Below are 71,089 nucleotides of genomic sequence, written 5' to 3' on the forward strand. Positions count from 1 at the left end.
AAATCTGCTCGCCAGACACCCTCGCCCCGCCCGGGGGAGCGGGACGAGGGTAGTGTGGGGTTTGACCCACTAAAACCTCCACGGCGACCTGAGGACGCAGGACCGATCGCTGGCGATTCAACGGGGGAGCCACGGGAACTCTTGAAGAACACTACCGCGGCTCCCCCTCGCCTGGCCGGCCATCAGGATGGTAAGGATGGCCGGCCGCGTCCCGGGGGAGATATAATCCTCCCCCCTAAATCCATTTAAATTCGGCGGCGCGAGGGGTCGCACCCCGCACCGCCCCGACACGGCGACCGCGCGATACGTGACCAGGGCCCCCGCCCTGATCACAGCGGCCGCCGGGGGGACGACGAGTATACTGGAGGAGGATCACAGTTAAACCTCGCCTCCCTCAGGCGACTCATCATCCCCCACTCCCAACAGTGGACGTCCTCCTCTGTTGGCGGGCGGCGGGCAATGAAACCAGCATGTTCTGGTACACCCGCCGCCCGCCTACTCTCAGCTGCCCGGGGTTTCTCGGCGTGGGCGCGCACGCCGTCCCCGGGCACGTCGGGCGGGATCTGTAAGCTCCCGATCCCGCTCGGCAGCCTCCTTCCGCGACATAACCTCCTCGCAGAAAGAGATTGCTGCCGCCCACTTCCCCGGGCCCTCCAGCATGGCCCCAACTAGGCTGGAGAGTGCAAGGTCGCGACCGACTTCCCGTTTTAGGACTCGACGCAGCGCTGAAAAGGCGGGACATTCCTCCAGCGTGTGCTGCGCCGAGTCTTCCTCCGCGCCACAATGGTGGCACACCGTCGTCGCTTCCCGCCCGATGCGACACAGGTAGACACCGAAGCAGCCATGCCCGGTGAACACCTGCGTCGCTCGGTAGGAGAGCCTGCCATGCCGTCTCTCCCGCCACGAGGTGAAGTGCGGCAGGAGAGCCCCGGGAACGCGCTCGCCGGCGTGGGAGCAAAGCTCGGCACGCCATCTGGCGAGCGCTAGTCGCCGGGCCTGGAGCTCGAAGCCCTCGACCGTCTCTCGCTCCGGCGGGGCCCCTCGAGCACGGCTGGCGATGCTTGTGCGCCTATAAACATAGGCGCGCAACGCCGCCTGAAGCTCGAAGGGAAGTTCTCCCGCCAGAGCAAGCGCCGCCACGGTAGACGCGGTGCGGTAACCTCTTATGAGGCGGATGGCCATCCGCCTCTGCAGCCGGCGCAACAACAGCGTGTTGCATCGACTGGACATCACGTACGGCGCCCATATTGGGGCACCGTATAAGGCCATAGACCGCACCACGCCCAGGTATAGGCGGCGCACCAAATCTCCCGGTCCCCCGAGGTTGGGCAGCAGGCGGCCCAAAGAGGCCGCCGCCTTTTCGACTCGGGGGACGAGACGGTCGAGATGCGCATCGAAGCTCCAGCGGCTGTCGAGGATCAGTCCGAGATATTTCAACTCGGACTTCACCTCGACGCAGGCTTCTCCAACCCGGATCCACGATCTGGCCGGTGGCCGAGACCGAGGCCGTCCGTGGAACCAGACAGCCTCGGCCTTCTCCGGGGCTATTTTCAGCCCCAGACCGCGGATCCTCGCGACGACGGCTGCCACCGCAACCTCTGCTCGTCGGATGGTCCTCTCGAAGGTACTCCCGACGGCGACCACCAACGTGTCGTCCGCGTAGCAGACGAGGGTGGCACCGTCGGGCAGGGAGGCCTTTTCCAGGACCGCGTTGTAACCCAGGTCCCACAGGAGCGGTCCTAAAACGGACCCCTGCGGGACCCCGCGGTCCACTTCCCTCCGTATCATCCCGTACCGGCCCGGGTATTCGACCCACCTGTCCCGCAGGTAGGCCCCGATCACCCGCCTCAGATAGGGAGGCACCTGGTGATCGACGAGGGCCTCCCTGATGGCGGTCCAGGGCAGGGTGTTGAACGCATTGACGATGTCAATGGACACCGCCAAGCACACCCCGCCCCTTGCCACGGCATTGTCCGAGAGGGACTTGAGACGGTCGATTGCGTCGACCGTCGATCGCCCCTCCCGGAAGCCAAACTGGCAGTCCGCCAGATCGGGGCCGTCGCGGGACAGGTGTCTGGAGAGGCGGGCAACAATGATCTTCTCGAAGATCTTGCCCGCCTCATCCAGGAGACAAATGGGCCGGTACGCGGAGGGAGAATCCCCCGGCCTCCCATCCTTCCTCAAGAGGACCATCCGACTTTCTCTCCATAGGTCGGGGAACGTCCCCGACCTCAGGAGCCCAGAGTAGAGGCTCCTCAGCCTCTCCCCCAGGACGCTCGCGGCGAGTAACCAGACCCGGCCGGGGATACCGTCCGGCCCCGGGGCGGTATTCTTGCCCCGGAGCCATTTGACGACCGCGGCCATCTCCTCCGGCGCGACCTCAAGATCCGGGGACCACTCATGTTCCTCTGGCTCAGGGACGGGCCGGGACGCCTCCCCGCTAACGGGGAATAAAGCGTCAACGACCCGCCCGAGCAGCCCCGGATCCAGGCTCTCCGTCACGGGGGGCGCCCAGGGACGCAATCGTCCCAAAGCCATCTTGTATGGGCGCCCCCACGGATCTCGGTTCAGAGAGCCGAGGAGATCGCGCCAGGCCTGGTCCCTCGCTCGCCTGATGGCCAGCTGCAGGGCGACCACCTTCTCCCGATATCGCCCGTACAGCTGGGCAGCCAGCACGTCGTCCGTACGTCGTCGTCGACGGGCGCGAGCGTACTGGCGTCGCGCGCGGACGCACTCGGTGCGTAATTCCGCTATCGCGCGCGACCACCAGTACACCGCCTTCCTCGGGAAGACCCTGGCCCGGGGCATGGCTACGTCGCAAATGGACGTCATTGCGCCACGGAACCAATGGGCCTCCCCATTCCCGTCGACTGGCCCGGCCGGTGTTGCTGGCCAGGCCATGACGTGGGCCGCCGCCATCAGAGCGTCCTGGTCGAGGCGCTTCAGCGCCCACCGCGGTCGAGGCGAAACTTCATCGGCGGGGCGACGACGGAGTGTCGATGGTGGGGCGGCGGAGAGGTCGAGAACTATGTATCTGTGGTCAGACAACGTCTCGACCCCTTCCGCCACCCTCCACCCCGTAATACGTCGCGCGGCCTGGGGCGTTGCCCACGAAAGGTCAACGATGGACCCCCCGTTATGCCGCACGCACGTATGGACCGAGCCCGTGTTCAGGAGACGGAGCTCCAGTCCCGCCGCCCAATCCAGCACCTCCCGGCCCCTCGAGTCAGTCCCGGGGGAACCCCAAGCCGTGGCCTTGGCATTGAAGTCCCCCAGGACCAGCACAGGACGGGGATGGCAGCGGGAGACGCATCTCCCTACCCCGTCCAGATACTGCTCAAACTCTTCGAGGGACCACCTTGGAGGTGCGTATATCGCCACAACCGCGGTGCCGCCCCAATCAACGGCCACGTATCCCAGGCCGCGCTCGATAAGCGAGCACGACGGGGACCCCGGCCTCCCAGCCCAAATAATCGCGGCGGAGCCAATCGTGTCCCCCATCCAGTGTGGATGTTTGGGGACCCTGTGCGGCTCCGCCACGACTGCCAACCCGGCACCCCGCTCGGCCATGCATTGAAACAGGAGATCCTGCGCTCTGGCCGAGCAGTTGAGGTTAACTTGTATTATCGGGCCCGGGGGCCCCATTACACAGCCGTGTCCATCGCCGTCACGGCCGCGGATGCGGTGGCGTCTGGGACTTTAATGGCCCCATCCGCCCCAGCGGGCGCGGCGGTAGCATCAGGCGATGCTGCCTTTCCGTTGCTGGCCACGGTGGTCGCTGCCTTGGCCATCGTGGTTTCCCTCCTTTTTTTATTCAATCTGGCAGACGGCCTTTGGCCGCCTCCCTTGCCTCGCCCCGCACTGGCAGGACATGCCCGGCTGCCGAGGCGGTGACCAGACGGCTTGCCCGCTCCCGCACAAAGCGGACAATTGGGCGTGCCCGTACAGGCTGCCACCTTATGGTCCCGACTGCCGCATCTATAGCAGCAGTCGGACCTATCCTCGGCAGAAGTGCACCGCTGACTGGTGTGGCCAACACCAAGGCAACGGTAACACTGCAGAGGCCGGGCACTCAGGGCCTCCACGGCTGCCTGGGTCCAGCCGACAGTTATCCGGCCCGCGACAGCAACCTTGCGGGCGGCCGCGGCAGGACATCGGACCCAGAGGGTGCCCAATCCCGAGGGGGAAGACCGGATTTCGCCGGTATTGATGTCCCCCTCGCTACACCCTCCCACGCGGGCAACAGCCGCAGCGACCTCCGCCGGCGTAGTCGAATCGACCAGGCCGCGCACCCTAAGGTCAGCTTTTTTGACCGGACGCGCGACCTTTACGCCGGTGCCTGCCAGCGCTTCCGCCACTTTTGTGGCGAGGACGGTGGCCTTGGAGGCACCGTCGGTGCCAGGGACCTCCAAAATTAACCCCCCAGTCACCGCCCTTCGCGGCCTCAGCGAGGCGATGCCAATTTCTGCCAGGTCCACCTTGGACCTGGCAGTGGCCATCGCCTGCGCGTAAGTAATGTCCACGCCAGACGGAACCGTTATGGTAACCGCTGCTGTGCGTGGCGGTCGAGGAGGCAGGGGTGTCTTCCTGGGGGCCGCCGGGACCACCCGTCCTTTTTTATTATTCGACGCCGCAGTGGCCTTGGCAGCCGCCTTTTTAGCCTTCCGGCCAACCACCTGGGACCACGCCTCCTGGGGCGGAGGCGCGGCAGAGGGTAGCGCCGATTCTGCTCGCGGTCGAGCGGGCTCCGTCTGGGCCGCTATAGCCGCCCCAGCTTTCCCACCCTTCTTCTTCTTCTTCGTCTTCCGCCGCACCCTGTCCGAAGACTGTGAGGGGACGGACGGCCCAGGGGCCACCGATCGCAGGGCCGAGTCCGTTCGCGGCGCGAGCTCCCTCCTGAATGACGCCAATTTGGCGTCTATCAGGGCGCCTATTTGCGCCAGAAAATCTGCAGGCGCTGCCGCAGGTGGTGGCGAGGACTTTTCTTGCCCGGAGCGATGGCAATCCCGGGCGCCGACGATCGGCGGCGATACTGATCCCTCTCCCGGGCGCGGCGGCGGTGGCATTGCGGCAGCAGCCGTCCTCGCCTCCACCACCTGCCGGAGCCGGGCCACCTCCGCCCGCAGCTCCGTCATTTGCCCCCTGAGGACGGCATTCTCGGCCTCCAGGGCACGCGTGGCGTCGGTAGCTGACCTAACCGCAAGCTCGGACACCCCTACCCTGCCGTTTAAAGCGGCCACCCTCAGGGCGCGGGCCAAGTTGCCCTTCAGCCCCTTCGAAACGCCGGAGATCCTGGCCACCTCATCCAGGCTCTCCAATATAGCGGCCGCGACATCCCGCGTCGGACGGTTGCGGAAATTTTCCGCGATATCCGTCTCGTCCGGGAGCGGGACGCTCGACCGCGATGGTCTCGGCACGGGGGCACCCGGGTCGAATATCGCCGCCACCTCCCTTGCCTCGGCCTCCAGCTGCGAAGCCTCGGCCAGCCTAAGTTTGGCCTCTGCGAGGCCAACATATTCGCCGGTCGTCGGCGGCCGTCCTCTTTTCCTCGCTGACGACGAGCCCGGGACACTCTGCGATGAGTGGTTTGAGGAGACAGAGAAATCTGACTCCTCCCCCTCATCGCACTCACCAAGGCCCGCTGCGGTTCTCTTTTTGCCGCGTGTCGCCGAATGCCTCCGCGACACCGGCTCTGTGCATCTTTTGAGGCGCACGATAGGCCCGCGCACCTCACCCTCACGCTCGTTTCCCCCCACCCCGGTTATTTGTATAGAAGAATCCATAATTGGTCCCACGAGTGTGGTCGGAAAGAAGGTCACCCCGGGCAGAGCCGCCATACCCGGGGAAGGCTAATACACCCGGGGGTCGCCAGGTACCCCGGGGTTGTCCGCTAAAGATTGGTGCACCCACCAACCATAGCTGGCGCTTACTCCAGCTACGCCCTCTTCACCGCGCAACACTGCTTGGGGCTAGGGATTTTTTAGAGAGGTTGTCATCCTCGCGGCCCGGCCGGTTAAGGCAAGACCCCCGTTCCTGTAAAACATGACCACAGGTTTACGGTATGTGTCCGACTTTAGTTGGCCCCTCACCTCAAGCCACTCCGGCATGGTAGAACCTGCCAGGGAATAAATTCCCCGCCGGCACAGCCTTGAGGATCATTAGGGCACGAAGCCCCCCCACCACGACAAGGTAGCGGACATGGGGGGGAACCTTGACATAACCTTGACATAACCTTGACATAACCTTGACATAACCTTGACATAACCTTGACATTTTTTTTTTTTTTTTTTTTTTTTTTTTTTTTTTTTTTTTTTTTTTCCAGTGGAGGGGGAAATGCATTACGCACACCATAACCATGGTAGTGTGGGACTGGCCGAGGGTGGTGCAATCGGCTTACCCACTAAAACCTAACCTCCCTTCAGCCAAGTTGTAGGAGCCCCCCTCAATGGAATCCGCCTTTCAGCATTGCTTCGTGAGGGGGGCGGCTGGAATTACGGTTTTTTAGACCGACCTACTTGTCTTTGCCTTGCGGCTTGGCCTTCTTCCTCCTTTGGACATTGTTGACGGCAGCTTCCCTCTTCTTGAGACAGTCCTCGACGTATCCCTTAAACAGTATCCTGTCCTCGTCAGCCTTCAAAATCCTCTGTATCTGGTCTATCGAGAAGGCCCCGATCTCTCCGACCAGGGCGGAGCGCTCACTATCGTGAGCCGGACACGCCATCAGGGCATGTTCTACAGTGTCCTCAGCTCCCCGGCACAGCAGGCACGTTGGATCTTCCAACTTCCCGATGCGCGCGAGGAAGCTCGAGAAGCATCCGTGCCCGGACAGCACCTGTGTCATGCGGAAGTCCAGCAGCGCAGGGCCCCACTCTATCCAATCCGAGATCTTTGGAATGATCCCGTGCGTCCAGCGTCCACCGGTGGCTGCGTCCCATCTCCTCTGCCACTCGGTCAGCGTCCTGCCTCGCTCCTCTCTCTTGACCCGCAGAGTCAGTTGTCCATACTCCGGCGAGTCCCTTACCAGACCCGCCAATCTCGTGTGGACGCGCCTCCTCTCCGCCGCCACCAGCTCGAAGGGGGGGAACCCCGACAGGACGCACAGAGCGTCCAGAGCGGTGGTGCGATACGCCCTGATAACTCGCGTAAGTATCGCCCTTTGTGCGGTGTTGAGTAGCCTCCTGTTATTTCCCATGCGGACGGCCGGGGCCCAGATCGGGGCTGCATACATGACCACCGACTCCACCACGCGGTAGTACAATGTTCGGGCCCCGTAGCCTCCCCCGTCCAGGTTGGGCATGATCCTTCCCAGCATGCCGGCATACCTCGCGGCCTTCTCGCAGGCGCTGCGAATGTGGGCCCGGTAACACTGGTTGCCTTCAACCACAACCCCAAGGTAACGCGTTGCCGCGCATGCCCTGAGGGGGGCGTCACCAATCCTCACCGAGATTTGCTGTCTGGCTTTCCTGCTCGTGAGGTGGAGGACCTCGCACTTGTTCTCCGCAAGCTCCAGGTGGTTGCGGTCGAACCAGGTCCTGATATCTTTCAGGGCCGTGGTGGCCTTGTTCTTAGCCGCCTCCATGTCCCCGGCCGTCACGATCAGGGCGGCGTCATCGGCGTAGCCCAGGAGACAGCAGTCCCGCGGCAGTTCCATGTCCAGCAGTTCGTCATACTGGACGTTCCAAAGTAGAGGGCCCAGAACCGATCCCTGGGGCACCCCCGCATAGACGGGTATCCGCTCCGCAACCCCGCCCGTCCATGTCAGAATGCAGCGCCTGCGGAGGTAGCTGCTCATCAGGTCAAGGAGGCGGGGGGTGATGTTCCTCCCTCGGAGGGCCTCCAGGATGTTTTCCCATCTTGCCGCGTTGAACGCGTTCTTGACGTCCAATGTTATCAGGAAACAGTGCCTCTTCCTTTTCTTCGCCGTGTCCCAGAGTTCAACCACGCGGCTAACTGCATCCACTGTACTTCTCCCCCTCGTGAACCCGTATTGGTTGTTGGAGAAGGAGATAGTGGATGCGATCCTCTGCTTTATGCAATACTCAAAAGCCTTTGCAAGGTTAGAGAGTATGCAAAGCGGTCGCCAGGCAGGCCGGCCGTCCGGGCCCGCCTTTGGTATCAGAACAAGCCTGCCTACCTTCCAATCACGGGGGAAGTATCCGATCGCCAAGCACCTCGTAAATAGGTGCGCGATATGTCCCGCCGCATATCCCGCCAGCGACCGTACAACCGGCAGAGGCATTCCATCAGGCCCCAAGGCCCGCTTCCTGAGTCTTCTCAGTGCCGCGCGGACATCGTCCTCCGTGAACGGGGGATCATTCCTCTCCTCAGTGAGCCCTCCCCGAGCGGTCAGTCGGGGCGCAGCATCGGCGACGTCCCGGTCGAGTGGCGGAGGGGCGACGGTGAACAGCCTCTCCACTAACGCCCGCTGTTCCCCGCGGCCCAGTGCGGCCGGGGGAGGCCTCCCCTTTATATTTCTCACCACCCATTTGTAGGGTTTCCCCCAGGCGTCCGTGTCTATTCCCCGGATGAACCTCCTCCAACATGCATTCTTGGAGTCTTGAATAGTCCATTTCAGTTCTTTCTTGTGTGCCAAGTAGATGGCCCCTGCAAGCTCAATCCGGGATGCGGTGCCCTTTTTTCTTGCTCTCTGGAGCCTTCTCCTGCTTTTGACCACCGCTATCCTAGCCGCCTCGACCTCAGGTGACCACCACCATCTGGGTTTTCTGTGTTCAGAACGCAGCTGGGGGCGGGACGCCTCCCTCACGAGTACTGTCATCAGCTGTATGTAGCCATCTATGTCCGCCGCCGTCTCGATAAGGAACGGCGAGGCCAGCCTCGCAGCCGCTTTGTAGAGGGCAAGGAACTTGTCCACGTTGACCGCTACCGGCCTGGGCGCCCCTCCGTATCGAGCGGCGTCCTCGGCGAACTCATGCCTTATATATCGGTGGTCCGAGGCACTTTCTGTGTCAATGATGTTGCTACATATATGCTTCCGGAGCACCGCCTTTCCACAGAACATGGCGTCAATCACCGAGTGCCGTCCGTTCCTCTCAAACGTGCTCCCCCCCTTGCTGATGACCGGGCTGATTCGAGCCCGATTGGCCATCTCGAGGGTGGACACGCCTCGCGTGTCCGTCTCCGCCGACCCCCATGCCGGCGACTTCGCATTGAAGTCACCCGCTACGATAACCCGGTTGTGGTCCAAGGTACCCAGCAAGCCCTCCAGATGCTGCAGGCGAGCCTCGAACTCGGCCAGTCGCACGTTTGGCGAGTAATAGCAGCTCACTACTGTGATGTCACCAAGCTGAACCGCCACGCATCCATCCGTTCCGGCTAGTTTCTGGATCGGGGCCGTCCTCCTGGTAGCCCTTTCCGTGACCCATATGGCCGCCCTGTCGTCGCTTGCCCCGAACCAATCACTCAGAACCTTCCAGGGCTCGGATATGATTACCACATCCACGCCCCAGTCGACGGCATTTTGCTGTAGCAGGTCATGAGCCAGCCTGCAGTGATTTAAATTTATCTGCAGGATACTTAGATGGTCATCCTTTCCCTTCTTCCTGCCTTTTGGGTTTGTACGGGGATGTGTTTGTGTGTGTGTGTTTGTCATTGATTGTGCTAGTTATTGTTGTTGTTATTGTAGTGTTGTTGTTGCGTGGTGGTGTCCTGAGGCGCTTGCAGGGAGGCTCTACTCCCTGTCGTCGTTGTTGTCCTGGTTTCTCTTGGCTCTGTGGTCAGATCTTCCCCTCCAGAGGTTGTTCGTGTCCCGGGAGAACCTCCCTCATACATTTCTGCGACGCTTTTGGCGATCAGCGTTACCCTTCCCCCAGCTTTCCTGTTTATCCCATGGTCCGGATTAGCTGCAGTCGGCACGGGGTCCTGGTCTATTTCCATGCGGGTTGTCGGCGGATCGCTCTCGTTAGCTCTTGTTGCATCCGAGTCTCGTCCGCCGCCATTCTTTCCTCCGCTCCTCGGGTCCACTGTTTTATTCCCACTATTCGCCTTTGCCGCCTTTGGTTTCCTGGTGTTCTTCCTGGCACCGTCAGTAGGCGGTTGCTCCTTGGTTCCTTTGGCCTTTTTGTGTTTCTCCCGTGCCTCCGCTAGTGCCCTGCTGTATGCTGGGCAGTTTCGCCCCCCTGCTGTATGACCTAGCGTGCCGCAGATCACGCATTTCTCCTCCTTGGTGCAGCCTTTTCTCTCATGGCCACGTTCTCCGCATCTGTGACAGCACTTCGATCGGTCCTCGTTGCTGCACGTCGTGCTGCGGTGTCCGAATTCACGGCACCTGAAACATTGGGTTACCTCAACGCGTTCCACCACACGGCAGTGACCCCACCCTACCCTGAAGCGCTTTACTTCCAGTAGCCTTTTGGCGATCTCGGCTGTGGTTATTATTGTGGCGTTCTGGCTCCCTGCATGCCCCGGCCTTAGGGCCTTCACTTGCAGTTCCTGCGCGTCCATTTTGGTCCCTATTACTTTAGCGAGTGTCCCTAGGATATCTTCACGGGTGGCATCCCCATCCAGTCCCTTGAGGTGTAGTGCCTTGGTGTTCCGGGTCGACACCTTCGCCCTGACATCTGGAATCTTCTGGTTCACTAGTGCAGTGAAGCCAGTTGCTTTGCCTCTGTTACCCCTGACCGATATCACGAGGTCTCCTTTTTTATTTGCTCTGACGGCAGCTATGCTTATATCCTCTCGGCCCACGTCCACGTTCTTCTTGACTGCGCGTAGTATATCCGCGTATGTCTGACCATTGCCGGATATGGTCACCGTCTCTTTTGCCGGTTTATGGCCGCCGTCAGAACCTCTTGCCCTCTTCTCCGCCGATCCTCCCTTGTTAGGATAAAGGCAGAACGTCGTCTTGCTCAGAGGGGCTGCCAGCTCTACTATCTTCCTGACGTTGTCCATGCTAGTCCCACTGGGGCAGACCAGCGCAATGTCCCCCGTCATCGAGGAGTTCGCGGTTAGCTGCGCCAGGCTTCTGACGCACTGATAGACGGTGTGCTCATTCACCTCGCCCTTAGCGTCGTCCTTGTGTATTAGGAAGTAAAGGGTCTTCTTCCTGGTCTTTGGAGTGGTGTTGCCTCCTCTCCTGTCCGGAATCGTGGTGGTGGTTTGCAGGTAAGCCACCTCTCCCCTGCGGGTCTCCTGCACCAGAATGTCTTCCAGGCACGTCACTCTGTTCAGGATTTCGCGTGCCCCCCCATCGGCGGGTTGTAGGTCCGCCGGGGCGAAGCACGCCACACCACTGGCGTCCCTCGGTGGGGTGTCGGCTTCAGCGGTCCTGGTGATAGTGTAGGCGTCGGCGGCCCAACTACGACTCGTGACCTCTCGGAGCTCTTCCGAGCTTAATTCCCTCTGCGCATATCTTGTGACCTCCCCAGGGTCCACTGCCTCCGGGTCCGCGGTTTGCGTCCCCATTGTTCTGAGCGTTTTATGCGTTTTACGCGTCAGATATTCGGTGGTTTGGAGGACATCGATTGTGCTATCGTTCCCTTTACGATGTTTGTGAGTCCCTCCGGTGATGGCCTCCTTCGTGGTCCTTTTCAGCGAGTTGGTTTCGCTCACCAGCGAGGCAACCAGCTGCGATAAACTCGGGTCAATACCAGGTTGTGATCTGCAGTACGCCTGTACTGCTCTGGTGCAGGATATCAGTTTCCTGAGTTGGTCTGTAATGCCCCGCATCAGGTCGTTCGGTGCACAGGCTGTGTCAGAGTTTTCTTCTTCACTGTGGTCCGACAAGTTAACCAGCCTTTTCCTCTTTTGTACCCGTGTCGGCTCGTGTTCAGTGCACCGAGGGGTCCCATCCTCTTCGTACTTCCCCGTCGTCCGCGCAATATCCGTCAGCGACAACGAGCGCTGTCGCGTGTCGGACGGCGAAGTCCTTGGAATTCTCTTGGTGGGAGGGTAGGGGGGTTTGAATTCCGCCTTCTCCCCTTCTCCGTGGCTCACCTTCTTCCCAGCGGTGCGCCGTGCTTCTCCGACGCCGTCGGGTTTGTTTGCAGGAAGGACGGTGGCCACTCCGGAATCCCCACATCCTGGTCTCCCTGGTGGCTTGTGTCCCTCGTTGCTTCTCACCGAAGCGATGGTCTCCAAGTCAATCCTGGTAAGATTCACTCGGGCGTCTCTGCTGACTGTCTGTTCCTTGGGGCAGGCACTCTTTGTGTCCATCCCATGTTTCTTCCCTGTAGTTGTTTCAATCGGGAGAGCCAGGGGTTCCACCCTACCCGATGAGCAGTCGTCGGATGACCGTTGCGCGGGGCCTGCTCGCCCACACCCGTCCACAACGGGCTCTGGGGGTTCCGAAGCCCCCTGAGCAGTAAATGAATAAGTCGTTTTAGACATCTCCATGTTAGTTTATGTGTGTTGGCCGCGCTTAGTTTTCACCGCTCCGACTGGACCTTACCGGCAAGGGAGGCCCTGCCAGGAACCGAAGTTCCCGCCGGCATCGCTCCAGTCTTCATCACAGTTACTTAAGCCCCTATACCACGACAAGGTGGCGACCACATAGGGGGACATAACCTTGACATAACCTTGACATAACCTTGACATAACCTTGACATAACCTTGACATAACCTTGACATAACCTTGACATTTTTTTTTTTTTTTTTTTTTTTTTCAGGAGGAGGGGAATGCTTTGCGCACGCCGCCCCTGGATGTTGGTGGGCGGGAGTGTGGGACTCCCTGGCGAAAAAGGTGCAATGCCTGGTATACCCACTAAACCCCTCCTCAGGCTTCAGCCTTTGCGCAGAACACCCACCGCGGCGTCCCCTCTCGGGATTCCTGCACGGTGGGTGTCTGGATCGTCTGTCATGACCGTTTGACAAAGGCCACGGTAAGCCTATGCTAAAAATCCTAGAGACAAGAAAAAAAAATAGACATGGAGCACCTAGACAAACCTAGGGGAACCGAAGTCTAGGACAAACATCTATAAATATAAGGGACATAAAATAGAAAATAAATAAGTACATAAATAGAAAGTGAAAAAAAAAAAAAAAAAAAAAAAAAAAAAAAAAAAAAAGTATAAAGAATAAATAATTAAATAAATAATTAAATAAATAAATAGTGAACGTCTAGACTATTGACACAACCAGTTCAGCTGGAGGTGCCTCGCATCCTGCGGTGCCGTCGCTTTTCTATCCGGTCAAGCTCTTCTCGTTGCTTGGCAACACCGGTGATGTAGCGAACGAGAATTGTCCTGGTGGTGTCGTTTTTTAGAAGCGCCATAAAATTGTCGAGGCCGATAGCTGTTCCCATCGAACCCTCGGCGGCGCCCCTCTCGGCAGCAAAACGCCCGCACTCCAAGAACGCATGAACGGGGCCATCAGGCCCACGCCCACATGCCAGGCAGAGATCACTCGACAAAAAGCCCATCCTCGACTGATACTCAGAGAAGCATCCGTGCCCGGTGATAAACTGGGTCAGGTGAAAACTGAGAATTTTAGGGCCCCACTGGACCCACTCGCTGATAACGGGAATCAAGCGGTGGGTCCAGCGTCCATGCTTTGCAGCATCCCATCTGTCTTGCCAACGCTGTAACGTGACAAGCCTTTCCTCAGCCTTAACCCGCCCAGCCTCCGACTCGAAGCCCTCCGAGCCCCGGTCGAGGGTGGACAGCCTGCGAAAAATGCGAAGCCTTTCCTCCGCCACCAACACCAGGGGCGGCACGCCCGCCAGAACACAAACGGCGTCGAGGGACACGGTCCTGTACGACCTGGCCACTCGGGCCAGGATCGAACGCTGGACCGCGTTAATGGCCTTATCGTTGCCGCACCTCGACGCCACGTGCGCCCAGGCAGGGGCCGCGTAGAGGACCACCGACTCGACCACCCTATAATAGAGCAGCCGAGCCCAGTAGCCCCCGCCCCGGATATTGGGAAGGATTCGGGCTAGCAGGCCCGCGTACTTGGCTGCCTTCTCGCAGCTTCGCCTGACATGTGCACGAAAACACTGATTTCCCTCGATCAGCAGTCCAAGGTAGCGCACGCATCCGCCGCCTCGAAGGGACGCCGAACCGAGGGCCAGCTGGAGGGGCCCCGGAGCCTTCCTGCTGGTCAGGTGCAGGACCTCGGTCTTCTCCTCCGCCAGCTCTAGATGGTTGTCCCCGAACCACGCGCGGATGCGGGCGAGCGTTTGCTCGGCCAACGCAACCACGCGATCGGCACTGCGCGCGCCGACGAGCAGGGCGACGTCGTCCGCAAATCCTATTAGACTACAGTGCCTGGGAAGAGGCATCTCGAGGAGGCCATCGTATTGGGCGTTCCAGAACCAGGGGCCGAGAACGGAGCCCTGAGGCACCCCGGCATGAACTGGAAAACGCTCAGGTCCGGACGGGGTCGTCGCCTCCACCACGCGCCCACTGAGATAGCTACTCAGCACGCGCAACAGCGGAGCCGAGACCCCTTTCCCCGCCAAGGCGCCCAAAATACCGTCCCACCTTACGGTGTTAAAGGCATTCCTGACGTCCAAGGCAACCATTACGCAATGCAATCCTGTACGCTTGGCAGCATCCCATGTGTCGATGAGGCGACACATGGCATCGACCGTGCTTTTGCGCTTGACAAAGCCAAATTGATTGCTTGCGAAGGCCACCACGGACACCAGGCGCTCCTTGAGACAATACTCAAACGCCTTGGAGAAGTTCGAGAGAAGGCAAAGCGGGCGCCACGACACCACGCCCCCGGGTCCAGGCTTCTTAGGGATCAACACCAGCCGGCCCACCTTCCACGCCTCCGGGAAATATCCCAATTCGAGGCATGTGTTGAAAAGGTGGGCGACGTGACTGAGTGCCTCTCTCCCAAGAGCCCAGACCACGGAGGACGCTATGCCGTCGACGCCGGCCGCCTTCCTCTTGACCTTTTTGATGGCCGCCTCGACCTCGTCCTCTGTAAAAAACTGCCTAGAAGAGGCAGAGCACTCTGATATAAACTCCTCAATTCGAGGGAAGGGAGCCCCACTAGGAGGCTCCGTTACAAAAAGCTTGCGGACGACGTCCGCAACCTCGCCGGCACTAAGGGATGCTGGCGGAGAGCGTCCCTTGACCCTGCCGCTGACCCACAGGTACGGCCGGCCCCACACATCAGCCTCCACGCTATCGGTGAACTTTTTCCACGCGGCGGACTTGGCAATCGCTATAGAGCGTGCCAGGTCCTTTTTAAGGACTTTATACGCCGAGATACGAACTTCCAGGGCCCCGGCGTCCCGACCGCGCCTGGCCCTCTGCAGGCTTCGCCTGGCCTTGCAAACCATTTTCCTGGCCGTCGCGATCTCGCTACTCCACCACCACACGGGACGCTTATCGCGCAGCCCGGGGTGGAGGGTGCGAGACGCTCGTCCGGCCAGGTCGACAATCATGTCTATGTACGCGTCCACGTCCTCAACAGTAACAATACTGAGAGGGTTAGCTTCATGCGCATACCTGCAATATAATTCCAAGAATTTCCTGGTGTCGATGCTCCGGCGCGGTGGGCCGAGATGCGGTCCCCGCCCGGCCGCGCACCCACCAAACTTGTGTAGAATGTACCGGTGGTCGGAGGCGGTCTCAATGTCGAGGATCCTGCTCTCCATCAACCTGGCATAGGCGCCGCCGCCACAGAACATAAAATCGATGAGGGAGCGCTGGCTCCCCCTCTCAAAAGTGAAAGACCCGGTACTCTTTACCGGGACGAGGCCCATCTTATTTATGAGCTCGAGGACGGCGTGCCCCCTTGCATCGGAGCAGACCGATCCCCAGGCCGGGGACTTCGCGTTGAAGTCCCCGCCCACTGCAATCTGACCCAAAGGGATATTTCCAATTAGGGCCTCAAGATCACAGAGAAGGGCACCGAATTCAGAGAGAGGAATATTCGGGGAGAAATAGCAGCCAACGAGGGTGAGGTCACCCACGCTGACCGCCACCGCCCCCCGAACGGCCCCTACAGGCCTAACCCCCGCCCCCGCAGCGCCCCTCCCCGCGACCCAGACGGCCGCCTTTCCGGTTTCATCCCTGTGCCAGTCACCTGGAACGGTCCAGGGCTCCGACACGAGGACAACGTCGACCTCGAGCTCACGCACAGCCTGCTGCAGTAAATCGTGGGCTAGCCGACACCTATGCAGGTTTATCTGGAGAACATTGAGACCCCCCAGCCGGATGCTCTGTAAACTGGCCATATTAGCCATTGCGCCGCACTAGTATAACGTCTCGTGAAATTCGAAAATTGAGAGTAAATATGGGATTTACCGTCGGCGAGACGTTTGCGCTCTGCTAAAAACGAAGCGAAGGTATTCCGATGAACCAAACAGTGGATTCCGTACAGCAATGTTAAGCTCGGCGTTGCCGTTGCACCCACACACTGCACTTCACTAATAAAATTAATTAAATCAAATTTCAAAACTTATCGGTTAACGACCGATAAGCTAACGTTATAACAAAAGAAAAGAACTGTAAGAAAAAGAAAAAGTTTAAGAAGTAGGCCGACAAGAAATGTACCTCGCACAAAAACTCTTGCACAAAAAACCGTGCGTGTCAGTCGCGTATCGAAACAGACGTTACGTGACGTCAGCCTTACTTTCTATATTTTGACGGAGAGGACCGTCCCTCTCCGCACGTCCCTGCTCCGCAGTGCTTGTTGAGCCGCTCGGCTCCTGTCGTGTAATTTCGCCCAGCTCGGCCGCGCCTGCGCCGCCGCCTGCGCGTTCCGTGCTGCGCGGACGCAAGACGACGTCATTCGGACTCGTCAGCCCGTCTCCCCCCGCGCGTCCCTGGGCCGGCGCTCTCTTCAGCCTGAGCTTCGGCTCTTTCCGGCACGGCTCGCGGCGAAGGGCCGAGTCTGCGCACTGGTCTGCGCAGACATCGCTGCGCGTTGGCGACGCGCTACTTGGCACAGGGGGTACCCCCCCGGCCGATGCACCGCGCGGTGCAGGCTGCGGACATCCACCCGCGCGCGTACCACCGCCCCCAGAACTAATGCCTGCTTCATCCCGACGAGCAGACTGCTCAGGTGTTGTATTATGATTGCGCACCGCGGACGAGCTAATCCCCTTTTCAACCGAAGGGGGAGAGGCTCGCGCTCGCGGCGTTATTCTTGGACGTCGTTCGTTAGAAGGAGGCTTCCCCCCCTTGCTCCTGGCCTCTTCAAGGGCCCTGCGGTATGCAGGACATCTGAGACCCCCGTCCCGGTGCCCGTCCTGGTCGCAGACCACGCACCTCTCGCGCCCCTTACACTCGCCCGCCCGGTGATCATCAGCGCCGCATTTGCGGCAGACCTTTGTACGGTCTGGCCCTTTACAGTCAGCGGCCCGATGTCCGTATCCCCGGCACCTGAAGCACTGGAGGATTTCCTCGCGCTCAGTTACCAGACAGCAGCTCCAGCCCACGCGTAGCGGGCTGAGGGCGAGGATACGCGCCGCCACCGACGCGGGAGCCAGAATAGATGCATTCTGCCTCCCAGCAAACGCCGGCCGGAGAGCGCGTATCTTGTAGCTGTCAGATGGAAATTCGGGCAGCCTCCCGTGAATAGCCGCCTTTATGTCGTCGACGGTCGCGTCGCCTTCGACACGGCGGAGGTGCAAGGTGCGGAGAGGACCCCTTCCCACCCCGACCGACGCCCTAAGCCCTTGTACTTTTTCGTTGACAAGGGAGCTGAGGGCCCTGGCCTTCGCCCCGTCGCCCCTCACTTGAATGAGCATATGTCCATCCCTGCTGGTCCTGACGTCGGAGACGAGAATCCCCGCGCCGTCGATGTCGACCTTATCCTTTACGGCCCGAAGCATCTGAGCGTACGTGAGGTTCTCGCCCCTCACCAGTACCGTGTCGGAGGGCTGCTCGGGGGGGCGACGCATTTGGCCGGCTGGGATCCCCCAGATCTTAATTGCAACCCCGGTTCCCGAAAAAACCGCCTCCAGCATCTTTCGGAAAGGTTCCGAAGGAATGTCGGGGTGGGAGGCAATGGCTATGCACTTGCATGCCATCTTGACTCCCAACTCCCTTAAGTGCGCGAGTGCCCTGTACGCGTTTTCCGCCGCGAAGGTGCTGGACCCGGTTACCCTGTCAGCCGCGACAAATATTCTTTTCTCGCGGATTCTGGGGGGGGCATCGCGGCGCGGAATGGATGTCCTAAGGGTGAGAAATGTGGACTCACCAACCGATGGAGGGTCCGTCCTCAGGTCAGCAACCCCCGGTATCCGGTCTAGAAGAAAGCGGGCAGGGCCCGTTCCCACCTCGAGGTCAGCTGGGGCGAAGCACGCCAGATCGTCGTCCGGACAGCCAACGAGGGGGTTACCCTCGACAATTGTCGTGTTCACGAACGACGATTCCGCCCACCTCCTGTCCACCAGTGCTCGGAGAGATGGCCAGTCCCTGGCCCCGCGCGTCCAGTCCGCTACGTCGTGGTCGTCCACCTCCTGCGGGTCGCAGGTCTGAGTGCCACAAGACCTGGTCCTCGGCGGGGCGATGCACTCGGTGTCCATCCTCTCCGTCGCAGGCTCGGTCTGCGTGCCCGTATTGACCCCGCGACCCCCAGGCTTCGCGTCCGGAGCTGGGGAGCTCCGTGTTGGAGGGCGGTGGGCTGGAGTTAAGGTTGAAGGGGCACGCTCGTTCCTCCTCATAGCCTTGACCGCATGTTGCACCTCGTTGAGACTCCTGATAATGGTGTTAAATAGCTTACGCGTGCCCTCCTCTTGCTCGGCTGAGGCGCCTAGCTTTTTGGCGAGGGCTCGCGTACCGGCAACCGCCTTCTTAACTTGAGTCTCCAAGCAAGGCAGGGGACTCACAAAACCACTGGCCGACGTCGATTCGTCCGACGTGCATTCGTATGCTTCTTCGGGCGACGAAAAAGCGGTCCTCTTCCTCTTGATCTTCCCCCTCCCCGCTGACCCCTTTCCGGAGCCAAGGGTGGGGGAAGAAGGGAAGGTAAAGAGGGAGGAAGGGGGGAGGGGGGAGAAGAAGGGAGGAGAGGAGGGGTTGGGAGCCGGAGAAGATGCCGTAACGGCCTCCGTCCGGGGACTCTCGTCTCCGGTCTCGCGAACAGGATCGCGGGATCCCGACGGCGGAGATCGTGCCAGGCTTTTCCTGGGCAGGAAAGGAGAACCCTCCTGCTCGGCGTCGCGGCGTTGGCCTCGTTGGCTTCCAGTAGCCGTCACTTCCAAGTCGGCCTGGTTGCCTACCGACTTGGAGGAGTTGCGGGTGCCGGGACACACCCTTATCTCGGCACGGCCGAGAGATGCAGGCGGCACTGTAGATACCTGCTTAGTTTTGACGTGGTTCATTTTGTGTAAAAAATAAAAACACAGAAGGGACAGTACAAAGTGTGCAAGAAAGTGTAAATGTTTAGCGTGGCCAGGAGGATCGCCGGGAGAAGGGGCACCGGCAGCCCGTCCTGGACCCCCCCGATGTCCGAGCGTCCCTACAATCCGGTGGCCTCGTCGGTTCCCCCCCCGCTCCCCGCAGCAGGGTACCCGTCCGGACGCCACTCGGCACTACTACGAGAAGCGGGATTTAGCGTAATCGCCCTACCACTGTGCAGGGCTGCCTCCCAACTGGCTGGGCTGGGTTCGGGCCCCCCTACTAATGGCGGCCCGGCAGTGCCCACCGGTGTTAACCGCTGTACCCTCCAGATAGGGGGCGCACACGGACACGAGGAAGTCCCCTCAGGACCCCCGATCATTCCCACCCCCGACGATCACTGCACCGTACTCCCAGACAGCGACCCCTCGAACTCGGAGACTCATTCATATTCCGGTGTACCTATTGACCAGGTACCCGGACCATTCATAACCCGCCAGGGCATTCCCGTTTATAGGTAGGCCCCCTTCATTCACGAGTGAACCCGTTTATAGAGTTACTCAATTCATCCACTGGCTCCCCGGAAAAAGGGGAAGGCCTCTCTTACACTCTCCCCGAGACAAAGGGTGCCCGGAAGCACGCGTAGAAACGTGTGTGTATATGAAAGTGAGTGGTTGTGCCCGTCGACAGCTACCACTGTTGCTGCGTCATTCGAGAGCCTGAACCCCTTCGGCGAGAACAGCCGGTACCACGTGAAGGTGGGGAAGACTTGGACTGCAGAGGCTATGGCCAGAAGGCCTTAGTTACGCATGACAGTCCCTTATCCGACCGACATAACCTTGACATAACCTTGACATAACCTTGACATAACCTTGACATAACCTTGACATAACCTTGACATAACCTTGACATAACCTTGACATAACCTTGACATAACCTTGACATAACCTTGACATAACCTTGACATAACCTTGACATAACCTTGACATAACCTTGACATAACCTTGACATAACCTTGACATAACCTTGACATAACCTTGACATAACCTTGACATAACCTTGACATAACCTTGACATAACCTTGACATAACCTTGACATAACCTTGACATAACCTTGACATAACCTTGACATAACCTTGACATAACCTTGACATAACCTTGACATAACCTTGACATAACCTTGACATAACCTTGACATAACCTTGACATAACCTTGACATAACCTTGACATAACCTTGACATAACCTTTTTTTTTTTTTTTTTTTTTTTTTTTTTTTTTATTTTACGTGGAGGAAATCTGCTCGCCAGACACCCCCGCCCCGCCCGGGGGTGCGGGACGAGGGTAGTGTGGGGTTTGACCCACTAAAACCTCCACGGCGACCTGAGGACGCAGGACCGATCGCTGGCGATTCAACGGGGGAGCCACGGGAACTCTTGAAGAACACTACCGCGGCTCCCCCTCGCCTGGCCGGCCATCAAGATGGTAACGATGGCCGGCCGCGTCCCGGGGGGAAATAAAATAAATCCTCCCCCCTAAAATCCATTTAAATTCGGCGGCGCGAGGGGTCGCACCCCGCACCGCCCCGACACGGCGACCGCGCGATAGGTGACCAGGGCCCCCGCCCTGATCACTGCGGCCGCCGGGGGGACGACGAGTATATTGGAGGAGGATCACAGTTAAACCTCGCCTCCCTCAGGCGACTCGTCATCCCCCACTCCCAACAGTGGAGGTCCTCCTCTGTTGGCGGGCGGCGGGCAATGAAACCAGCATGTTCTGGTACACCCGCCGCCCGCCTACTCTCAGCTGCCCGGGGTTTCTCGGCGTGGGCGCGCACGCCGTCCCCGGGCACGTCGGGCGGGATCTGTAAGCTCCCGATCCCGCTCGGCAGCCTCCTTCCGCGACATAACCTCCTCGCAGAAAGAGATTGCTGCCGCCCACTTCCCCGGGCCCTCCAGCATCGCCCCAACTAGGCTGGAGAGTGCGAGGTCGTGGCCGACTTCTCGTTTTAGGACTCGGCGCAGCGCTGAAAAGGCGGGACATTCCTCCAGCGTGTGCTGCGCCGAGTCTTCCTCCGCGCCACAATGGTGGCACACCGTCGTCGCTTCCCGCCCGATGCGACACAGGTAGACACCAAAGCAGCCATGCCCGGTGAACACCTGCGTCGCTCGGTAGGAGAGCCTGCCATGCCGTCTCTCCCGCCACGAGGTGAAGTGCGGCAGGAGAGCCCCGGGGACGCGCTCGCCGGCGTGGGAGCAAAGCTCGGCACGCCATCTGGCGAGCGCTAGTCGCCGGGCCTGGAGCTCGAAGCCCTCGACCGTCTCTCGCTCCGGCGGGGCCCCTCGAGCACGGCTGGCGATGCAAGTGCGCCTATAAACATAGGCGCGCACCGCCGCTTGAAGCTCGAAGGGAAGTTCTCCCGCCAGAGCAAGCGCCGCCACGGTAGACGTGGTGCGGTAACCTCTTATGAGGCGGATGGCCATCCGCCTCTGCAGCCGGCGCAACAACAGCGTGTTGCGCCGGCTGGTCATCACGTACGGCGCCCATATTGGGGCACCGTATAAGGCCATAGACCGCACCACGCCCAGGTATAGGCGGCGCACCAAATCTCCCGGTCCCCCGAGGTTGGGCAGCAGGCGGCCCAAAGAGACAGCCGCCTTTTCGACTCGGGGGACGAGACGGTCGAGATGCGCATCGAAGCTCCAGCGGCTGTCGAGGATCAGTCCGAGATATTTCAACTCGGACTTCACCTCGACGCAGGCTTCTCCAACCCGGATCCACGATCTGGCCGGTGGCCGAGACCGAGGCCGTCCATGAAACCAGACAGCCTCGGCCTTCTCCGGGGCTATTTTCAGCCCCAGATCGCGGATCCTCGCGACGACGGCTGCCACCGCAACCTCTGCTCGTCGGATGGTCCTCTCGAAGGTACTCCCGACGGCGACCACCAACGTGTCGTCCGCGTAGCAGACGAGGGTGGCACCGTCGGGTAGGGAGGCCTTTTCCAGGACCGCGTTGTAACCCAGGTCCCACAGGAGCGGTCCTAAAACGGACCCCTGCGGGACCCCGCGGTCCACCTCCCTCCGTATCATCCCGTACCGGCCCGGGTATTCGACCCACCTGTCCCGCAGGTAGGCTCCGATCACCCGCCTCAGATAGGGAGGCACCTGGTGATCGACGAGGGCCTCCCTAATGGCGGACCAGGGCAGGGTGTTGAACGCATTGACGATGTCAATGGACACCGCCAAGCACACCCCGCCCCTTGCCACGGCATTGTCCGAGAGGGACTTGAGACGGTCGATAGCGTTGACCGTCGATCGCCCCTCCCGGAAGCCAAACTGGCAGTCCGCTAGATCGGGGCCGTCGCGGGACAGGTGTCTGGAGAGGCGGGCAACAATGATCTTCTCGAAGATCTTGCCCGCCTCATCCAGGAGACAAATGGGCCGGTACGCGGAGGGAGAATCACCCGGCCTCCCATCCTTCCTCAAGAGGACCATCCGACTTTCTCTCCATAGGTCGGGGAACGTCCCCGACCTCAGGAGCCTAGAGTAGAGGCTCCTCAGCCTCTCCCCCAGGACGCTCGCGGCGAGCAACCAGACCCGGCCGGGGATACCGTCCGGCCCCGGGGCGGTATTCTTGCCCCGGAGCCATTTGACGACCCCGGCCATCTCCTCCGGCGCGACCTCAAGATCCGGGGACCACTCATGTTCCTCTGGCTCAGGGACGGGCCGGGACGCCTCCCCGCTAACGGGGAATAAAGCGTCCACGACCCGCCCGAGCAGTCCCGGATCCAGGCTCTCCGTCACGGGGGGCGCCCAGGGACGTAATCGTCCCAATGCCATCTTGTATGGGCGCCCCCACGGATCTCGGTTCAGAGAGCCGAGGAGATCGCGCCAGGCCTGGTCCTTTGCTCGCCTGATGGCCAGCTGCAGGGCGACCACCTTCTCCCGATATAGCCCGTACAGCTGGGCAGCCAGCACGTCGTCCGTTCGTCGTCGTCGACGGGCGCGAGCGTACTGGCGTCGCGCGCGAACGCACTCGGTGCGTAATTCCGCTATCTCGCGCGACCACCAGTACACCGCCTTCCTCGGGAAGACCCTGGACCTTGACATAACCTTGACATAACCTTTTTTTTTTTTTTTTTATTTTTTTTTTTTTTATTTTTTTTTTTTTTTTTTTTATTTTACGTGGAGGAAATCTGCTCGCCAGACACCCCCGCCCCGCCCGGGGGAGCGAGACGAGGGTAGTGTGGGGTTTGACCCACTAAAACCTCCACGGCGACCTGAGGACGCAGGACCGATCGCTGGCGATTCAACGGGGGAGCCACGGGAACTCTTGAAGAACACTACCGCGGCTCCCCCTCGCCTGGCCGGCCATCAAGATGGTAACGATGGCCGGCCGCGTCCCGGGGGGGAAATAAATCCTCCCCCCTAAAATCCATTTAATTTCGGCGGCGCGAGGGGTCGCACCCCGCACCGCCCCGACACGGCGACCGCGCGATAGGTGACCAGGGCCCCCGCCCTGATCACAGCGGCCGCCGGGGGGACGACGAGTATATTGGAGGAGGATTACAGTTAAACCTCGCCTCCTTCAGGCGACTCGTCGTCCCCCACTCCCAACAGTGGACGTCCTCCTCTGTTGGCGGGCGGCGGGCAATGAAACCAGCATGTTCTGGTACACCCGCCGCCCGCCTACTCTCAGCTGCCCGGGGTTTCTCGGCGTGGGCGCGCACGCCGTCCCCGGGCACGTCGGGCGGGATCTGTAAGCTCCCGATCCCGCTCGGCAGCCTCCTTCCGCGACATAACCTCCTCGCAGAAAGAGATTGCTGCCGCCCACTTCCCCGGGCCCTCCAGCATCGCCCCAACTAGGCTGGAGAGTGCGAGGTCGTGGCCGACTTCTCGTTTTAGGACTCGGCGCAGCGCTGAAAAGGCGGGACATTCCTCCAGCGTGTGCTGCGCCGAGTCTTCCTCCGCGCCACAATGGTGGCACACCGTCGTCGCTTCCCGCCCGATGCGACACAGGTAGACACCAAAGCAGCCATGCCCGGTGAACACCTGCGTCGCTCGGTAGGAGAGCCTGCCATGCCGTCTCTCCCGCCACGAGGTGAAGTGCGGCAGGAGAGCCCCGGGGACGCGCTCGCCGGCGTGGGAGCAAAGCTCGGCACGCCATCTGGCGAGCGCTAGTCGCCGGGCCTGGAGCTCGAAGCCCTCGACCGTCTCTCGCTCCGGCGGGGCCCCTCGAGCACGGCTGGCGATGCAAGTGCGCCTATAAACATAGGCGCGCACCGCCGCTTGAAGCTCGAAGGGAAGTTCTCCCGCCAGAGCAAGCGCCGCCACGGTAGACGTGGTGCGGTAACCTCTTATGAGGCGGATGGCCATCCGCCTCTGCAGCCGGCGCAACAACAGCGTGTTGCGCCGGCTGGTCATCACGTACGGCGCCCAGATTGGGGCACCGTATAAGGCCATAGACCGCACCACGCCCAGGTATAGGCGGCGCACCAAATCTCCCGGTCCCCCGAGGTTGGGCAGCAGGCGGCCCAAAGAGGCCGCCGCCTTTTCGACTCGGGGGACGAGACGGTCGAGATGCGCATCGAAGCTCCAGCGGCTGTCGAGTATCAGTCCGAGATATTTCAACTCGGACTTCACCTCGACGCAGGCTTCTCCAACCCGGATCCACGATCTGGCCGGTGGCCGAGACCGAGGCCGTCCGTGGAACCAGACAGCCTCGGCCTTCTCCGGGGCTATTTTCAGCCCCAGATCGCGGATCCTCGCGACGACGGCTGCCACCGCAACCTCTGCTCGTCGGATGGTCCTCTCGAAGGTACTCCCGACGGCGACCACCAACGTGTCGTCCGCGTAGCAGACGAGGGTGGCACCGTCGGGCAGGGTGGCCTTCTCCAGGACCGCGTTGTAACCCAGGTCCCACAGGAGCGGTCCTAAAACGGACCCCTGCGGGACCCCGCGGTCCACTTCCCTCCGTATCATCCCGTACCGGCCCGGGTATTCGACCCACCTATCCCGCAGGTAGGCCCCGATCACCCGCCTCAGATAGGGAGGCACCTGGTGATCGACGAGGGCCTCCCTAATGGCGGACCAGGGCAGGGTGTTGAACGCATTGACGATGTCAATGGACACCCCCAAGCACACCCCGCCCCTTGCCACGGCATTGTCCGAGAGGGACTTGAGACGCTCGATAGCGTCGACCGTCGATCGCCCCTCCCGGAAGCCAAACTGGCAGTCCGCTAGATCGGGGCCGTCGCGGGACAGGTGTCTGGAGAGGCGGGCAACAATGATCTTCTCGAAGATCTTGCCCGCCTCATCCAGGAGACAAATGGGCCGGTACGCGGAGGGAGAATCCCCCGGCCTCCCATCCTTCCTCAAGAGGACCATCCGACTTTCTCTCCATAGGTCGGGGAACGTCCCCGACCTCAGGAGCCCAGAGTAGAGGCTCCTCAGCCTCTCCCCCAGGACGCTCGCGGCGAGCAACCAGACCCGGCCGGGGATACCGTCCGGCCCCGGAGCGGTATTCTTGCCCCGGAGCCATTTGACGACCCCGGCCATCTCCTCCGGCGCGACCTCAAGATCCGGGGACCACTCATGTTCCTCTGGCTCAGGGACGGGCCGGAACGCCTCCCCGCTAACGGGGAATAAAGCGTCCACGACCCGCCCGAGCAGCCCCGGATCCAGGCTCTCCGTCACGGGGGGCGCCCAGGGACGTAATCGTCCCAATGCCATCTTGTATGGGCGCCCCCACGGATCTCGGTTCAGAGAGCCGAGGAGATCGCGCCAGGCCTGGTCCTTCGCTCGCCTGATGGCCAGCTGCAGGGCGACCACCTTCTCCCGATATCGCCCGTACAGCTGGGCAGCCAGCACGTCGTCCGTACGTCGTCGTCGACGGGCGCGAGCGTACTGGCGTCGCGCGCGGACGCACTCGGTGCGTAATTCCGCTATTTCGCGCGACCACCAGTACACCGCCTTCCTCCGGAAGACCCTGGCCCGTGGCATGGCGACGTCGCAAACCGACGTCATTGCGCCCCGGAACCAATGGGCCTCCCCATTCCCGTCGACTGGCCCGGTCGGTGTTGCTGGCCAGGCCACGACGTGGGCTGCCGCCATCAGAGCGTCCTGGTCGAGGCGCTTCAGCGCCCACCGCGGTTGAGGCGAACCTTCATCGGCGGGGCGACGACGGAGTGTCGACGGTGGGGCGGCGGAGAGGCCGAGAACTATGTATCTGTGGTCAGACAACGTCTCGACCCCTTCCGCCACCCTCCACCCCGTAATACGGCGCGCGGCCGGGGGCGTTGCCCACGAAAGGTCAACGATGGACCCCCCGTTATGCCGCACGCACGTATGGACCGAGCCCGTGTTCAGGAGACGGAGCTCCAGTCCCGCCGCCCAATCAAGCACCACCCAATCAAGCACCACCTTTTTTTTTTTTTTTTAATTTTACGTGGAGGAAATCTGCTCGCCAGACACCCCCGCCCCGCCCGGGGGAGCGGGACGAGGGTAGTGTGGGGTTCGACCCACTAAAACCTCCACGGCGACCTGAGGACGCTACACCGATCGCTGGCGATTCAACGGGGGAGCCACGGGAACTCTTGAAGAACACTACCGCGGCTCCCCCTCGCCTGGCCGGCCATCAAGGTGGTAACGATGGCCGGCCGCGTCCCGGGGGGAAATAAAATAAATCCTCCCCCCCAAAATCCATTTAAATTCGGCGGCGCGAGGGGTCGCACCCCGCACCGCCCCGACACGGCGACCGCGCGATAGGTGACCAGGGCCCCCGCCATGATCACAGCGGCCGCCGGGGGGACGACGAGTATATTGGAGGAGGATCACAGTTAACCCTCCCCTCCATCAGGCGACTCGTCATCCCCCACTCCCAACAGTGGAGGTCCTCCTCTGTTGGCGGGCGGCGGGCAATGAAACCAGCATGTTCCGGTACACCCGCCGCCCGCCTACTCTCAGCTGCCCGGGGTTTCTCGGCGTGGGCGCGCTCGCCGTCCCCGGGCACGTCGGGCGGGATCGGTTAGCTCCCGATCCCGCTCGGCAGCCTCCTTCCGCGACATAACTTCCTCGCAGAAAGAGATTGCTGCCGCCCACTTCCCCGGACTCTCCAGCATGGCCCCAACTAGGCTGGAGAGTGCGAGGTCGCGGCCGACTTCCCGTTTTAGGACTCGGCGCAGCGCTGAAAAGGCGGGACATTCCTCCAGCGTGTGCTGCGCCGAGTCTTCCTCCGCGCCACAATGGTGGCACACCGTCGTCGCTTCCCGCCCGATGCGACACAGGTAGACACCGAAGCAGCCATGCCCGGTGAACACCTGCGTCGCTCGGTAGGAGAGCCTGCCATGCCGTCTCTCCCGCCACGAGGTGAAGTGCGGCAGGAGAGCCCCGGGGACGCGCTCGCCGGCGTGGGAGCAAAGCTCGGCACGCCATCTGGCGAGCGCTAGTCGCCGGGCCTGGAGCTCGAAGCCCTCGACCGTCTCTCGCTCCGGCGGGGCCCCTCGAGCACGGCTGGCGATGCTTGTGCGCCCATAAACATAGGCGCGCACCGCCGCCTGAAGCTCGAAGGGAAGTTCTCCCGCCAGAGCAAGCGCCGCCACGGTAGACGTGGTGCGGTAACCTCTTATGAGGCGGATGGCCATCCGCCTCTGCAGCCGGCGCAAGAACAGCGTGTTGCGCCGGCTGGTCATCACGTACGGCGCCCATATTGGGGCACCGTATAAGGCCATAGACCGCACCACGCCCAGGTATAGGCGGCGCACCAAATCTCCCGGTCCCCCGAGGTTGGGCAGCAGGCGGCCCAAAGAGGCCGCCGCCTTTTCGACTCGGGGGACGAGACGGTCGAGATGCGCATCGAAGCTCCAGCGGCTGTCGAGGATCAGTCCGAGATATTTCAACTCGGACTTCACCTCGACGCAGGCTTCTCCAACCCGGATCCACGATCTGGCCGGTGGCCGAGACCGAGGCCGTCCGTGAAACCAGACAGCCTCGGCCTTCTCCGGGGCTATTTCCAGCCCCAGATCGCGGATCCTCGCGACGACGGCTGCCACCGCAACCTCTGCTCGTCGGATGGTCCTCTCGAAGGTACTCCCGACGGCGACCACCAACGTGTCGTCCGCGTAGCAGACGAGGGTGGCACCGTCGGGCAGGGAGGCCTTTTCCAGGACCGCGTTGTAACCCAGGTCCCACAGGAGCGGTCCTAAAACGGACCCCTGCGGGACCCCGCGGTCCACTTCCCTCCGTATCATCCCGTACCGGCCCGGGTATTCGACCCACCTGTCCCGCAGGTAGGCTCCGATCACCCGCCTCAGATAGGGAGGCACCCGGTGATCGACGAGGGCCTCCCTAATGGCGGACCAGGGCAGGGTGTTGAACGCATTGACGATGTCAATGGACACCGCCAAGCACACCCCGCCCCTTGCCACGGCATTGTCCGAGAGGGACTTGAGACGCTCGATAGCGTCGACCGTCGATCGCCCCTCCCGGAAGCCAAACTGGCAGTCCGCCAGATCGGGGCCGTCGCGGGACAGGTGTCTGGAGAGGCGGGCAACAATGATCTTCTCGAAGATCTTGCCCGCCTCATCCAGGAGACAAATGGGCCGGTACGCGGAGGGAGAATCCCCCGGCCTCCCATCCTTCCTCAAGAGGACCATCCGACTTTCTCTCCATAGGTCGGGGAACGTCCCCGACCTCAGGAGCCCAGAGTAGAGGCTCCTCAGCCTCTCCCCCAGGACGCTCGCGGCGAGCAACCAGACCCGGCCGGGGATACCGTCCGGCCCCGGGGCGGTATTCTTGCCCCGGAGCCGTTTGACGACCCCGGCCATCTCCTCCGGCGCGACCTCAAGATCCGGGGACCACTCATGTTCCTCTGGCTCAGGGACGGGCCGGGACACCTCCCCGCTAACGGGGAATAAAGCGTCCACGACCCGCCCGAGCAGCTCCGGATCCAGGCTCTCCGTCACGGGTGGCGCCCAGGGACGTAATCGCTCCAATGCCATCTTGTATGGGCGCCCCCACGGATCTCGGTTCAGAGAGCCGAGGAGATCGCGCCAGGCCTGGTCCTTCGCTCGCCTGATGGCCAGCTGCAGGGCGACCACCTTCTCCCGATATCGCCCGTACAGTTGGGCAGCCAGCACGTCGTCCGTACGACGTCGTCGACGGGCGCGAGCGTACTGGCGTCGCGCGCGGACGCACTCGGTGCGTAATTCCGCTATTTCGCGCGACCACCAGTACACCGCCTTCCTCGGGAAGACCCTGGCCCGGGGCATGGCTACGTCGCAAATGGACGTCATTGCGCCACGGAACCAATGGGCCTCCCCATTCCCGTCGACTGGCCCGGCCGGTGTTGCTGGCCAGGCCACGACGTGGGCCGCCGCCATCAGAGCGTCCTGGTCGAGGCGCTTCAGCGCCCACCGCGGTCGAGGCGAACCTTCATCGGCGGGGCGACGACGGAGTGTCGATGGTGGGGCGGCGGAGAGGTCGAGAACTATGTATCTGTGGTCAGACAACGTCTCGACCCCTTCCGCCACCCTCCACCCCGTAATACGGCGCGCGGCCTGGGGCGTTGCCCACGAAAGGTCAACGATGGACCCCCCGTTATGCCGCACGCACGTATGGACCGAGCCCGTGTTCAGGAGACGGAGCTCCAGTCCCGCCGCCCAATCCAGCACCTCCCGGCCCCTCGAATCAGTCCCGGGGGAACCCCAAGCCGTGGCCTTGGCATTAAAGTCCCCCAGGACCAGCACCGGACGGGGATGGCAGCGGGAGACGCATCTCCCTACCCCGTCCAGATACTGCTCAAACTCTTCGAGGGACCACCTTGGAGGTGCGTATATCGCCACAATCGCGGTGCCGCCCCAATCGACGGCCACGTATCCCAGGCCGCGCTCGATAAGCGAGCACGGCGGGGACCCCGGCCTCCCAGCCCAAATAATCGCGGCGGAGCCAATCGAGTCCCCCATCCAGTGTGGATGTTTGGGGACCCTGTGCGGCTCCGCCACGACTGCCAACCCGGCACCCCGCTCGGCCAGGCATTGAAACAGGAGATCCTGCGCTCTGGCCGAGCAGTTGAGGTTAACTTGTATTATCGGGCCCGGGGGCCCCATTACACAGCCGTGTCCATCGCCGTCACGGCCGCGGATGCGGTGGCGTCAGGGACTTTAGTGGCCCCATTCGCCCCCGCGGGTGCGGCGGTAGCATCAGGCGGTGCCGCCTTTTCGTTGCTGGCCACGGTGGTCGCTGCCTTGGCCATCGTGGTTTCCTTCCCTTTTTTATTGAATCTGGCAGACGACCTTTGGCCGCCTACCTTGCCTCGCCTCGCACTGACAGGACACGCCCGGCCGCCGAGGCGGTGACCAGAAGGCCTGCCCGCGCCCGCACAAAGCGGACAATTGGGCGTGGCCGTACAGGCTGCCACCTTATGGTCCCGACTGCCGCATCTATAGCAGCAGTCGGACCTATCCTCGGCAGAAGTGCACCGCTGACTGGTGTGGCCAACATCAAGGCAACGGTAACACTGCAGAGGCCGGGCACTCAGGGCCTCCACGGCTGCATGGGTCCAGCCGACGGTTATCCGGCCCGCGACAGCAACCTTGCGAGCGGCCGCGGCAGGACATCGGACCCAGAGGGTGCCCAATTCCGAGGGGGAAGACCGGATTTCGCCGGTATTGATGTCCCCCTCGCTGCACCCGCCCACGCGGGCAACAGCCGCAGCGACCTCCGCCGGCGTGGTCGAATCGACCAGGCCACGCACCCTAAGGTCAGCTTTTTTGACCGGACGCGCGACCTTTACGCCGGTGCCCGCCAGCGCTTCCGCCACTTTTGTGGCGAGGACGGTGGCCTTGGCGGCCCCATCGGTGCCAGGGACTTCCAAAATTAACCCCCCAGTCACCGCCCTTCGCGGCCTCAGCGAGGCGATGCCAATTTCTGCCAGGTCCACCTTGGACCTGGCAGTGGCCATCGCCTGCGCGTAAGTAATGTCCACGCCAGACGGAACCGTTATGGTAACCGCTGCTGTGCGTGGCGGTCGCGGAGGCAGGGGTGTCTTCCTCGGGGCCGCCGGGACCACCCGTCCTTTTTTATTATTCGCCGCCGCAGTGGCCTTGGCAGCCGCCTTTTTAGCCTTGCGGCCAACCACCTGGGACCACGCCTCCTGGGGCGGAGGCGCGGCAGAGGGTAGCCCCGATTCTGCTCGCGGTCGAGCGGGCTCCGTCTGGGCCGCTTTAGCCGCCCCAGCTTTCCCACCTTTCTTCTTCTTCTTCGCCTTCCGCCCCACCCTGTCCGAAGACTGTGAGGGGACGGACGGGCCAGGGGCCACCGATCGCAGGGCCGAGTCCGTTCGCGGCGCGAGCTCCCTCCTGAATGACGCCAATTTGGCGTCTATCAGGGCGCTTATCTGCGCCAGAAAATCTGCGGGCGCAGTCGCATGTGGGGGCGAGGACTTTTCTTGCCCGGAGCGTTGGCAGTCCCGGGCGGCGACGATCGGCGGCGATACTGAGCCCTCTCCCGGGCGCGGCGGCGGAGGCATTGCGGCAGCAGCCGTACTCGCCTCCACCACCTGCCGGAGCCGAGCCACCTCCGCCCGCAGCTCCGTCATTTGCCCCCTGAGGACGGCATTCTCTGCCTCCAGGGCACGCGTGGCGTCGGTAGCTGACCTAACCGCAAGCTCGGACACCCCCACCCTGCCGTTTAAGGCGGCCACCCTTAGGGCGCGGGCCAAATTGCCCTTCAGCCCCTTTGACACGCCGGAGATCCTGGCCACTTCATCCAGGCTCTCCAATATAGCGGCCGCGACATCCCGCGTTGGACGGTTGCGGAAATTTTCCGCTATATCCGTCTCGTCCGGGAGCGGGACGCTCGACCGTGATGGTCTCGGCACGGGGGCTCCCGGGTCGAATATCGCCGCCACCTCCCTTGCCTCGGCCTCCAGCTGCGAAGCCTCGGCCAGCCTAAGTTTGGCCTCTGCGAGGCCAACATATTCGCCGGTCGTCGGCGGCCGTCCTCTTTTCCTCGCTGACGACGAGCCCGGGACACTCTGCGATGAGTGGTTTGAGGAGACAGAGAAATCTGACTCCTCCCCCTCATCGCACTCACCAAGGCCCGCTGCGGTCCTCTTTTTGCCGCGTGTCGCCGAATGCCTCCGCGACACCGGCTCTGTGCATCTTTTGAGGCGCACGATAGGCCCGCGCACCTCCACCTCACGCTCGTTTCCCCCCTCCCCGGTTGTTTGTGAAAAAGTAGACTCCATACTTAATCCCACGAGTGTGGTCGGAAAGGAGGTCACCCCGGGTAGAGCCGCCATACCCGGGGAAGGCTAATACGCCCGGGGGGTCGCCAGGTACCCCGGGGTTGTCCGCTAACGATTGGTGCACCCACCAACCATAGCTGGCGCTTACTCCAGCTACGCCCTCTTCACCGCGCAACACTGCTTGGGGCTAGGGATTTTTTAGAGAGGTTGTCATCCTCGCGGCCCGGCCGGTTAAGGCAAGACCCCCGTTCCTGTAAAACATGACCACAGGTTTACGGTATGTGTCCGACTTTAGTTGGCCCCTCACCTCAAGCCACTCCGGCATGGTAGAACCTGCCAGGGAATAAATTCCCCGCCGGCACAGCCTTGAGGATCATTAGGGCACGAAGCCCCCCCACCACGACAAGGTAGCGGACACGGGGGGGAATCAAGCACCACCTTTTTTTTTTTTTTTTTTTATTTTACGTGGAGGAAATCTGCTCGCCAGACACCCACGCCACGCCCGGGGGAGCGGGACGAGGGTAGTGTGGGGTTTGACCCACTAAAACCTCCACGGCGACCTGAGGACGCAGGACCGATCGCTGGCGATTCAATGGGGGAGCCACGGGAACTCTTGAAGAACACTACCGCGGCTCCCCCTCGCCTGGCCGGCCATCAAGATGGTAACGATGGCCGGCCGCGTCCCGGGGGGAGATAAATCCTCCCCCCTAAAATCCATTTAAATTCGGCGGCGCGAGGGGTCGCACCCCGCACCGCCCCGACACGGCGACCGCGCGATAGGTGACCAGGGCCCCCGCCCTGATCACAGCGGCCGCCGGGGGGACGACGAGTATGTTGGAGGAGGATCACAATTAGCCCTCGCCTCCCTCAGGCGACTCGCCATCCCCCACTCACAACAGGGGAGGTCCTCCTCTGTTGGCGGGCGGCGGGCAATGAAACCAGCATGTACTGGTACACCCGCCGCCCGCCTACTCTCAGCTGACCGGGGTTTCTCGGCGTGGGCGCGCACGCCGTCCCCGGGCACGTCGGGCGGGATCTGTAAGCTCCCGATCCCGCTCGGCAGCCTCCTTCCGCGACATAACCTCCTCGCAGAAAGAGATTGCTGCCGCCCACTTCCCCGGGCCCTCCAGCATGGCCCCAACTAGGCTGGAGAGTGCGAGGTCGTGGCCGACTTCTCGCTTCAGGACTCGGCGCAGCGCTGAAAAGGCGGGACATTCCTCCAGCGTGTGCTGCGCCGAGTCTTCCTCCGCGCCACAGTGGTGGCACACCGTCGTCGCTTCCCGCCCGATGCGACACAGGTAGACACCGAAGCAGCCATGCCCGGTGAACACCTGCGTCGCTCGGTAGGAGAGCCTGCCATGCCGTCTCTCCCGCCACGAGGTGAAGTGTGGCAGGAGAGCCCCGGGGACGCGCTCGCCGGCGTGGGAGCAAAGCTCGGCACGCCATCTGGCGAGCGCTAGTCTCCGGGCCTGGAGCTCGAAGCCCTCGACCGTCTCTCGCTCCGGCGGGGCCCCTCGAGCACGGCTGGCGATGCTTGTGCGCCCATAAACATAGGCGCGCACCGCCGCCTGAAGCTCGAAGGGAAGTTCTCCCGCCAGAGCAAGCGCCGCCACGGTAGACGTGGTGCGGTAACCTCTTATGAGGCGGATGGCCATCCGCCTCTGCAGCCGGCGCAAGAACAGCGTGTTGCGCCGGCTGGTCATCACGTACGGCGCCCATATTGGGGCACCGTATAAGGCCATAGACCGCACCACGCCCAGGTATAGGCGGCGCACCAAATCACCCGGTCCCCCGAGGTTGGGCAGCAGGCGGCCCAAAGAGGCCGCCGCCTTTTCGACTCGGGGGACGAGACGGTCGAGATGCGCATCGAAGTCCCAGCGGCTGTCGAGGATCAGTCCGAGATATTTCAACTGGGACTTCACCTCGACGCAGGCTTCTCCAACCCGGATCCACGATCTGGCCGGTGGCCGAGACCGAGGCCGTCCGTGGAACCAGACAGCCTCGGCCTTCTCCGGGGCTATTTTCAGCCCCAGATCGCGGATCCTCGCGACGACGGCTGCCACCGCAACCTCTGCTCGTCGGATGGTCCTCTCGAAGGTACTTCCGACGGCGACCACCAACGTGTCGTCCGCGTAGCAGACGAGGGTGGCACCGTCGGGCAGGGAGGCCTTCTCCAGGACCGCGTTGTAACCCAGGTCCCACAGGAGCGGTCCTAAAACAGACCCCTGCGGGACCCCGCGGTCCACTTCCCTCCGTATCATCCCGTACCGGCCCGGGTATTCGACCCACCTGTCCCGCAGGTAGGCCCCGATCACCCGCCTCAGATAGGGAGGCACCTGGTGATCGACGAGGGCCCCCCTAATGGCGGACCAGGGCAGGGTGTTGAACGCATTGACGATGTCAATGGACACCGCCAAGCACACCCCGCCCCTTGCCACGGCATTGTCCGAGAGGGACTTGAGACGGACGATAGCGTCGACCGTCGATCGCCCCTCCCGGAAGCCAAACTGGCAGTCCGCCAGATCTGGGCCGTCGCGGGACAGGTGCCTGGAGAGGCGGGCAACAATGATCTTCTCGAAGATCTTGCCCGCCTCATCCAGGAGACAAATGGGCCGGTACGCGGAGGGAGAATCCCCCGGCCTCCCATCCTTCCTCAAGAGGACCATCCGACTTTCTCTCCATAGGTCGGGGAACGTCCCCGACCTCAGGAGCCCAGAGTAGAGGCTCCTCAGCCTCTCCCCCAGGACGCTCGTGGCGAGCAACCAGACCCGGCCGGGGATACCGTCCGGCCCCGGGGCGGTATTCTTGCCCCGGAGCCATTTGACGACCCCGGCCATCTCCTCCGGCGCGACCTCAAGATCCGGGGACCACTCATGTTCCTCTGGCTCAGGGACGGGCCGGGACGGCCCCTCGCTAACGGGGAATAAAGCGTCCACGACCCGCCCGAGCAGCCCCGGATCCAGGCTCTCCGTCACGGGGGGCGCCCAGGGACGCAATCGTCCCAATGCCATCTTGTATGGGCGCCCCCACGGATCTCGGTTTAGAGAGCCGAGGAGATCGCGCCAGGCCTGGTCCTTCGCTCGCCTGATGGCCAGCTGCAGGGCGACCACCTTCTCCCGATATCGCCCGTACAGCTGGGCAGCCAGCACGTCGTCCGTACGTCGTCGTCGACGGGCGCGAGCGTACTGGCGTCGCGCGCGGACGCACTCGGTGCGTAATTCAGCTATCGCACGCGACCACCAGTACACAGCCTTCCTCGGGAAGACCCTGGCCCGGGGCATGGCGACGTCGCAAACCGACGTCATTGCGCCACGGAACCAATGGGCCTCCCCATTCCCGTCGACTGGCCCGGCCGGTGTTGCTGGCCAGGCCACGACGTGGGCCGCCGCCATCAGAGCGTCCTGGTCGAGGCGCTTCAGCGCCCACCGCGGTCGAGGCGAACCTTCATCGGTGGGGCGACGACGGAGTGTCGATGGTGGGGCGGCGGAGAGGTCGAGAACTATGTATCTGTGGTCAGACAACGTCTCGACCCCTTCCGCCACCCTCCACCCCGTAATACGGCGCGCGGCCTGGGGCGTTGCCCACGAAAGGTCAACGATGGACCCCCCGTTATGCCGCACGCACGTATGGACCGAGCCCGTGTTCAGGAGACGGAGCTCCAGTCCCGCCGCCCAATCCAGCACCTCCCGGCCCCTCGAATCAGTCCCGGGGGAACCCCAAGCCGTGGCCTTGGCATTAAAGTCCCCCAGGACCAGCACCGGACGGGGATGGCAGCGGGAGACGCATCTCCCTACCCCGTCCAGATACTGCTCAAACTCTTCGAGGGACCACCTTGGAGGTGCGTATATCGCCACAACCGCGGTGCCGCCCCAATCGACGGCCACGTATCCCAGGCCGCGCTCGATAAGCGAGCACGGCGGGGACCCCGGCCTCCCAGCCCAAATAATCGCGGCGGAGCCAATCGAGTCCCCCATCCAGTGTGGATGTTTGGGGACCCTGTGCGGCTCCGCCACGACTGCCAACCCGGCACCCCGCTCGGCCAGGCATTGAAACAGGAGATCCTGCGCTCCGGCCGAGCAGTTGAGGTTAACTTGTATTATCGGGCCCGGGGGCCCCATTACACAGCCGTGTCCATCGCCGTCACGGCCGCGGATGCGGTGGCATCTGGGACTATAGTGGCCCCATTCGCCCCCGCGGGTGCGGCGGTAGCATCAGGCGGTGCCGCCTTTTCGTTGCTGGCCACGGTGGTCGCTGCCTTGGCCATCGTGGTTTCCTTCCCTTTTTTATTGAATCTGGCAGACGACCTTTGGCCGCCTACCTTGCCTCGCCTCGCACTGACAGGACACGCCCGGCCGCCGAGGCGGTGACCAGAAGGCCTGCCCGCGCCCGCACAAAGCGGACAATTGGGCGTGGCCGTACAGGCTGCCACCTTATGGTCCCGACTGCCGCATCTATAGCAGCAGTCGGACCTATCCTCGGCAGAAGTGCACCGCTGACTGGTGTGGCCAACATCAAGGCAACGGTAACACTGCAGAGGCCGGGCACTCAGGGCCTCCACGGCTGCATGGGTCCAGCCGACGGTTATCCGGCCCGCGACAGCAACCTTGCGAGCGGCCGCGGCAGGACATCGGACCCAGAGGGTGCCCAATCCCGAGGGGGAAGACCGGATTTCGCCGGTATTGATGTCCCCCTCGCTGCACCCGCCCACGCGGGCAACAGCCGCAGCGACCTCCGCCGGCGTGGTCGAATCGACCAGGCCGCGCACCCTAAGGTCAGCTTTTTTGACCGGACGCGCGACCTTTACGCCGGTGCCTGCCAGCGCTTCCGCCACTTTTCTGGCGAGGACGGTGGCCTTGGCGGCCCCATCGGTGCCAGGGACTTCCAAAATTAACCCCCCAGTCACCGCCCTTCGCGGCCTCAGCGAGGCGATGCCAATTTCTGCCAGGTCCACCTTGGACCTGGCAGTGGCCATCGCCTGCGCGTAAGTAATGTCCACGCCAGACGGAACCGTTATGGTAACCGCTGCTGTGCGTGGCGGTCGCGGAGGCAGGGGTGTCTTCCTGGGGGCCGCCGGGACCACCCGTCCTTTTTTATTATTCGCCGCCGCAGTGGCCTTGGCAGCCGCCTTTTTAGCCTTGCGGCCAACCACCTGGGACCACGCCTCCTGGGGCGGAGGCGCGGCAGAGGGTAGCGCCGATTCTGCTCGCGGTCGAGCGGGCTCCGTCTGGGCCGCTATAGCCGCCCCAGCTTTCCCACCTTTCTTCTTCTTCTTCGTCTTCCGCCCCACCCTGTCCGAAAACTGTGAGGGGACGGACGGCCCAGGTGCCACCGATCGCAGGGCCGAGTCCGTTCGCGGCGCGAGCTCCCTCCTGAATGACGCCAATTTGGCGTCTATCAGGGCGCTTATCTGCGCCAGAAAATCTGCGGGCGCAGTCGCATGTGGGGGCGAGGACTTTTCTTGCCCGGAGCGTTGGCAGTCCCGGGCGGCGACGATCGGCGGCGATACTGAGCCCTCTCCCGGGCGCGGCGGCGGAGGCATTGCGGCAGCAGCCGTACTCGCCTCCACCACCTGCCGGAGCCGATCCACCTCCGCCCGCAGCTCCGTCATTTGCCCCCTGAGGACGGCATTCTCTGCCTCCAGGGCACGCGTGGCGTCGGTAGCTGACCTAACCGCAAGCTCGGACACCCCCACCCTGCCGTTTAAGGCGGCCACCCTTAGGGCGCGGGCCAAATTGCCCTTCAGCCCCTTTGACACGCCGGAGATCCTGGCCACTTCATCCAGGCTCTCCAATATAGCGGCCGCGACATCCCGCGTTGGACGGTTGCGGAAATTTTCCGCTATATCCGTCTCGTCCGGGAGCGGGACGCTCGACCGCGATGGTCTCGGCACGGGGGCACCCGGGTCGAATATCGCCGCCACCTCCCTTGCCTCGGCCTCCAGCTGCGAAGCCTCGGCCAGCCTAAGTTTGGCCTCTGCGAGGCCAACATATTCGCCGGTCGTCGGCGGCCGTCCTCTTTTCCTCGCTGACGACGAGCCCGGGACACTCTGCGATGAGTGGTGGGAGGAGACAGAGAAATCTGACTCCTCCCCCTCATCGCACTCACCAAGGCCCGCTGCGGTCCTCTTTTTGCCGCGTGTCGCCGAATGCCTCCGCGACACCGGCTCTGTGCATCTTTTGAGGCGCACGATAGGCCCGCGCACCTCCACCTCACGCTCGTTTCCCCCCTCCCCGGTTGTTTGTGAAAAAGTAGACTCCATACTTAATCCCACGAGTGTGGTCGGAAAGGAGGTCACCCCGGGTAGAGCCGCCATACCCGGGGAAGGCTAATACGCCCGGGGGGTCGCCAGGTACCCCGGGGTTGTCCGCTAACGATTGGTGCACCCACCAACCATAGCTGGCGCTTACTCCAGCTACGCCCTCTTCACCGCGCAACACTGCTTGGGGCTAGGGATTTTTTAGAGAGGTTGTCATCCTCGCGGCCCGGCCGGTTAAGGCAAGACCCCCGTTCCTGTAAAACATGACCACAGGTTTACGGTATGTGTCCGACTTTAGTTGGCCCCTCACCTCAAGCCACTCCGGCATGGTAGAACCTGCCAGGGAATAAATTCCCCGCCAGCACAGCCTTGAGGATCATTAGGGCACGAAGCCCCCCCACCACGACAAGGTAGCGGACACGGGGGGGAATCAAGCACCACCTTGACATAACCTTGACATAACCTTGACATAACCTTGACATAACCTTGACATAACCTTGACATAACCTTGACATAACCTTTTTTTTTTTTTTTTTTTTTTTTTTTTTTATTTTACGTGGAGGAAATCTGCTCGCCAGACACCCCCGCCCCGCCCGGGGGAGCGGGACGAAGGTAGTGTGGGGATTGACCCACTAAAACCTCCACGGCGACCTGAGGACGCAGGACCGATCGCTGGCGATTCAACGGGGGAGCCACGGGAACTCTTGAAGAACACTACCGCGGCTCCCCCTCGCCTGGCCGGCCATCAAGATGGTAACGATGGCCGGCCGCGTCCCGGGGGGAAATAAAATAAATCCTCCCCCCTAAAATCCATTTAAATTTGGCGGCGCGAGGGGTCGCACCCCGCACCGCCCCGACACGGCGACCGCGCGATAGGTGACCAGGGCCCCCGCCCTGATCACATCGGCCGCTGGGGGGACGACGAGTATATTGGAGGAGGATTACAGTTAACCCTCGCCTCCTTCAGGCGACTCGTCATCCCCCACTCCCAACAGTGGAGGTCCTCCTCTGTTGGCGGGCGGCGGGCAATGAAACCAGCATATTCTGGTACACCTGCCGCCCGCCTACTCTCAGCTGCCCGGGGTTTCTCGGCGTGGGCGCGCACGCCGTCCCCGGGCACGTCGGGCGGGATCTGTAAGCTCCCGATCCCGCTCGGCAGCCTCCTTCCGCGACATAACCTCCTCGCAGAAAGAGATTGCTGCCGCCCACTTCCCCGGGCCCTCCAGCATGGCCCCAACTAGGCTGGAGAGTGCGAGGTCGTGGCCGACTTCCCGTTTTAGGACTCGGCGCAGCGCTGAAAAGGCGGGACATTCCTCCAGCGTGTGCTGCGCCGAGTCTTCCTCCGCGCCACAGTGGTGGCACACCGTCGTCGCTTCCCGCCCGATGCGACACAGGTAGACACCGAAGCAGCCATGCCCGGTGAACACCTGCGTCGCTCGGTAGGAGAGCCTGCCATGCCGTCTCTCCCGCCACGAGGTGAAGTGCGGCAGGAGAGCCCCGGGGACGCGCTCGCCGGCGTGGGAGCAAAGCTCGGCACGCCATCTGGCGAGCGCTAGTCTCCGGGCCTGGAGCTCGAAGCCCTCGACCGTCTCTCGCTCCGGCGGGGCCCCTCGAGCACGGCTGGCGATGCTTGTGCGCCCATAAACATAGGCGCGCACCGCCGCCTGAAGCTCGAAGGGAAGTTCTCCCGCCAGAGCAAGCGCCGCCACGGTAGACGTGGTGCGGTAACCTCTTATGAGGCGGATGGCGATCCGCCTCTGCAGCCGGCGCAACAATAGCGTGTTGCGCCGGCTGGTCATCACGTACGGCGCCCATATTGGGGCACCGTATAAGGCCATAGACCGCACCACGCCCAGGTATAGGCGGCGCACCAAATCTCCCGGTCCCCCGAGGTTGGGCAGCAGGCGGCCCAAAGAGGCCGCCGCCTTTTCGACTCGGGGGACGAGACGGTCGAGATGCGCATCGAAGCACCAGTGGCTGTCGAGGATCAGTCCGAGATATTTCAACTCGGACTTCACCTCGACGCAGGCTTCTCCAACCCGGATCCACGATCTGGCCGGTGGCCGAGACCGAGGCCGTCCGTGAAACCAGACAGCCCCGGCCTTCTCCGGGGCTATTTTCAGCCCCAGATCGCGGATCCTCGCGACGACGGCTGCCACCGCAACCTCTGCTCGACGGATGGTCCTCTCGAAGGTACTCCCGACGGCGACCACCAACGTGTCGTCCGCGTAGCAGACGAGGGTGGCACCGTCGGGCAGGGAGGCCTTTTCCAGGACCGCGTTGTAACCTAGGTCCCACAGGAGCGGTCCTAAAACGGACCCCTGCGGGACCCCGCGGTCCACTTCCCTCCGTATCATCCCGCACCGGCCCGGGTATTCAACCCACCTGTCCCGCAGGTAGGCCCCGATCACCCGCCTCAGATAGGGAGGCACCTGGTGATCGACGAGGGCCTCCCTAATGGCGGACCAGGGCAGGGTGTTGAACGCATTGACGATGTCAATGGACACCGCCAAGCACACCCCGCCCCTTGCCACGGCATTGTCCGAGAGGGACTTGAGACGGTCGATAGCGTCGACCGTCGATCGCCCCTCCCGGAAGCCAAACTGGCAGTCCGCCAGATCGGGGCCGTCGCGGGACAGGTGCCTGGAGAGGCGGGCAACAATGATCTTCTCGAAGATCTTGCCCGCCTCATCCAGGAGACAAATGGGCCGGTACGCGGAGGGAGAATCCCCCGGCCTCCCATCCTTCCTCAAGAGGACCATCCGACTTTCTCTCCATAGGTCGGGGAACGTCCCCGACCTCAGGAGCCCAGAGTAGAGGCTCCTCAGCCTCTCGCCCAGGACGCTCGCGGCGAGCAGCCAGACCCGGCCGGGGATACCGTCCGGCCCCGGGGCGGTATTCTTGCCCCGGAGCCATTTGACGACCGCGGCCATCTCCTCCGGCGCGACCTCAAGATCCGGGGACCACTCATGTTCCTCTGGCTCAGGGACAGGCCGGGACGCCTCCCCGCTAACGGGGAATAAAGCGTCCACGACCCGCCCGAGCAGCCCCGGATCCAGGCTCTCCGTCACGGGGGGCGCCCAGGGACGCAATCGTCCCAATGCCATCTTGTATGGGCGCCCCCACGGATCTCGGTTCAGAGAGCCGAGGAGATCGCGCCATGCCTGGTCCTTCGCTCGCCTGATGGCCAGCTGCAGGGCGACCACCTTCTCCCGATATCGCCCGTACAGCTGGGCAGCCAGAACGTCGTCCGTACGTCGTCGTCGACGGGCGCGAGCGTACTGGCGTCGCGCGCGGACGCACTCGGGGCGTAACTCCGCTATCGCGCGCGACCACCAGTACACCGCCTTCCTCGGGAAGACCCTGGCCCGGGGCATGGCTACGTCGCAAATGGACGTCATTGCGCCACGGAACCAATGGGCCTCCCCATTCCCGTCGACTGGCCCGGCCGGTGTTGCTGGCCAGGCCACGACGTGGGCCGCCGCCATCAGAGCGTCCTGGTCGAGGCGCTTCAGCGCCCACCGCGGTCGAGGCGAACCTTCATCGGCGGGGCGACGACGGGGTGTCGATGGTGGGGCGGCGGAGAGGTCGAGAACTATGTATCTGTGGTCAGACAACGTCTCGACCCCTTCCGCCACCCTCCACCCCGTAATACGGCGCGCGGCCTGGGGCGTTGCCCACGAAAGGTCAACGATGGACCCCCCGTTATGCCGCACGCACGTATGGACCGAGCCCGTGTTCAGGAGACGGAGCTCCAGTCCCGCCGCCCAATCCAGCACCTCCCGGCCCCTCGAATCAGTCCCGGGGGAACCCCAAGCCGTGGCCTTGGCATTAAAGTCCCCCAGGACCAGCACCGGACGGGGATGGCAGCGGGAGACGCATCTCCCTACCCCGTCCAGATACTGCTCAAACTCTTCGAGGGACCACCTTGGAGGTGCGTATACCGCCACAACCGCGGTGCCGCCCCAATCAACGGCCACGTATCCCAGGCCGCGCTCGATAAGCGGGCACGGCGGGGACCCCGACCTCCCAGCCCAAATAATCGCGGCAGAGCCAATCGAGTCCCCCATCCAGTGTGGATGTTTGGGGACCCTGTGCGGCTCCGCCACGACTGCCAACCCGGCACCCCGCTCGGCCAGGCATTGAAACAGGAGATCCTGCGCTCTGGCCGAGCAGTTGAGGTTAACTTGTATTATCGGGCCCGGGGGCCCCATTACACAGCCGTGTCCATCGCCGTCACGGCCGCGGATGCGGTGGCGTCTGGGACTTTAGTGGCCCCATCGGCCCACGCGGGCGCGGCGGTAGCATCAGGCGGTGCCGCCTTTTCGTTGCTGGCCACGGTGGTCGCTGCCTTGGCCATCGTGGTTTCCTTCCCTTTTTTATTGAATCTGGCAGACGACCTTTGGCCGCCTACCTTGCCTCGCCTCGCACTGACAGGACACGCCCGGCCGCCGAGGCGGTGACCAGAAGGCCTGCCCGCGCCCGCACAAAGCGGACAATTGGGCGTGGCCGTACAGGCTGCCACCTTATGGTCCCGAATGCCGCATCTATAGCAGCAGTCGGACCTATCCTCGGCAGAAGTGCACCGCTGACTGGTGTGGCCAACATCAAGGCAACGGTAACACTGCAGAGGCCGGGCACTCAGGGCCTCCACGACTGCATGGGTCCAGCCGACGGTTATCCGGCCCGCGACAGCAACCTTGCGAGCGGCCGCGGCAGGACATCGGACCCAGAGGGTGCCCAATCCCGAGGGGGAAGACCGGATTTCGCCGGTATTGATGTCCCCCTCGCTGCACCCGCCCACGCGGGCAACAGCCGCAGCGACCTCCGCCGGCGTGGTCGAATCGACCAGGCCGCGCACCCTAAGGTCAGCTTTTTTGACCGGACGCGCGACCTTTACGCCGGTGCCTGCCAGCGCTTCCGCCACTTTTGTGGCGAGGACGGTGGCCTTGGCGGCCCCATCGGTGCCAGGGACTTCCAAAATTAACCCCCCAGTCACCGCCCTTCGCGGCCTCAGCGAGGCGATGCCAATTTCTGCCAGGTCCACCTTGGACCTGGCAGTGGCCATCGCCTGCGCGTAAGTAATGTCCACGCCAGACGGAACCGTTATGGTAACCGCTGCTGTGCGTGGCGGTCGCGGAGGCAGGGGTGTCTTCCTGGGGGCCGCCGGGACCACCCGTCCTTTTTTGTTATTCGCCGCCGCAGTGGCCTTGGCAGCCGCCTTTTTAGCCTTGCGGCCAACCACCTGGGACCACGCCTCCTGGGGCGGAGGCGCGGCAGAGTGTAGCGCCGATTCTGCTCGCGGTCGAGCGGGCTCCGTCTGGGCAGCTATAGCCGCCCCAGCTTTCCCACCTTTCTTCTTCTTCTTCGTCATCCGCCCCACCCTGTCCGAAGACTGTGAGGGGACGGACGGCCCAGGTGCCACCGATCGCAGGGCCGAGTCCGTTCGCGGCGCGAGCTCCCTCCTGAATGACGCCAATTTGGCGTCTATCAGGGCGCTTATCTGCGCCAGAAAATCTGCGGGCGCAGTCGCATGTGGGGGCGAGGACTTTTCTTGCCCGGAGCGTTGGCAGTCCCGGGCGGCGACGATCGGCGGCGATACTGAGCCCCCTCCCGGGCGCGGCGGCGGAGGCATTGCGGCAGCAGCCGTACTCGCCTCCACCACCTGCCGGAGCACCTTGACATAACCTTTTTTTTTTTTTTTTTTTTTATTTTACGTGGAGGAAATCTGCTAGCCAGACACCCCCGCCCCACCCGGGGGAGCGGGACGAGGGTAGTGTGGGGATCGACCCACTAAAACCTCCACGGCGACCTGAGGACGCAGGACCGATCTCTGGCGATTCAACGGGGGAGCCACGGGAACTCTTGAAGAACACTACCGCGGCTCCCCCTCGCCTGGCCGGCCATCAAGATGGTAACGATGGCCGGCCGCGTCCCGGGGGGAAATAAAATAAATCCTCCCCCCTAAAATCCATCTAAATTCGGCGGCGCGAGGGGTCGCACCCCCCACCGCCCCGACACGGCGACCGCGCGATAGGTGACCAGGGCCCCCGCCCTGATCACAGCGGACGCCGGGGGGGACGACGAGTATATTGGAGGAGGATTACAGTTAACCCTCGCCTCCTTCAGGCGACTCGTCATCCCCCACTACCAACAGTGGACGTCCTCCTCTGTTGGCGGGCGGCGGGCAATGAAACCAGCATGTTCTGGTACACCCGCCGCCCGCCTACTCTCAGCTGCCCGGGGTTTCTCGGCGTGGGCGCGCACGCCGTCCCCGAGCACGTCGGGCGGGATCTGTAAGCTCCCGATCCCGCTCGGCAGCCTCCTTCCGCGACATAACCTCCTCGCAGAAAGAGATTGCTGCCGCCCACTTCCCCGGGCCCTCCAGCATGGCCCCAACTAGGCTGGAGAGTGCGAGGTCGTGGCCGACTTCTCGTTTTAGGACTCGGCGCAGCGCTGAAAAGGCGGGACATTCCTCCAGCGTGTGCTGCGCCGAGTCTTCCTCCGCGCCACAGTGGTGGCACACCGTCGTCGCTTCCCGCCCGATGCGACACAGGTAGACACCGAAGCAGCCATGCCCGGTGAACACCTGCGTCGCTCGGTAGGAGAGCCTGCCATGCCGTCTCTCCCGCCACGAGGTGAAGTGCGGCAGGAGAGCCCCGGGGACGCGCTCGCCGGCGTGGGAGCAAAGCTCGGCACGCCATCTGGCGAGCGCTAGTCTCCGGGCCTGGAGCTCGAAGCCCTCGCCCGTCTCGCGCTCCGGCGGGGCCCCTCGAGCACGCCTGGCGATGCTTGTGCGCCCATAAACATAGGCGCGCACCGCCGCTTGAAGCTCGAAGGGAAGTTCTCCCGCCAGAGCAAGCGCCGCCACGGTAGACGTGGTGCGGTAACCTCTTATGAGGCGGATGGCCATCCGTCTCTGCAGCCGGCGCAACAACAGCGTGTTGCGCCGGCTGGTCATCACGTACGGCGCCCAGATTGGGGCACCGTATAAGGCTATAGACCGCACCACGCCCAGGTATAGGCGGCGCACCAAATCTCCCGGTCCCCCGAGGTTGGGCAGCAGGCGGCCCAAAGAGGCCGCCACATTTTCGACTCGGGGGACGAGACGGTCGAGATGCGCACCGAAGCTCCAGCGGCTGTCGAGGATCAGTCCGAGATATTTCAATTCGGACTTCACCTCGACGCAGGCTTCTCCAACCCGGATCCACGATCTGGCCGGTGGCCGAGACCGAGGCCGTCCGTGAAACCAGACAGCCTCGGCCTTCTCCGGGGCTATTTTCAGCCCCAGATCGCGGATCCTCGCGACGACGGCTGCCACCGCAACCTCTGCTCGTCGGATGGTCCTCTCGAAGGTACTCCCAACGGCGACCACCAACGTGTCGTCCGCGTAGCAGACGAGGGTGGCACCGTCGGGCAGGGAGGCCTTCTCCAGGACCGCGTTGTAACCCAGGTCCCACAGGAGCGGTCCTAAAACGGACCCCTGCGGGACCCCGCGGTCCACTTCCCTCCGTATCATCCCGTACCGGCCCGGGTATTCGACCCACCTGTCCCGCAGGTAGGCCCCGATCACCCGCCTCAGATAGGGAGGCACCTGGTGATCGACGAGGGCCCCCCTAATGGCGGACCAGGGCAGGGTGTTGAACGCATTGACGATGTCAATGGACACCGCCAAGCACACCCCGCCCCTTGCCACGGCATTGTCCGAGAGGGACTTGAGACGGACGATAGCGTCGACCGTCGATCGCCCCTCCTGGAAGCCAAACTGGCAGTCCGCCAGATCTGGGCCGTCGCGGGACAGGTGCCTGGAGAGGCGGGCAACAATGATCTTCTCGAAGATCTTGCCCGCCTCATCCAGGAGACAAATGGGCCGGTACGCGGAGGGAGAATCCCCCGGCCTCCCTTCCTTCCTCAAGAGGACCATCCGACTTTCTCTCCATAGGTCGGGGAACGTCCCCGACCTCAGGAGCCCAGAGTAGAGGCTCCTCAGCCTCTCCCCCAGGACGCTCGTGGCGAGCAACCAGACCCGGCCGGGGATACCGTCCGGCCCCGGGGCGGTATTCTTGCCCCGGAGCCATTTGACGACCCCGGCCATCTCCTCCGGCGCGACCTCAAGATCCGGGGACCACTCATGTTCCTCTGGCTCAGGGACGGGCCGGGACGGCCCCTCGCTAACGGGGAATAAAGCGTCCACGACCCGCCCGAGCAGCCCCGGATCCAGGCTCTCCGTCACGGGGGGCGCCCAGGGACGCAATCGTCCCAATGCCATCTTGTATGGGCGCCCCCACGGATCTCGGTTTAGAGAGCCGAGGAGATCGCGCCAGGCCTGGTCCTTCGCTCGCCTGATGGCCAGCTGCAGGGCGACCACCTTCTCCCGATATCGCCCGTACAGCTGGGCAGCCAGCACGTCGTCCGTACGTCGTCGTCGACGGGCGCGAGCGTACTGGCGTCGCGCGCGGACGCACTCGGTGCGTAATTCAGCTATCGCACGCGACCACCAGTACACAGCCTTCCTCGGGAAGACCCTGGCCCGGGGCATGGCGACGTCGCAAACCGACGTCATTGCGCCCCGGAACCAACGGGCCTCCCCATTCCCGTCGACTGGCCCGGCCGGTGTTGCTGGCCAGGCCACGACGTGGGCTGCCGCCATCAGAGCGTCCTGGTCGAGGCGCTTCAGCGCCCACCGCGGTTGAGGCGATCCTTCATCAGCGGGGCGACGACGGGGTGTCGATGGTGGGGCGGCGGAGAGGTCGAGAATTATGTATCTGTGGTCAGACAACGTCTCGACCCCTTCCGCCACCCTCCACCCCGTAATACGGCGCGCGGCCGGGGGCGTTGCCCACGAAAGGTCAACGATGGACCCCCCGTTATGCCGCACGCACGTATGGACCGAGCCCGTGTTCAGGAGACGGAGCTCCAGTCCCGCCGCCCAATCCAGCACCTCCCGGCCCCTCGAGTCAGTCCCGGGGGAACCCCAAGCCGTGGCCTTGGCATTGAAGTCCCCCAGGACCAGCACCGGACGGGGATGGCAGCGGGAGACGCATCTCCCTACCCCGTCCAGATACTGCTCAAACTCTTCGAGGGACCACCTTGGAGGTGCGTATATCGCCACAACCGCGGTTCCGCCCCAATCAACGGCCACGTATCCCAGGCCGCGCTCGATAACCGAGCACGGCGGGGACCCCGGCCTCCCAGCCCAAATAATCGCGGCGGAGCCAATCGAGTCCCCCATCCAGTGTGGATGTTTGGGGACCCTGTGCGGCTCCGCCACGACTGCCAACCCGGCACCCCGCTCGGCCAGGCATTGAAACAGGAGATCCTGCGCTCTGGCCGAGCAGTTGAGGTTCACTTGTATTATCGGGCCCGGGGGCCCCATTACACAGCCGTGTCCATCGCCGTCACGGCCGCGGATGCGGTGGCGTCAGGGACTTTAGTGGCCCCATTCGCCCCCGCGGGTGCGGCGGTAGCATCAGGCGGTGCCGCCTTTTCGTTGCTGGCCACGGTGGTCGCTGCCTTGGCCATCGTGGTTTCCTTCCCTTTTTTATTGAATCTGGCAGACGACCTTTGGCCGCCTACCTTGCCTCGCCTCGCACTGACAGGACACGCCCGGCCGCCGAGGCGGTGACCAGAAGGCCTGCCCGCGCCCGCACAAAGCGGACAATTGGGCGTGGCCGTACAGGCTGCCACCTTATGGTCCCGACTGCCGCATCTATAGCAGCAGTCGGACCTATCCTCGGCAGAAGTGCACCGCTGACTGGTGTGGCCAACATCAAGGCAACGGTAACACTGCAGAGGCCGGGCACTCAGGGCCTCCACGACTGCATGGGTCCAGCCGACGGTTATCCGGCCCGCGACAGCAACCTTGCGAGCGGCCGCGGCAGGACATCGGACCCAGAGGGTGCCCAATCCCGAGGGGGAAGACCGGATTTCGCCGGTATTGATGTCCCCCTCGCTGCACCCGCCCACGCGGGCAACAGCCGCAGCGACCTCCGCCGGCGTGGTCGAATCGACCAGGCCGCGCACCCTAAGGTCAGCTTTTTTGACCGGACGCGCGACCTTTACGCCGGTGCCTGCCAGCGCTTCCGCCACTTTTGTGGCGAGGACGGTGGCCTTGGCGGCCCCATCGGTGCCAGGGACTTCCAAAATTAACCCCCCAGTCACCGCCCTTCGCGGCCTCAGCGAGGCGATGCCAATTTCTGCCAGGTCCACCTTGGACCTGGCAGTGGCCATCGCCTGCGCGTAAGTAATGTCCACGCCAGACGGAACCGTTATGGTAACCGCTGCTGTGCGTGGCGGTCGCGGAGGCAGGGGTGTCTTCCTGGGGGCCGCCGGGACCACCCGTCCTTTTTTATTCGCGGCCGCAGTGGCCTTGGCAGCCGCCTTTTTAGCCTTGCGGCCAACCACCTGGGACCACGCCTCCTGGGGCGGAGGCGCGGCAGATGGTAGCGCCGATTCTGCTCGCGGTCGAGCGGGCTCCGTCTGGGCCGCTATAGCCGCCCCAGCTTTCCCACCTTTCTTCTTCTTCTTCGACTTCCGCCCCACCCTGTCCGAAGACTGTGAGGGGACGGACGGCCCAGGTGCCACCGATCGCAGGGCCGAGTCCGTTCGCGGCGCGAGCTCCCTCCTGAATGACGCCAATTTGGCGTCTATCAGGGCGCTTATCTGCGCCAGAAAATCTGCGGGCGCAGTCGCATGTGGGGGCGAGGACTTTTCTTGCCCGGAGCGTTGGCAGTCCCGGGCGGCGACGATCGGCGGCGATACTGAGCCCCCTCCCGGGCGCGGCGGCGGAGGCATTGCGGCAGCAGCCGTACTCGCCTCCACCACCTGCCGGAGCCGAGCCACCTCCGCCCGCAGCTCCGTCATTTGCCCCCTGAGGACGGCATTCTCTGCCTCCAGGGCACGCGTGGCGTCGGTAGCCGACCTAACCGCAAGCTCGGACACCCCCACCCTGCCGTTTAAGGCGGCCACCCTTAGGGCGCGGGCCAAATTGCCCTTCAGCCCCTTTGACACGCCGGAGATCCTGGCCACTTCATCCAGGCTCTCCAATATAGCGGCCGCGACATCCCGCGTTGGACGGTTGCGGAAATTTTCCGCTATATCCGTCTCGTCCGGGAGCGGGACGCTCGACCGCGATGGTCTCGGCACGGGGGCTCCCGGGTCGAATATCGCCGCCACCTCCCTTGCCTCGGCCTCCAGCTGCGAAGCCTCGGCCAGCCTAAGTTTGGCCTCTGCGAGGCCAACATATTCGCCGGTCGTCGGCGGCCGTCCTCTTTTCCTCGCTGACGACGAGCCCGGGACACTCTGCGATGAGTGGTGGGAGGAGACAGAGAAATCTGACTCCTCCCCCTCATCGCACTCACCAAGGCCCGCTGCGGTCCTCTTTTTGCCGCGTGTCGCCGAATGCCTCCGCGACACCGGCTCTGTGCATCTTTTGAGGCGCACGATAGGCCCGCGCACCTCCACCTCACGCTCGTTTCCCCCCTCCCCGGTTGTTTGTGAAAAAGTAGACTCCATACTTAATCCCACGAGTGTGGTCGGAAAGGAGGTCACCCCGGGTAGAGCCGCCATACCCGGGGAAGGCTAATACGCCCGGGGGGTCGCCAGGTACCCCGGGGTTGTCCGCTAACGATTGGTGCACCCACCAACCATAGCTGGACCTTGACATAACCTTTTTTTTTTTTTTTTTTATTTTACGTGGAGGAAATCTGCTCGCCAGACACCCCCGCCCCGCCCGGGGGAGCGGGACGAGGGTAGTGTGGGGTTTGACCCACTAAAACCTCCACGGCGACCTGAGGACGCAGGACCGATCGCTGGCGATTCAACGGGGGAGCCACGGGAACTCTTGAAGAACACTACCGCGGCTCCCCCTCGCCTGGCCGGCCATCAAGATGGTAACGATGGCCGGCCGCGTCCCGAGGGGAAATAAAATAAATCCTCCCCCCTAAAATCCATTTGAATTCGGCGGCGCGAGGGGTCGCACCCCGCACCGCCCCGACACGGCGACCGCACGATAGGTGACCAGGGCCCCCGCCCTGATCACAGCGGCCGCCGGGGGGACGACGAGTATGTTGGAGGAGGATCACAATTAGCCCTCGCCTCCTTCAGGCGACTCGCCATCCCCCACTCACAACAGGGGAGGTCCTCCTATGTTGGCGGGCGGCGGGCAATGAAACCAGCATGTACTGGTACTCCCGCCGCCCGCCTACTCTCAGCTGCCCGGGGTTTCTCGGCGTGGGCGCGCACGCCGTCCCCGAGCACGTCGGGCGGGATCTGTTAGCTCCCGATCCCGCTCGGCAGCCTCCTTCCGCGACATAACCTCCTCGCAGAAAGAGATTGCTGCCGCCCACTTCCCCGGGCTCTCCAGCATGGCCCCAACTAGGCTGGAGAGTGCGAGGTCGTGACCGACTTCCCGTTTTAGGACTCGGCGCAGCGCTGAAAAGGCGGGACATTCCTCCAGCGTGTGCTGCGCCGAGTCTTCCTCCGCGCCACAATGGTGGCACACCGTCGTCGCTTCCCGCCCGATGCGACACAGGTAGACACCGAAGCAGCCATGCCCGGTGAACACCTGCGTCGCTCGGTAGGAGAGCCTGCCATGCCGTCTCTCCCGCCACGAGGTGAAGTGCGGCAGGAGAGCCCCGGGGACGCGCTCGCCGGCGTGGGAGCAAAGCTCGGAACGCCATCTGGCGAGCGCTAGTCGCCGGGCCTGGAGCCCGAAGCCCTCGACCGTCTCTCGCTCCGGCGGGGCCCCTCGAGCACGGCTGGCGATGCTAGTGCGCCTATAAACATAGGCGCGCACCGCCGCCTGAAGCTCGAAGGGAAGTTCTCCCGCCAGAGCAAGCGCCGCCACGGTAGACGTGGTGCGGTAACCTCTTATGAGGCGGATAGCCATCCGCCTCTGCAGCCGGCGCAACAACAGCGTGTTGCGCCGGCTGGTCATCACGTACGGCGCCCATATTGGGGCACCGTATAAGGCCATAGACCGCACCACGCCCAGGTATAGGCGGCGCACCAAATCTCCCGGTCCCCCGAGGTTGGGCAGCAGGCGGCCCAAAGAGGCCGCCGCCTTTTCGACTCGGGGGACGAGACGGTCGAGATGCGCATCGAAGCACCAGTGGCTGTCGAGGATCAGTCCGAGATATTTCAACTCGGACTTCACCTCGACGCAGGCTTCTCCAACCCGGATCCACGATCTGGCCGGTGGCCGAGACCGAGGCCGTCCGTGAAACCAGACAGCCTCGGCCTTCTCCGGGGCTATTTTCAGCCCCAGATCGCGGATCCTCGCGACGACGGCTGCCACCGCAACCTCTGCTCGTCGGATGGTCCTCTCGAAGGTACTCCCGACGGCGACCACCAACGTGTCGTCCGCGTAGCAGACGAGGGTGGCACCGTCGGGCAGGGAGGCCTTCTCCAGGACCGCGTTGTAACCCAGGTCCCACAGGAGCGGTCCTAAAACGGAACCCTGCGGGACCCCGCGGTCCACTTCCCTCCGTATCATCCCGCACCGGCCCGGGTATTCAACCCACCTGTCCCGCAGGTAGGCCCCGATCACCCGCCTCAGATAGGGAGGCACCTGGTGATCGACGAGGGCCTCCCTAATGGCGGACCAGGGCAGGGTGTTGAACGCATTGACGATGTCAATGGACACCGCCAAGCACACCCCGCCCCTTGCCACGGCATTGTCCGAGAGGGACTTGAGGCGGTCGATTGCGTCGACCGTCGATCGCCCCTCCCGGAAGCCAAACTGGCAGTCCGCCAGATCTGGGCCGTCGCGGGACAGGTGTCTGGAGAGGCGGGCAACAATGATCTTCTCGAAGATCTTGCCCGCCTCATCCAGGAGACAAATGGGCCGGTACGCGGAGGGAGAATCCCCCGACCTCCCATCCTTCCTCAAGAGGACCATCCGACTTTCTCTCCATAGGTCGGGGAACGTCCCCGACCTTAGGAGCCCAGAGTAGAGGCTCCTCAGCCTCTCCCCCAGGACGCTCGCGGCGAGCAACCAGGCCCGGCCGGGGATACCGTCCGGCCCCGGGGCGGTATTCTTGCCCCGGAGCCATTTGACGACCGCGGCCATCTCCGCCGGCGCGACCTCAAGATCCGGGGACCACTCATGTTCCTCTGGCTCAGGGACGGGCCGGGACGCCTCCTCGCTAACGGGGAATAAAGCGCCCACGACCCGCCCGAGCAGCCCCGGATCCAGGATCTCCGTCACGGGGGGCGCCCAGGGACGTAATCGTCCCAATGCCATCTTGTATGGGCGCCCCCACGGATCTCGGTTCAGAGAGCCGAGGAGATCGCGCCAGGCCTGGTCCTTCGCTCGCCTGATGGCCAGCTGCAGGGCGACCACCTTCTCCCGATATCTCCCATACAGCTGGGCAGCCAGCACGTCGTCCGTACGTCGTCGTCGACGGGCGCGAGCGTACTGGCGTCGCGCGCGGACGCACTCGGTGCGTAATTCCGCTATTTCGCGCGACCACCAGTACACCGCCTTCCTCGGGAAGACCTTGGCCCGGGGCATGGCGACGTCGCAAACCGACGTCATTGCGCCCCGGAACCAACGGGCCTCCCCATTCCCGTCGACTGGCCCGGCCGGTGTTGCTGGCCAGGCCACGACGTGTGCTGCCGCCATCAGAGCGTCCTGGTCGAGGCGCTTCAGCGCCCACCGCGGCTGAGGCGAACCTTCATCGGCGGGGCGACGACGGGGTGTCGATGGGGGGGCGGCGGAGAGATCGAGAACTATGTATCTGTGGTCAGACAACGTCTCGACCCCTTCCGCCACCCTCCACCCCGTAATACGGCGCGCGGCCGGGGGCGTTGCCCACGAAAGGTCAACGATGGACCCCCCGTTATGCCGCACGCACGTATGGACCGAGCCCGTGTTCAGGAGACGGAGCTCCAGTCCCGCCGCCCAATCAAGCACCTCCTGGCCCCTCGAGTCAGTCCCGGGGGAACCTTGACATAACCTTGACATAACCTTTTTTTTTTTTTTTTTTTTTTTTTTTTTTTTTTTTATTTTACGTGGAGGAAATCTGCTCGCCAGACACCCCCGCCCCGCCCGGGGGTGCGGGACGAGGGTAGTGTGGGGTTTGACCCACTAAAACCTCCACGGCGACCTGAGGACGCAGGACCGATCGCTGGCGATTCAACGGGGGAGCCACGGGAACTCTTGAAGAACACTACCGCGGCCCCCCCTCGCCTGGCCGGCCATCAGGATGGTAACGATGGCCGGCCGCGTCCCGGGGGGAAATAAAATAACTCCTCCCCCCTAAAATCCATTTAAATTCGGCGGCGCGAGGGGTCGCACCCCGCACCGCCCCGACACGGCGACCGCGCGATAGGTGACCAGGGCCCCCGCCCTGATCACAGCGGCCGCCGGGGGGACGACGAGTATATTGGAGGAGGATTACAGTTAACCCTCGCCTCCTTCAGGCGACTCGTCATCCCCCACTCCCAACAGTGGAGGTCCTCCTCTGTTGGCGGGCGGCGGGCAATGAAACCAGCATGTTCTGGTACACCCGCCGCCCGCCTACTCTCAGCTGCCCGGGGTTTCTCGGCGTGGGCGCGCACGCCGTCCCCGGGCACGTCGGGCGGGATCTGTAAGCTCCCGATCCCGCTCGGCAGCCTCCTTCCGCGACATAACCTCCTCGCAGAAAGAGATTGCTGCCGCCCACTTCCCCGGGCCCTCCAGCATGGCCCCAACTAGGCTGGAGAGTGCGAGGTCGTGGCCGACTTCTCGTCTTAGGACTCGGCGCAGCGCTGAAAAGGCGGGACATTCCTCCAGCGTGTGCTGCGCCGAGTCTTCCTCCGCGCCACAATGGTGGCACACCGTCGTCGCTTCCCGCCCGATGCGACACAGGTAGACACCGAAGCAGCCATGCCCGGTGAATACCTGCGTCGCTCGGTAGGAGAGCCTGCCATGCCGTCTCTCCCGCCACGAGGTGAAGTGCGGCAGGAGAGCCCCGGGGACGCGCTCGCCGGCGTGGGAGCAAAGCTCGGCACGCCATCTGGCGAGCGCTAGTCGCCGGGCCTGGAGCTCGAAGCCCTCGACCGTCTCTCGCTCCGGCGGGGCCCCTCGAGCACGGCTGGCGATGCTTGTGCGCCCATAAACATAGGCGCGCACCGCCGCCTGAAGCTCGAAGGGAAGTTCTCCCGCCAGAGCAAGCGCCGCCACGGTTGACGTGGTGCGGTAACCTCTTATGAGGCGGATGGCCATCCGCCTCTGCAGCCGGCGCAACAACAGCGTGTTGCGCCGGCTCGTCATCACGTACGGCGCCCATATTGGGGCACCGTATAAGGCCATAGACCGCACCACGCCCAGGTATAGGCGGCGCACCAAATCTCCCGGTCCCCCGAGGTTGGGCAGCAGGCGGCCCAAAGAGGCAGCCGCCTTTTCGACTCGGGGGACGAGACGGTCGAGATGCGCATCGAAGCTCCAGCGGCTGTCGAGGATCAGTCCGAGATATTTCAACTCGGACTTCACCTCGACGCAGGCTTCTCCAACCCGGATCCACGATCTGGCCGGTGGCCGAGACCGAGGCCGTCCGTGAAACCAGACAGCCTCGGCCTTCTCCGGGGCTATTTTCAGCCCCAGATCGCGGATCCTCGCGACGACGGCTGCCACCGCAACCTCTGCTCGTCGGATGGTCCTCTCGAAGGTACTCCCAACGGCGACCACCAACGTGTCGTCCGCGTAGCAGACGAGGGTGGCACCGTCGGGCAGGGAGGCCTTCTCCAGGATCGCGTTGTAACCAAGGTCCCACAGGAGCGGTCCTAAAACGGACCCCTGCGGGACCCCGCGGTCCACTTCCCTCCGTATCATCCCGTGCCGGCCCGGGTATTCGACCCACCTGTCCCGCAGGTAGGCCCCGATCACCCGCCTCAGATTGGGAGGCACCTGGTGATCGACGAGGGCCTCCCTAATGGCGGACCAGGGCAGGGTGTTGAACGCATTGACGATGTCAATGGACACCGCCAAGCACACCCCGCCCCTTGCCACGGCATTGTCCGACAGGGACTTGAGACGGTTGATAGCGTCGACCGTCGATCGCCCCTCCCGGAAGCCAAATTGGCAGTCCGCCAGATCTGGGCCGTCGCGGGACAGGTGTCTGGAGAGGCGGGCAACAATGATCTTCTCGAAGATCTTGCCCGCCTCATCCAGGAGACAAATGGGCCGGTACGCGGAGGGAGAATCCCCCGGCCTCCCATCCTTCCTCAAGAGGACCATCCGACTTTCTCTCCATAGGTCGGGGAACGTCCCCGACCTCAGGAGCCCAGAGTAGAGGCTCCTCAGCCTCTCCCCCAGGACGCTCGCGGCGAGCAACCAGACCCGGCCGGGGATACCGTCCGGTCCCGGGGCGGTATTCTTGCCCCGGAGCCATTTGACGACCGCGGCCATCTCCTCCGGCGCGACCTCAAGATCCGGGGACCACTCATGTTCCTCTGGCTCAGGGACGGGCCGGGACACCTCCCCGTTAACGGGGAATAAAGCGTCCACGACCCGCCCGAGCAGCTCCGGATCCAGGCTCTCCGTCACGGGTGGCGCCCAGGGTCGTAATCGTCCCAATGCCATCTTGTATGGGCGCCCCCACGGATCTCGGTTCAGAGAGCCGAGGAGATCGCGCCAGGCCTGGTCCTTCGCTCGCCTGATGGCCAGCTGCAGGGCGACCACCTTCTCCCGATATCGCCCGTACAGCTGGGCAGCCAGCACGTCGTCCGTACGTCGTCGTCGACGGGCGCGAGCGTACAGGCGTCGCGCGCGGACGCACTCGGTGCGTAATTCCGCTATCGCGCGCGACCACCAGTACACCGCCTTCCTCGGGAAGACCCTGGCCCGGGGCATGGCGACGTCGCAAATCGACGTCATTGCGCCCCGGAACCAATGGGCCTCCCCATTCCCGTCGACTGACCCGGCCGGTGTTGCTGGCCAGGCCACGACGTGTGCTGCCGCCATCAGAGCGTCCTGGTCGAGGCGCTTCAGCGCCCACCGCGGCTGAGGCGAACCCTCATCGGCGGTGCGACGACGGGGTGTCGATGGTGGGGCGGAGGAGAGGTCGAGAACTATGTATCTGTGGTCAGACAACGTCTCGACCCCCTCCGCCACCCTCCACCCCGTAATACGGCGCGCGGCCGGGGGCGTTGCCCACGAAAGGTCAACGATGGACCCCCCGTTATGCCGCACGCACGTATGGACCGAGCCCGTGTTCAGGAGACGGAGCTCCAGTCCCGCCGCCCAATCCAGCACCTCCCGGCCCCTCGAATCAGTCCCGGGGGAACCCCAAGGCGTGGCCTTGGCATTGAAGTCCCCCAGGACCAGCACCGGACGGGGATGGCAGCGGGAGACGCATCTCCCTACCCCGTCCAGATACTGCTCAAACTCTTCGAGGGACCACCTTGGAGGTGCGTATATCGCCACAACCGCGGTGCCGCCCCAATCAACGGACACGTATCCCAGGCCGCGCTCGATAAGCGAGCACGGCGGGGACCCCGACCTCCCAGCCCAAATAATCGCGGCGGAGCCAATCGAGTCCCCCATCCAGTGTGGATGTTTGGGGACCCTGTGCGGCTCCGCCACGACTGCCAACCCGGCACCCCGCTCGGCCAGGCATTGAAACAGGAGATCCTGCGCTCTGGCCGAGCAGTTGAGGTTAACTTGTATTATCGGGCCCGGGGGCCCCATTACACAGCCGTGTCCATCGCCGTCACGGCCGCGGTTGCGGTGGCGTCTGGGACTTTAGTGGCCCCATCCGCCCCCGCGGGCGCGGCGGTAGCATCAGGCGATGCTGCCTTTCCGTTGCTGGCCACGGTGGTCGCTGCCTTGGCCATCGTGGTTTCCTTCCCTTTTTTATTGAATCTGGCAGACGACCTTTGGCCGCCTACCTTGCCTCGCCTCGCACTGACAGGACACGCCCGGCCGCCGAGGCGGTGACCAGAAGGCCTGCCCGCGCCCGCACAAAGCGGACAATTCGGCGTGGCCGTACAGGCTGCCACCTTATGGTCCCGACTGCCGCATCTATAGCAGCAGTCGGACCTATCCTCGGCAGAAGTGCACCGCTGACTGGTGTGGCCAACATCAAGGCAACGGTAACACTGCAGAGGCCGGGCACTCAGGGCCTCCACGGCTGCATGGGTCCAGCCGACGGTTATCCGGCCCGCGACAGCAACCTTGCGAGCGGCCACGGCAGGACATCGGACCCAGAGGGTGCCCAATCCCGAGGGGGAAGACCGGATTTCGCCGGTATTGATGTCCCCCTCGCTGCACCCGCCCACGCGGGCAACAGCCGCAGCGACCTCCGCCGGCGTGGTCGAATCGACCAGGCCGCGCACCCTAAGGTCAGCTTTTTTGACCGGACGCGCGACCTTTACGCCGGTGCCTGCCAGCGCTTCCGCCACTTTTGTGGCGAGGACGGTGGCCTTGGCGGCCCCATCGGTGCCAGGGACTTCCAAAATTAACCCCCCAGTCACCGCCCTTCGCGGCCTCAGCGAGGCGATGCCAATTTCTGCCAGGTCCACCTTGGACCTGGCAGTGGCCATCGCCTGCGCGTAAGTAATGTCCACGCCAGACGGAACCGTTATGGTAACCGCTGCTGTGCGTGGCGGTCGCGGAGGCAGGGGTGTCTTCCTGGGGGCCGCCGGGACCACCCGTCCTTTTTTATTATTCGCCGCCGCAGTGGCCTTGGCAGCCGCCTTTTTAGCCTTGCGGCCAACCACCTGGGACCACGCCTCCTGGGGCGGAGGCGCGGCAGAGGGTAGCGCCGATTCTGCTCGCGGTCGAGCGGGCTCCGTCTGGGCCGCTATAGCCGCCCCAGCTTTCCCACCTTTCTTCTTCTTCTTCGTCTTCCGCCCCACCCTGTCCGAAGACTGTGAGGGGACGGACGGCCCAGGTGCCACCGATCGCAGGGCCGAGTCCGTTCGCGGCGCGAGCTCCCTCCTGAATGACGCCAATTTGGCGTCTATCAGGGCGCTTATCTGCACCAGAAAATCTGCGGGCGCAGTCGCATGTGGGGGCGGGGACTTTTCTTGCCCGGAGCGTTGGCAGTCCCGGGCGGCGACGATCGGCGGCGATACTGAGCCCTCTCCCGGGCGCGGCGGCGGAGGCATTGCGGCAGCAGCCGTACTCGCCTCCACCACCTGCCGGAGCCGAGCCACCTCCGCCCGCAGCTCCGTCATTTGCCCCCTGAGGACGGCATTCTCTGCCTCCAGGGCACGCGTGGCGTCGGTAGCTGACCTAACCGCAAGCTCGGACACCCCCACCCTGCCGTTTAAGGCGGCCACCCTTAGGGCGCGGGCCAAATTGCCCTTCAGCCCCTTTGACACGCCGGAGATCCTGGCCACTTCATCCAGGCTCTCCAATATAGCGGCCGCGACATCCCGCGTTGGACGGTTGCGGTAATTTTCCGCTATATCCGTCTCGTCCGGGAGCGGGACGCTCGACCGCGATGGTCTCGGCACGGGGGCTCCCGGGTCGAATATCGCCGCCACCTCCCTTGCCTCGGCCTCCAGCTGCGAAGCCTCGGCCAGCCTAAGTTTGGCCTCTGCGAGGCCAACATATTCGCCGGTCGTCGGCGGCCGTCCTCTTTTCCTCGCTGACGACGAGCCCGCGACACTCTGCGATGAGTGGTGGGAGGAGACAGAGAAATCTGACTCCTCCCCGTCATCGCACTCACCAAGGCCCGCTGCGGTCCTCTTTTTGCCGCGTGTTGCAGAATGCCTCCGCGACACCGGCTCTGTACATCTCTTGAGGCGCACGATAGGCCCGCGCACCTCCCCCTCACGCTCGTTTCCCCCCTCCCCGGTTGTTAGTGAAAAAGAATCCATAATTGGTCCCACGAGTGTGGTCGGAAAGAAGGTCACCCCGGGCAGAGCCGCCATACCCGGGGAAGGCTAATACACCCGGGGGTCGCCAGGTACACCGGGGTTGTCCGCTAAAGATTGGTGCACCCACCAACCATAGCTGGCGCTTACTCCAGCTACACCCTCGTCACCGCGCAACACTGCTTGGGGCTAGGGATTTTTTAGAGAGGTTGTCATCCTCGCGGCCCGGCCGGTTAAGGCAAGACTCCCGTTCCTGTAAAACATGACCACAGGTTTACGGTATGTGTCCGACTTTAGTTGGCCCCTCACCTCAAGCCACTCCGGCATGGTAGAACCTGCCAGGGAATAAATTCCCCGCCGGCACAGCCTTGAGGATCATTAGGGCACGAAGCCCCCCCACCACGACAAGGTAGCGGACACGGGGGGGAACCTTGACATAACCTTTTTTTTTTTTTTTATTTTACGTGGAGGAAATCTGCTCTCCAGACACCCCCGCCCCGCCCGGGGGAGCGGGACGAGGGTAGTGTGGGGTTTGACCCACTAAAACCTCCACGGCGACCTGAGGACGCAGGACCGATCGCTGGCGATTCAGCGGGGGAGCCACGGGAACTCTTGAAGAACACTACCGCGGCTCCCCCTCGCCTGGCCGGCCATCAAGATGGTAACGATGGCCGGCCGCGTCCCGGGGGGAGATAAATCCTCCCCCCTAAAATCCATTTAAATTCGGCGGCGCGAGGGGTCGCACCCCGCACCGCCCCGACTCGGCGACCGCGCGACAGGTGACCAGGGCCCCCGCCCTGATCACAGCGGCCGCCGGGGGGACGACGAGTATATTGGAGGAGGATCACAGTTAACCCACGCCTCCTCAGGCGACTCGTCATCCCCCATTCCCAACAGTGGACGTCCTCCTCTGTTGGCGGGCGGCGGGCAATGAAACCAGCATATTCTGGTACACCCGCCGCCCGCCTACTCTCAGCTGCCCGGGGTTTCTCGGCGTGGGCGCGCACGCCGTCCCCGGGCACGTCGGGCGGGATCTGTAAGCTCCCGATCCCGCTCGGCAGCCTCCTTCCGCGACATAACCTCCTCGCAGAAAGAGATTGCTGCCGCCCACTTCCCCGGGCTCTCCAGCATGGCCCCAACTAGGCTGGAGAGTGCGAGGTCGTGAACCTTGACATAACCTTGACATAACCTTGACATAACCTTGACATAACCTTTTTTTTTTTTTTTTTTTTTTTTTATTTTACGTGGAGGAAATCTGCTCGCCAGACACCCCCGCCCCGCCCGGGGGAGCGAGGCGAGGGTAGTGTGGGGTTTGACCCACTAAAACCTCCACGGCGACCTGAGGACGCAGTACCGATCGCTGGCGATTCAACGGAGGAGCCACGGGAACTCTTGCAGAACACTACCGCGGCTCCCCCTCGCCTGGCCGGCCATCAAGATGGTAACGATGGCCGGCCGCGTCCCGGGGGGAAATAAATCCTCCCCCCTAGAATCCATTTAAATTCGGCGGCGCGAGGGGTCGCACCCCGCACCGCCCCGACACGGCGACCGCGTGATAGGTGACCAGGGCCCCCGCCCTGATCACACAGCGGCCGCCGGGGGGACGACGAGTATATTGGAGGGGGATCAAAGTTAACCCTCGCCTCCCTCAGGCGACTCGTCATCCCCCACTCCCAACAGTGGAGGTCCTCCTCTGTTGGCGGGCGGCGGGCAATGAAACCAGCATATTCTGGTACACCCGCCGCCCGTCTACTCTCAGCTGCCCGGGGTTTCTCGGCGTGGGCGCGCACGCCGTCCCCGGGCACGTCGGGCGGGATCTGTAAGCTCCCGATCCCGCTCGGCAGCCTCCTTCCGCGACATAACCTCCTCGCAGAAAGAGATTGCTGCCGCCCACTTCCCCGGGCCCTCCAGCATGGCCCCAACTAGGCTGGAGAGTGCGAGGTCGTGACCGACTTCCCGTTTTAGGACTCGGCGCAGCGCTGAAAAGGCGGGACATTCCTCCAGCGTGTGCTGCGCCGAGTCTTCCTCCGCGCCACAATGGTGGCACACCGTCGTCGCTTCCCGCCCGATGCGACACAGGTAGACACCGAAGCAGCCATGCCCGGTGAACACCTGCGTCGCTCGGTAGGAGAGCCTGCCATGCCGTCTCTCCCGCCACGAGGTGAAGTGCGGCAGGAGAGCCCCGGGGACGCGCTCGCCGGCGTGGGAGCAAAGCTCGGCACGCCATCTGGCGAGCGCTAGTCGCCGGGCCTGGAGCTCGAAGCCCTCGACCGTCTCTCGCTCCGGCGGGGCCCCTCGAGCACGGCTGGAGATGCTTGTGCGCCTATAAACATAGGCGCGCACCGCCGCCTGAAGCTCGAAGGGAAGTTCTCCCGCCAGAGCAAGCGCCGCCACGGTAGACGTGGTGCGGTAACCTCTTATGAGGCGGATGGCCATCCGCCTGTGCAGCCGGCGCAACAACAGCGTGTTGCGCCGGCTCGTCATCACGTACGGCGCCCATATTGGGGCACCGTATAAGGCCATAGACCGCACCACGCCCACGTATAGGCGGCGCACCAAATCTCCCGGTCCCCCGAGGTTGGGCAGCAGGCGGCCCAAAGAGACCGCCGCCTTTTCGACTCGGGGGACGAGACGGTCGAGATGCGCATCGAAGCTCCAGCGGCTGTCGAGGATCAGTCCGAGATATTTCAACTCGGACTTCACCTCGACGCAGGCTTCTCCAACCCGGATCCACGATCTGGCCGGTGGCCGAGACCGAGGCCGTCCGTGAAACCAGACAGCCTCGGCCTTCTCCGGGGCTATTTTCAGCCCCAGATCGCGGATCCTCGCGACGACGGCTGCCACCGCAACCTCTGCTCGTCGGATGGTCCTCTCGAAGGTACTCCCGACGGCGACCACCAACGTGTCGTCCGCGTAGCAGACGAGGGTGGCACCGTCGGGCAGGGAGGCCTTCTCCAGGACCGCGTTGTAACCCAGGTCCCACAGGAGCGGTCCTAAAACGGACCCCTGCGGGACCCCGCGGTCCACTTCCCTCCGTATCATCCCGCACCGGCCCGGGTATTCGACCCACCTGTCCCGCAGGTAGGCTCCGATCACCCGCCTCAGATAGGGAGGCACCTGGTGATCGACGAGGGCCTCCCTAATGGCGGACCAGGGCAGGGTGTTGAACGCATTGACGATGTCAATGGACACCGCCAAGCACACCCCGCCCCTTGCCACGGCATTGTCCGAGAGGGACTTGAGACGGTCGATAGCGTCGACCGTCGATCGCCCCTCCCGGAAGCCAAACTGGCAGTCCGCTAGATCGGGGCCGTCGCGGGACAGGTGTCTGGCGAGGCGGGCAACAATGATCTTCTCGAAGATCTTGCCCGCCTCATCCAGGAGACAAATGGGCCGGTACGCGGAGGGAGAATCCCCCGGCCTCCCATCCTTCCTCAAGAGGACCATCCGACTTTCTCTCCATAGGTCGGGGAACGTCCCCGACCTCAGGAGCCCAGAGTAGAGACTCCTCAGCCTCTCCCCGAGGACGCTTGTGGCGAGCAACCAGACCCGGCCGGGGATACCGTCAGGCCCCGGGGCGGTATTCTTGCCCCGGAGCCATTTAACGACCCCGGCCATCTCCTCCGGCGCGACCTCAAGATCCGGGGACCACTCATGTTCCTCTGGCTCAGGGACGGGCCGGGACGCCTCCCCGCTAACGGGGAATAAAGCGTCCACGACCCGCCCGAGCAGCCCCGGATCCAGGCTCTCCGTCACGGGGGGCGCCCAGGGACGCAATCGTCCCAATGCCATCTTGTATGGGCGCCCCCATGGATCTCGGTTCAGAGAGCCGAGGAGATCGCGCCAGGCCTGGTCCTTTGCTCGCCTGATGGCCAGCTGCAGGGCGACCACCTTCTCCCGATATAGCCCGTACAGCTGGGCAGCCAGCACGTCGTCCGTTCGTCGTCGTCGACGGGCGCGAGCGTACTGGCGTCGCGCGCGAACGCACTCGGTGCGTAATTCCGCTATCTCGCGCGACCACCAGTACACCGCCTTCCTCGGGAAGACCCTGGCCCGGGGCATGGCGACGTCGCAAATCGACGTCATTGCGCCCCGGAACCAACGGGCCTCCCCATTCCCGTCGACTGGCCCGGCCGGTGTTGCTGGCCAGGCCACGACGTGGGCTGCCGCCATCAGAGCGTCCTGGTCGAGGAGCTTCAGCGCCCACCGCGGCTGAGGCGAACCTTCATCGGCGGGGCGACGACGGGGTGTCGATGGTGGGGCGGCGGAGAGGTCGAGAACTATGTATCTGTGGTCAGACAACGTCTCGACCCCTTCCGCCACCCTCCACCCCGTAATACGGCGCGCGGCCGGGGGCGTTGCCCACGAAAGGTCAACGATGGACCCCCCGTTATGCCGCACGCACGTATGGACCGAGCCCGTGTTCAGGAGACGGAGCTCCAGTCCCGCCGCCCAATCCAGCACCTCCCGGCCCCTCGAGTCAGTCCCGGGGGAACCCCAAGCCGTGGCCTTGGCATTGAAGTCCCCCAGGACCAGCACCGGACGGGGATGGCAGCGGGAGACGCATCTCCCTACCCCGTCCAGATACTGCTCAAACTCTTCGAGGGACCACCTCGGAGGTGCGTATATCGCCACAACCGCGGTGCCGCCCCAATCGACGGCCACGTATCCCAGGCCGCGCTCGATAACCGAGCACGGCGGGGACCCCGGCCTCCCAGCCCAAATAATCGCGGCGGAGCCAATCGAGTCCCCCATCCAGTGTGGATGTTTGGGGACCTTGTGCGGCTCCGCCACGACTGCCAACCCGGCACCCCGCTCGGCCAGGCATTGAAACAGGAGATCCTGCGCTCTGGCCGAGCAGTTGAGGTTCACTTGTATTATCGGGCCCGGGGGCCCCATTACACAGCCGTGTCCATCGCCGTCACGGCCGCGCATGCGGTGGCGTCTGGGACTTTAGTGGCCCCATCCGTCCACGCGGGCGCGGCGGTAGCATCAGGCGATGCTACCTTTTCGTTGCTGGCCATCGTGGTTTCCCTCCCCTTTTTATTATACCTGGCAGACGGCCGTTGGCCGCCTCCCCTGCCCCGCCCCGCACTGGCAGGGCAAGCCCGGCTGCCGAGGCGGTGACCAGACGGCTTGCCCGCGCCCGCACAAAGCGGACAATTGGGCGTGGCCGTACAGGCTGCCGCCTTATGGTCCCGACTGCCGCATCTATAGCAGCAGTCGGACCTATCCTCGGCAGAAGTGCACCGCTGACTGGTGTGGCCAACACCAAGGCAACGGTAACACTGCAGAGGCCGGGCACTCAGGGCCTCCACGGCTGCCTGGGTCCAGCCGACGGTTATCCGGCCCGCGACAGCAACCTTGCGAGCGGCCGCGGCAGGACATCGGACCCAGAGGGTGCCCAATCCCGAGGGGGAAGACCGGATTTCGCCGGTATTGATGTCCCCCTCGCTGCACCCGCCCACGCGGGCAACAGCCGCAGCGACCTCCGCCGGCGTGGTCGAATCGACAAGGCCGCGCACCCTAAGGTCAGCTTTTTTGACCGGACGCGCGACCTTTACGCCGGTGCCTGCCAGCGCTTCCGCCACTTTTGTGGCGAGGACGGTTGCCTTGGCGGCCCCATCGGTGCCAGGGACCTCCAAAATTAACCCCCCAGTCACCGCCCTTCGCGGCCGCAGCGAGGCGATGCCAATTTCTGCCAGGTCTACCTTGGACCTGGCAGTGGCCATCGCCTGCGCGTAAGTAATGTCCACGCCAGACGGAACCGTTATGGTAACCGCTGCTGTGCGTGGCGGTCGAGGAGGCAGGGGTGTCTTCCTGGGGGCCGCCGGGACCACCCGTCCTTTTTTATTCGCGGCCGCAGTGGCCTTGGCAGCCGCCTTTTTGGCCTTCCGGCCAACCACCTGGGACCACGCCTCCTGGGGTGGCGGCGCGGCGGAGGGTGGGGTCAATTCTGCTCGCGGTCGAGCGGGCTCCGTCTGGGCCGCTTTAGCCGCCCCAGCTTTCCCACCTTTCTTCTTCTTCTTCGCCCTCCGCCCCACACTGTCCGAAGAATGTGAGGGGACGGACGGCCCAGGGGCCACCGATCGCAGGGCCGAGTCCGTTCGCGGCGCGAGCTCCTTCCTGAATGACGCCAATTTGGCGTCTATCAGGGCGCCTATTTGCGCCAGAAAATCTGCGGGCGCAGCCGCAGGCGGTGGCGAGGACTTTTCTTGCCAGGAGCGATGGCAATCCCGGGTGCCGACGATCGGCGGCGATACTGAGCCCTCTCCCGGGCGCGGCGGCGGAGGCATTGCGGCAGCAGCCGTTCTCGCCTCCACCACCTGCCGGAGCCGAGCCACCTCCGCCCGCAGCTCCGTCATTTGCCCCCTGAGGACGGCATTCTCTGCCTCCAGGGCACGCGTGGCGTCGGTAGCTGACCTAACCGCAAGCTCGGACACCCCCACCCTGCCGTTTAAGGCGGCCACCCTTAGGGCGCGGGCCAAATTGCCCTTCAGCCCCTTTGACACGCCGGAGATCCTGGCCACTTCATCCAGGCTCTCCAATATAGCGGCCGCGACATCCCGCGTTGGACGGTTGCGGAAATTTTCCGCTATGTCCGTCTCGTCCGGGAGCGGGACGCTCGACCGCGATGGTCTCGGCACGGGGGCTCCCGGGTCGAATATCGCCGCCACCTCCCTTGCCTCGGCCTCCAGCTGCGAAGCCTCGGCCAGCCTAAGTTTGGCCTCTGCGAGGCCAACATATTCGCCGGTCGTCGGCGGCCGTCCTCTTTTCCTCGCTGACGACGAGCCCGGGACACTCTGCGATGAGTGGTGGGAGGAGACAGAGAAATCTGACTCCTCCCCCTCATCGCACTCACCAAGGCCCGCTGCGGTCCTCTTTTTGCCGCGTGTCGCCGAATGCCTCCGCGACACCGGCTCTGTGCATCTTTTGAGGCGCACGATAGGCCCGCGCACCTCCACCTCACGCTCGTTTCCCCCCTCCCCGGTTGTTTGTGAAAAAGTAGACTCCATACTTAATCCCACGAGTGTGGTCGGAAAGGAGGTCACCCCGGGTAGAGCCGCCATACCCGGGGAAGGCTAATACGCCCGGGGGGTCGCCAGGTACCCCGGGGTTGACCGCTAACGATTGGTGCACCCACCAACCATAGCTGGCGCTTACTCCAGCTACGCCCTCTTCACCGCGCAACACTGCTTGGGGCTAGGGATTTTTTAGAGAGGTTGTCATCCTCGCGGCCCGGCCGGTTAAGGCAAGACCCCCGTTCCTGTAAAACATGACCACAGGTTTACGGTATGTGTCCGACTTTAGTTGGCCCCTCACCTCAAGCCACTCCGGCATGGTAGAACCTGCCAGGGAATAAATTCCCCGCCGGCACAGCCTTGAGGATCATTAGGGCACGAAGCCCCCCCACCACGACAAGGTAGCGGACACGGGGGGGAACCTTGACATAACCTTTTTTTTTTTTTTTTTATTTTACGTGGAGGGAAATCTGCTCTCCAGACACCCCCGCCCCGCCCGGGGGAGCGGGACGAGGGTAGTGTGGGGTTTGACCCACTAAAACCTCCACGGCGACCTGAGGACGCAGAACCGATCGCTGGCGATTCAACGGGGGAGCCACGGGAACTCTTGAAGAACACTACCGCGGCTCCCCCTCGCCTGGCCGGCCATCAAGATGGTAACGATGGCCGGCCGCGTCCCGGGGGGAAATAAAATAAATCCTCCCCCCTAAAATCCATTTAAATTCGGCGGCGCGAGGGGTCGCACCCCGAACCGCCCCGACACGGCGACCGCGCGATAGGTGACCAGGGCCCCCGCCCTGATCACAGCGGCCGCCGGGGGGACGACGAGTATATCGGAGGAGGATCACAGTTAACACTCGCCTCCCTCAGACGACTCGTCATCCCCCACTCCCAACAGTGGAGGTCCTCCTCTGTTGGCGGGCGGCGGGCAATGAAACCAGCATGTTCTGGTACACCCGCCGCCCGCCTACTCTCAGCTGCCCGGGGTTTCTCGGCGCGGGCGCGCACGCCGTCCCCGGGCACGTCGGGCGGGATCTGTAAGCTCCCGATCCCGCTCGGCAGCCTCCTTCCGCGACATAACCTCCTCGCAGAAAGAGATTGCTGCCGCCCACTTCCCCGGGCCCTCCAGCATGGCCCCAACTAGGCTGGAGAGTGCGAGGTCGTGGCCGACTTCCCGTTTTAGGACTCGGCGCAGCGCTGAAAAGGCGGGACATTCCTCCAGCGTGTGCTGCGCCGAGTCTTCCTCCGCGCCACAGTGGTGGCACACCGTCGTCGCTTCCCGCCCGATGCGACACAGGTAGACACCGAAGCAGCCATGCCCGGTGAACACCTGCGTCGCTCGGTAGGAGAGCCTGCCATGCCGTCTCTCCCGCCACGAGGTGAAGTGCGGCAGGAGAGCCCCGGGGACGCGCTCGCCGGCGTGGGAGCAAAGCTCGGCACGCCATCTGGCGAGCGCTAGTCGCCGGGCCTGGAGCTCGAAGCCCCCGACCGTCTCTCGCTCCGGCAGGGCCCCTCGAGCACGGCTGGCGATGCTTGTGCGCCCATAAACATAGGCGCGCACCGCCGCCTGAAGCTCGAAGGGAAGTTCTCCCGCCAGAGCAAGCGCCGCCACGGTAGACGTGGTGCGGTAACCTCTTATGAGGCGGATGGCCATCCGCCTCTGCAGCCGGCGCAACAACAGCGTGTTGCGCCGGCTGGTCATCACGTACGGCGCCCAGATTGGGGCACCGTATAAGGCCATAGACCGCACCACGCCCAGGTATAGGCGGCGCACCAAATCTCCCGGTCCCCCGAGGTTGGGCAGCAGGCGGCCCGAAGAGGCCGCCGCCTTTTCGACTCGGGGGACGAGACGGTCGAGATGCGCATCGAAGCTCCAGCGGCTGTCGAGGATCAGTCCGAGATATTTCAACTGGGACTTCACCTCGACGCAGGCTTCTCCAACCCGGATCCACGATCTGGCCGGTGGCCGAGACCGAGGCCGTCCGTGGAACCAGACAGCCTCGGCCTTCTCCGGGGCTATTTTCAGCCCCAGATCGCGGATCCTCGCGACGACGGCTGCCACCGCAACCTCTGCTCGTCGGATGGTCCTCTCGAAGGTACTTCCGACGGCGACCACCAACGTGTCGTCCGCGTAGCAGACGAGGGTGGCACCGTCGGGCAGGGAGGCCTTTTCCAGGACCGCGTTGTAACCCAGGTCCCACAGGAGCGGTCCTAAAACAGACCCCTGCGGGACCCCGCGGTCCACTTCCCTCCGTATCATCCCGTACCGGCCCGGGTATTCGACCCACCTGTCCCGCAGGTAGGCCCCGATCACCCGCCTCAGATAGGGAGGCACCTGGTGATCGACGAGGGCCCCCCTAATGGCGGACCAGGGCAGGGTGTTGAACGCATTGACGATGTCAATGGACACCGCCAAGCACACCCCGCCCCTTGCCACGGCATTGTCCGAGAGGGACTTGAGACGGACGATAGCGTCGACCGTCGATCGCCCCTCCCGGAAGCCAAACTGGCAGTCCGCCAGATCTGGGCCGTCGCGGGACAGGTGCCTGGAGAGGCGGGCAACAATGATCTTCTCGAAGATCTTGCCCGCCTCATCCAGGAGACAAATGGGCCGGTACGCGGAGGGAGAATCCCCCGGCCTCCCATCCTTCCTCAAGAGGACCATCCGACTTTCTCTCCATAGGTCGGGGAACGTCCCCGACCTCAGGAGCCCAGAGTAGAGGCTCCTCAGCCTCTCGCCCAGGACGCTCGTGGCGAGCAACCAGACCCGGCCGGGGATACCGTCCGGCCCCGGGGCGGTATTCTTGCCCCGGAGCCATTTGACGACCCCGGCCATCTCCTCCGGCGCGACCTCAAGATCCGGGGACCACTCATGTTCCTCTGGCTCAGGGACGGGCCGGGACGGCCCCTCGCTAACGGGGAATAAAGCGTCCACGACCCGCCCGAGCAGCCCCGGATCCAGGCTCTCCGTCACGGGGGGCGCCCAGGGACGCAATCGTCCCAATGCCATCTTGTATGGGCGCCCCCACGGATCTCGGTTTAGAGAGCCGAGGAGATCGCGCCAGGCCTGGTCCTTCGCTCGCCTGATGGCCAGCTGCAGGGCGACCACCTTCTCCCGATATCGCCCGTACAGCTGGGCAGCCAGCACGTCGTCCGTACGTCGTCGTCGACGGGCGCGAGCGTACTGGCGTCGCGCGCGGACGCACTCGGTGCGTAATTCAGCTATCGCACGCGACCACCAGTACACCGCCTTCCTCGGGAAGACCCTGGCCCGTGGCATGGCGACGTCGCAAACCGACGTCATTGCGCCCCGGAACCAACGGGCCTCCCCATTCCCGTCGACTGGCCCGGCCGGTGTTGCTGGCCAGGCCACGACGTGTGCTGCCGCCATCAGAGCGTCCTGGTCGAGGCGCTTCAGCGCCCACCGCGGCTGAGGCGAACCCTCATCGGCGGGGCGACGTCGGGGTGTCGATGGTGGGGCGGCGGAGAGGCCGAGAACTATGTATCTGTGGTCAGACAACGTCTCGACCTCTTCCGCCACCCTCCACCCCGTAATACGGCGCGCGGCCGGGGGCGTTGCCCACGAAAGGTCAACGATGGACCCCCCGTTATGCCGCACGCACGTATGGACCGAGCCCGTGTTCAGGAGACGGAGCTCCAGTCCCGCCGCCCAATCCAGCACCTCCCGGCCCCTCGAATCAGTCCCGGGGGAACCCCAAGCCGTGGCCTTGGCATTGAAGTCCCCCAGGACCAGCACCGGACGGGGATGGCAGCGGGAGACGCATCTCCCTACCCCGTCCAGATACTGCTCAAACTCTTCGAGGGACCACCTTGGAGGTGCGTATATCGCCACAACCGCGGTGCCGCCCCAATCAACGGCCACGTATCCCAGGCCGCGCTCGATAAGCGAGCACGGCGGGGACCCCGACCTCCCAGCCCAAATAATCGCGGCGGAGCCAATCGAGTCCCCCATCCAGTGTGGATGTTTGGGGACCCTGTGCGGCTCCGCCACGACTGCCAACCCGGCACCCCGCTCGGCCAGGCATTGAAACAGGAGATCCTGCGCTCTGGCCGAGCAGTTGAGGTTAACTTGTATTATCGGGCCCGGGGGCCCCATTACACAGCCGTGTCCATCGCCGTCACGGCCGCGGATGCGGTGGCGTCAGGGACTTTAGTGGCCCCATTCGCCCCCACGGGTGCGGCGGTAGCATCAGGCGGTGCCGCCTTTTCGTTGCTGGCCACGGTGGTCGCTGCCTTGGCCATCGTGGTTTCCTTCCCTTTTTTATTGAATCTGGCAGACGACCTTTGGCCGCCTACCTTGCCTCGCCTCGCACTGACAGGACACGCCCGGCCGCCGAGGCGGTGACCAGAAGGCCTGCCCGCGCCCGCACAAAGCGGACAATTGGGCGTGGCCGTACAGGCTGCCACCTTATGGTCCCGACTGCCGCATCTATAGCAGCAGTCGGACCTATCCTCGGCAGAAGTGCACCGCTGACTG

Source organism: Megalopta genalis, unplaced genomic scaffold (genome assembly GCF_051020955.1).
Source record: "Megalopta genalis isolate 19385.01 unplaced genomic scaffold, iyMegGena1_principal scaffold0041, whole genome shotgun sequence".
Lineage (NCBI taxonomy): Eukaryota > Metazoa > Arthropoda > Insecta > Hymenoptera > Halictidae > Megalopta > Megalopta genalis.